Source organism: Convolutriloba macropyga, chromosome 9 (assembly GCF_964194025.1).
Source record: "Convolutriloba macropyga chromosome 9, txConMacr16.3, whole genome shotgun sequence".
NCBI classification, from domain to species: domain Eukaryota; kingdom Metazoa; phylum Xenacoelomorpha; order Acoela; family Convolutidae; genus Convolutriloba; species Convolutriloba macropyga.
Window position 1 is genome coordinate 18,431,659 of NC_134476.1, and position 72,089 is coordinate 18,503,747.

The following is a 72,089-nucleotide window of genomic DNA, read 5'->3' on the forward strand; positions in this document are numbered from 1 at the left end:
GTAAAAATAACAAAAATACATAGAGTAATTAAATTTAAACAAGATTATATATGTAGAGATTATATACAAAACAATACAAACAAAAGAGCAACAGCTAAAACTGAAGCAGAAAAGGATGTAAGGAAATTAATGAATAACTCATTTTATGGAAGAAAGTGCATGAATTCTCTACACTTCTTTCAAAGTAAGTTCTTGCATGATGAAGAAAAAATAATGAAAAGTGTAAGTAAACCAACATTTAAGAATATAACTAGATATAGAGATTATAGCCATATAGAATATATAAAGAAAAAAATAGAATATGATTCTTCAGTATATGTAGGTGTTACTATCTTAGAATTAAGTAAATAAAACTACAAGTGGAGGTAAAACTAAAACATTATATCCATATGAATACTTTGGTTTAGACTCTTTGGGAACCACGACAAAGTCGTATAATAATCTTATAGGTAATCTATAAATCGAAGACTTCAAATCCTCTCTACATAATAAATTACCAACACAAGAAGATGTCGATATCTTTAATAAAGAAAACAGTAATAAAGCTGGTAAAGATCTAACTATAGAGTATTTACAGAATGATTTCGAAATATTAGACTATTGCATGGATGAATATGTTAAATTAAGTATGAAAGAATTCAAGCTCAATCCACTGCATTACGTTAGTCTCCCGGGTTATAGTTTTGATTGTTGGTTAATGTCAAGCGGTATTACATTAGATACATTGCAAGATAAACAAATGCTAGATAGTTTTGTTGGAGCAAAGAGAGGTGGTATTTGTGGAATAATGGGTGATAGATATATAGATAACAGTGATGGTAAGTCCATATGGTAGATAGACGCAAACAACATATATGGTTATGCAATGATGCAAAAGTTACCTTATAAGGACTTCCAATGTGCTACTACTACTACTCTAGATGTAACATTGAATACTCCAGATGATAGTGATCATGGTTACTACATAGTTTGTGATAATGATTATACTAATGAATGTAAAGAGAGAACAGAACAACTAGCACTAATGCCTAATAAGAGAAAGATAAATGATAATGAATTAGGTTACAGAGAAAGAGATGAAGGCAAGGCAAGATCAGAGAAATTAATCTTAGACCAAAACAACAAAACATGATATATGGTTCATTATAGGATGTTAAAATTCAATGTTAAGATGGGAGTAAAGGTAACTAAAATACATAGAGTAATTAAACTTAAACAAGATTATATATGTAGAGATTATATACAAAACAAAACAAATAAAAGATCAACTGCTAAAACTGAAGCAGAAAAGGATGTAAGGAAATTAATGAATAACTCTCTATATGGAAGAATGTGCATGAAACCTCTACACTTCTTTCAAATTAAGTTCCTGCATGATGAAGAAAAGATAATGAAAAGTTTAGGTAAACCAACGTTTCAGAATTTAACTAGATATAGAGATTATAGCCAAATAGAATATATAAAGAAAAAAAAATAGAATATAGCTCACCTGTATATGTAGGACTAACAATACTCGAACTTAGCAAATTACATATGTTTGATGTATTCTATAATATTCTACAACCATCCCTCAAAGATCTAACACTTCATTATATGGATACGGACAGTTCCGTATTAAGTTATAGTGAAGGTAAAGTTAGTGATGAGCATATGGACTTAAGTAATCTAGACATACCTATAAAAACTAATAATAAAGTCCCAGGCAAGTTTAAGCACGAGCTGGGGAGTAGGATTGTTGAGGAATTTATAGCGTTGTCCCCCAAAACATATAGCTTCACAAATTATCCTAAAAACACTAAAGAAAAAGGAATAAAGAAGCATAATAAGGCTAGGCACATAGGTTATTATGATGCATTAATGAATAATACACAGAGAACAGTAGATGAATGCAGAATACAAAAAGTTGGGGATAACATGACAACAACAAAAACAAGTAAGATTAGTTTAAATATATTTGATGATAAAAGGTTTTATGTAAACAATATAAAAAATTATCCTCATGATGAGAATCTATATCTATTCAAAAGAGAATTAATAAAAAATATCTGCGAAGCAGGTTCCCTGATTAATACTACTCCAATAGAGCTATTAATAAAATTAGGGTTAGATGTAAGTAAAGAATCATTAGAATCGTTCAGAGATATTAAAGAATTAACCGTCAATGATGATAGAAACTTAATCCCTGCCGCCATTATACTATATAATGATTTATTATAATTATAAAAAATGACTAAACTAGAAACACTTATAGAATTAAAGAATCTAGAAAAACAAAACAGAAGAAATAGATTAGAAGATAAATTAAAACAACAGGAATATTATGGTGAAATAGAAGAGTTATTTGATCCCTTAACTAAAACACTAAAAGCAAACAATGAAAACAATCTAGCATTAAGTGAACAAACATTAAGAGCAATAGATTGGCAAAAACAAGAGTTAGATACACAAACTAAGATGATCCAGCAAGCTGGCTCCCAGTTTAATGAAGCATTAATGAAGTTCAATGGTGAAGCATTGGTGAAGTCCAACGACAAAGCTGTAGAGAAAGCTCGAGATAAACCAGGAATGTTTGTAGATAAAGACACGGCTCAAAATATTAATTTAATGTCAGTTCAATCTAATCCCCAATTAAAGTTAAAGTTCGTAAATTTAAATATTGGTGAATTTGAAATGAACGGTGTTAAACTAATTTACCAAGAAAATGCATTTATAGTTAAGGATAATATATATGAATTGTCAGATGAGTTTATAAACTTTCTTACTAACCATAATATAAAACATGGCGAAATCGAGGAAGATGAAAACAAAATTAAAGTGTTTTTAAAGGATGTTAGATATGATTTAGGAAAAGGGGATAAAAAAAGCGCTAGATATAGAACAATAAAACGTATAATAGGGATAAAAGATGATGTATATGGTAGGGGTTAAATAGCAACCCTAACCAACAAAGCTGCCACCACTACGTGGACCCAAATAGCTTAATAGAAAGATTAGAATTATTAATACTATAAACAAAAGCTGGTCATGATGGATTATATGATGAAATGGTAGATATAACTAAGCAACTATTATCTATGAATATTATTAATCATGAGCAACTAGATAATTTTGTTTTTAATTATGGTAAATAAATAATGATGGAAAAACAACAACAACAACAACAATTACTAGCTAAAGAAGTATTCAGTCCTCAAATAACAAAGTTTAGAAGAGAAAAAATAATACAAATATATAAAGATGAAACATGGTCAGCTGATTTAATTGATAAATTATCTCTAAGTAAATACAATAATAATTATAAGTTTATATTAACTGTTATAGATATATTCACAAAATATGCATGGGCCATTCCGTTGAAGAATAAATCTGGTTTATCTATAACTAATGGTTTTAAAATAGTATCAGGTGAAAGTCCACAGGGTGACTCTGAAAGTAGAAAACCAGAAAAGTTATGGACAGATAGAGGTAGTGAGTTTTACAATAAAACATTTCAATCTCTACTTAAGGAATATGAAACAAAACTATATTCTACTTATAGTGATTTAAATGCTGTATTCATAGAGAGAGTTAATAGAACATTATTACACATAATAAATAAACCTATGTTCATCAATGGCGATGGTAATTGGGTAAATATATTAAATGATGCTGTTGTAACATATAACATTAACATTCACTCAACAATTAATATGACACCAATTGACGCTTCTAATAATCCTGATAAAGTTAAATACACTTTTAGTTTTAAGAATATTAAACCTAAGTTTAAAGTTGGTGATTATGTTAGAAATGCAGATAAACGTAATATCTTGTCTAAGGGATACACATCTAATTGGAATAGAGAATTGTTTAAAGTTAATGAAGTTCTAAAAACAAAACCACCAACATATAAAATAGAAGATATTAATGGTGAGATAATAGAAGGTAAATATTAAGAACAGGAATTATTAAAATCCGAGTTTGACTTTGAATCTAATAACGAAGTTTTAGAATCATTAAATATATTTCTTAATATAAATAATGACAAGAAATAGATTTAACCAAGCGAAACATCCATCGGGGAACCCACTTTTCGGATCAACATCAACAAACAATTTAAAACTAACTAAGGCTCGTGGGTTATTCCTAGAAGATAATGATAAAATTGATATGAAGGATACCTATAAAATTACAAATGTTCATCCTCCAATAGATGAAAAAGATGTTGTTAATAAAGAGTATTGTGACAATAACTTATTATCCTCTTCCAATAAAATAGACATTTTACGTAGAAACATAACTGAACTAAGAAAAGGTGAATTTGATAAAGTCACAACTAACACATTACAACTAAATGAAACACAAGTTAATGATGAACTAATTAATGAGTTTATTGAATCAACAAATGAAGTCACAAATACTGTTAAGTTTTGTAATAAAGTTGCTGCTGATACTATCTCTAAATATATCAATTAAAACAAGAATTTGATAATAATAATAAGTTTAATCAGAATATCACCAACATACAACTAGATGACATATTTACTACGGGTCTAAAAGAATTTAAAGAAATTAATGAAAAGACTAATTCTGCCGTGGATGAAGCACTTACAAAGAATAAAAGGACAATAGAACAATATATAATTGCTATACTTTTACGAAGTACGTTACTTGATAATAAAAAACAAGAAAGTCTAGAGAAGCATTATGGTTTTAAACAAGAAGATATAACGAAAGAAATAGAAAGAATATTTACTAATTAAAATAACCGAAACTATGACTAACCCAACAGCACCGAGTGAGAGATTACTATATCCCAACTTGTCAACCGTTAATGCACAATACATAAACGAAAAGACTCAAGCTAATAATAAATTTAACAACAATATTAACATTACAAAAGATATTAGAAATTATTATGAAACTGACACTAATAACTATAATAAGAAGTTAAGTAGATATAAGAATTATATTAACGTAGCTGAGATAACAGAAATAGTACTATCATCTATAGCAACAACTGCAACACCAACATCAGTTGCATTAACAGGTATAGGATTACCTTATTCTATACCAACAGCTTTTGCTACAGCAACTGTTTGTGGTTCATTATCAAAAACAATTAATACTAAAATCAGAAATAAAATTATAAAGTATTCACAAATGTAGACTTTAAGTAAACAGTTTAGCGACAAGTTTAAAAGACTATATACTAAATCAATGAATGATAATAAAAGAGATAATGATGAGTATAATGAATTAGTTAAGGTATATGAGGATTATAAGAAGAACAAGAAAAACAAGCTGAGTGTTTTTTTTAAACTAAAGTTGTTAGTGTTTAGTTATAATAATGTATTTAGTAATAATAATATTAGTATTAATATTTATCAATAATCATAAACATAATATAAATATAATCATAATCATAAATATAATATAATCATAACCATAAACATAAATATAAACATAATCATTGATTTAATTGTGACTATAATCAAATAATTATCTCTTCTTAGTACCTAAGTATAACCCTCTTCCTTTTTGTTCTACCTTTATACCTTCACCAGTAGTTGCAAATTTAATTAAATCAGGTGTGGCTGATAACGCAGCTCTAGGGTTTCTACCTGCAGCTGCACTTCCTATTTTGATTGCTATTTCTAACGCTCTTACTGGATTATTGGCAACCTTCTTTCCAAAGTTAACTGTAGCCCTACCAACACTTTTAAAGAAATCTTTCAATCCCTCTGCTTCTATTGTTGCATCACTGACAGTCATTGATTTATTTCTCTTACATTTAACACAATTACCTTTTAACATTTTAGCACCTTTTGAAGTAATAAAACCTCTTATATTATTGGTACCACTATAATGTCTGCCACCAACACAATATGAATTAGTTTTAAATTTCTGTAAAAGACTCATTTCTATATATAAAAAATAATGGAAGTTAAAAAGTATAATCCTTTTGTTGTTATGAATAAACATAAACCTAAAGCTAAGCCCAAGACAAAGCTTGAAGCAAAAGGTTTATCTCTAGAGAATAAAAAGAAATTAGATATTATTTATGTTAGGGGCTTTGTTAAGACTATTAGGAAATAGTTTAGAGCTATGGGGCTTCGCACCTGTTTCACCATAATTATGACTATCAGGAACTGCTTCGCAGATAACTATAAGAATGACTATAATTAAGAGATTATATCCACTTATCCACTTATTATCTTATTACCATCACTATTCACACTAATAACCTTTCTAGTTAATACTAATGCATGGCATATAACATCTGCAACTGCAGCACTAAATTTAAAATTAAATTGTATTGGTTGTGAACCTATATGATCACTTTGATATCTAGTATCAAATACATATATTCTATAACTACTTTTGAATGTTCTATGATTTATATATGGTTTTATATTATGTGGTAGCCCATTATAATGTTTATTAAAGCTAACAATCTCTTTAAAAGCCTCATTATAATTATTGGTACCATAATTAATATTCAATCTATCCTCGGGATAAAACTCGCTACCAATCTTACAATAACATTCAGCAACATTCATTACATCAAATGTACTTGCATCATGAGTTTGTTCATTAATATTATTATTTTCAAAACCAACTATTATATATTGTGGTCTTTCCATACCACTTTCCATACCAAGATCAAACAAGAAGTTAGTAGCATTGGGCACATTCTTATAAAATGTCTTGCTTTCATAATAACTAAAGTCTACATTATTCTTTTTACTTAAACCCTTTTGCACAATAATTCTATTGTCATTACTAGAATCAATACTGAGCACACACAATGATATATCTCTAATTTCTATATTACCATCATTAGCAACGGCGCCAGGATTAGCATTAACTCTATAATAGAGCTCTATCATTATTATTTTTTTAATATTAGTTTAAATCCTAAACCACATATAATCTTTTCTAAATCATTTACAAAACCAAATAGATAACTCATCTTAATCATCATATACATGACCTCTTTGCGCAGCAATCTGGTCACCTTTAAGTTAACTATCTCTATTGCCTTGATTTCTAACAAAACCACTCTCATATTCATCACCAATACTAGTTAATAACTTATACATCAGTAGATTAGGATGACAATGATCTATATATTCAATAGTCCTACGACCACAAGTTTCAAGTTTAATTGAACTAAACAATGCCATCATACCATAATTAACTAATCTGATATTAGCATCATTAGCAAATACACCAACAGCATCATCTGATACAACAAACTCTATCTCTAGATATGAACCACGCAAATTTAATTGACTCTCTTCTCTATTGAGTATGATATTAATATTGGTATTAACCGTATTCGTTGTTGACAGATTATTTGGTTGATATTTTATAATCTTACTTTTATGTATATCATTATTATAACCATAAGTTGTATCCAAATTAAAATCCATTTTTATAAGATAAAAAATGACTGATCCACGAAGCCGCTTCTCCTATAGTTCAATCTTAAGGGAACTGCAAAATATACATGAAGCTTTAACTAAAACTAAAGAAGAGCATACACTTAACTTTAGAATGATAAAGCCAACAGAAAAGTTTAACTTTAGTGAACCTATACTTAACTCATCAAAATTAGGTTTAATTAGACTATCTGTTTATAATTCGGTGTTTAATGTGAATAGAAGGAACAATCAATTCATATATGATATCAAGGGTGAAACATGGCCAGATACCGGTATTTTAGCTATTATACCAGGAGCATGTGAATTATTCGAAATAGCAGAATTAATAAAAGAAGAAACTAATGGTAATGTTATAATAGAATCTGATAAGAATACAATGAAAAGTTTAATGGAAGTAAAACAAGGTGCAATTAACTTTGACATAGAAAATTCAATAGCCGCATTACTAGGATTTAGAAAAATAGTTTATAAAAAAGGTAAATATACATCGCAGAAAATTGTTGATATTATGGGATTTAGTACTATTAACATTCATTGTAATGTGATATCTGGTGTTAAAGACAATGTGAATAACACAGACATACTATATACGTTTACTCTAACAGAACCACCAGGCTATCTAATAAATATTATACCAACTAATATCTTGTATCAAAATGTAACTAAAGATAGAATAGAATATATTGAATTTCATATTAAAGATGAGCATGGAAGACCTATAGACTTTAATGGCGATTTATTAAGTTTTACTTTACATTTGATTTAGACCTATACTTAGTCATAGCAGTTCTTGACAACCATAGACTTAGCCCTACACTTACACTTTACTTAGACTTATCTGCGAAGCAGTTGCCCCGATACTCATACTTTTACTTATACTTAATTATAAAACTCTCCGATCCCAATTAACTCTTAGTTTACCATTATTATTTTAATTTTAGTTATATCAATGACAATGTAATTATACGGCTCTTTCCATACCTTATTATATATATTGGCAAAATCATTATAACTAAGTTCAATATTATTAAAGAAATCTTGATATATCGATGCTAGGACTTTCGCTCTCTGTTTAAATAAAATAAATAGATTACAGTTCTCTCTAACACTCTGCCTATCCAGAGAGAACAGATTTTTATTAAGATATAACATATTGCAAATATTATGTCTACCTCTACAAAAGTATTCATTAATAACTGGTTCTTTGGCTCTTACATCATCGAAAATCATTAGTTTCTTTAAGTCTTTGAGTAGTTTATCAGGAGATAGTAAATCTTTTATATCTTTAAATTCTATAATTGCTTTTGGGTTTATTCTTTCTAATCCATTGTATTGATCACCAGTAGGTCCAATGATGTATAGCTTATCAAAATATATACTAGCTAGAATTAGTTTTTTTTAATAAGAATGTCTTACCACATTCACTAGGACCAGATTTTATACATCTAAAGTTATCTGGGAATGCAGCTTCGGTAATTATATCATCATTTTTTAGCCAAGATTGTAGATCGTCATTTATGTTTATAGAGATAGTGTTAGTAGGACGTTCTTTATTGTTGGGTTTACCATTTTGATGGGACTTCGTCCATCCGGGAACCGGTTCCACCGATGCTTCGCCATGTTTTTCATCAAATTGATATATAACATTATCATTATCATTAACATTATCATGAACGTCATCATTATCATTAACATTATTAGCAAAGCTACTTCGTAGATCATTATCATTAACATTATCATTAGTAGTAAAGCTACTTCGTAGATCATTATCATTATCAATGTCATTATCATTATCATTATTAGTAAAGCTACTTCGTAGATCATTAACATTATCAATGTCACTATCATTATCATTATCTTTATCAATAACATTATCATTAGCATTATCATTAACATTAACATTACATCCCAAACAAAAACACTCATTATAAATTTCAGGACATTTACCGTGATTAACTAGAATATACAAAGCACTTTTAATTCTAAATCCTCTATCAATAAGATAGATCATATATATACAATAAGCCCCACAATAAGATTCATCATTTTGTTGTATTCTCTCATTAGAGCCTAGATCAACATATTCTTCTAAAAATAATGGTGGGGTTTCTACACCAAAACTATCAAAGTAATACACAGGACCACCTTCTCTTCCTATAACTAAAACCCAATTTGTACCTTCAGTTGGATGTAAATTTACAATAATGTTGAAGTTATGTTCACGGATACTATCTGGAGTCTCATCTCTCATTACTATTTCAATTGGTGTTAGACTTATATCTTTACCTATATCTTTTATTCTGATATCACTCATAGCATTATTATCAATTATAAATTTATTATTGAATTCCTCAAAAGTTAGGATAAGCATTTTTATATAATAAATTTTATATATAAAAATGGATAAAGGCGGTATACTTTTTTTCTTATTATAATTGGAATTTATATAATAAATGATTCAATACCAAGTAAATATACAAAACTAGAAGAAAGCTTTAGTGGATTTATGAATAGGAGTCTAGTTAGATTTGAATATGAAAAGTCACCATTACATACTATTGTTTATGGTGGAACTGGTACAGGGAAAACATATTTTATTAGACAATACTTAAAATTATATTCAGTCCAAAACCAAGACCAGGCTAAAAATATAGTTATAGTGTGTAAAGATGACAGAGACTGGATAGATCCTGAGTCTAATAAGCTGTATACTGGGTTTAATAAATGTGATATAAATATGATCACAAAAAATAATATGCATAAATTTCAAAATTGTGTAATAGTACTTGATGATATGGGTGATAGGTTAAATAAGGATATAGCTTATTATTTTTACCGAAGGAAGACATTATAATATTCAAATGATTGTAATGTGTCATAAACCAGCTCAATTAATTAATAACGCAAGAATGAGTTGTGATACTATTCATTTAACAACTTATAATGGACCTGATCTCTTTAAAAACTTTAAAGAGATATATAAATGTGAACATGACTTTAGTAAAATAATTAGTGAGTTAAATAGTAACCATTATAATCGTAGAGATGGAATGTCAGATTATCTTCGTTATGGTATAATTAAATATAATAAGGAAAAAACTTTTATTATTATTAATAGTAATAGAACAATGATATGAAACAAGAGTTGGTTTCCTTGATTTAAAAGCTCTTAGTTTAAAAGATGAAATAGAAAGAGAAGATATAAATAAACTTATAGCATATATGAAACCACTCAAGAAAAATGCAACAGATAGAAATGTTATTAATCACGATAACTATATATTCTATTTTATGAAACTTCTTAAATTAAATAATATTAAAATTCAGAATGGTGTTCTAACTAAAGAAATGATTATGGGAAAGGGTATAAAAAGTTTATCAACTATTGGTGGAAATATAAGCTCAGTTTAATTATATTTAGTTATATTTATCCTGATATAATATCAAGAAATGCTGGGAGTGTAGCAATGGGAACAAGCACAATGTTGAGTAGAGTAAATACATTAGTTAACGTTGGATATGGAGAAGAGTTGGATAATGATCTGCGAATTTGCAAAACAACTTCGTTGAGTAGCTTTGCTGATAGTGAAACATGGGTAAAGCCCAATCTGCGAAGCAGTTTCACTGCTCTACGAAATACAATACAAGAAGATTATATAAACGACGAGGATGGGACTTTAAATAGAAAGGGAGGAAAGTTTTTAACCAGACTATATGGAAACAATGAAGAATTTAGAGAAGAGATTATAAATTTTGTTAGAGATAAAAAGAATTAGACCTTGAATTGATTTTGGATTAGAGATGTAAAACTAATACACTCAATACGTTAGGAAATAAATATTTAGCAGAGTGTATCACATCTGAAGATAATACTAAAGATTTAATTGAAATGGTTAAATATTACCCCGCGAAATGATTAGGTAAATATTAAAGTTGACCCGATTATAAATGCTTTTAAAATGTTTAGAGTGTAACTATAAATGTGGAAACATTGCTGTTTTAAAATATCATTATGAATCATGTCATAAAGATAAAACTGATAAATGTATGTGTGGTAATATTATACTAAGTGGTATTTGTGCCAATAATTTTTCTCCAATAAGGTTGTTCTTTAAAAAATGAATCTATTTCTAGTTCTGGTTCTAGTTCTGGATCCGGTTCTAGTTCTATCTATGACTCTAACTCTAACTCAGATCCTAACCCTAACCCTAATCCTAGCCTTAACCCTAACCCTAACCTTAACCTTAGTCCAGAAGTCTTAATTAGAAGTTGTAATAAATGTAATTATGTAAAACCATTAACTGATTTTGATGAGAGTAAGTATACACGTAGAACTTGTACTTCAGCTAAAGTTATTTGTCCTTCTGTTGTGAGATATGATGGGATACGGGCTCATGTAAAGAAACAACATCCAGATGTAGATATACCTAAAGGATTTAGTAGAAGCTTATTAGATAAAAGACAAAGTCCTAGAGCTGTAAGTCCTTTAGTTATTGTCCAAACAGAGGAAAGTTGTTCGTGTAAATATTATAATTTTGCATCATTTCTTATTAATAATGGGTTAAATATTGGAAAAGTAAAAGATTTATTGAAGAGTATAGATAATTTGAAACAAAAGTATAATAAAATAAAAAAACATCAAAAAAGAGTGATTCGCTCCTAAAGAGTGAAAAAGAGCGATCTCCCTACTAAGGAATCACCCCGAAAAGAGTGAATCGCTCTTAAAGAGTGAAATGTAAATTTTGCTTTGATTTTTTTGTTTTTTATTTTATTTTTCAATATTAATTGATTTTTTGATTGAATTTAGAGCTAATATATAGTAGTAGATAAAACAAGGGAATCAACAAACAGTAAAATTTGGCCAGATTCGACATGCGCGATTAGCGTTAGGAGAAAGGGACAAATTTTACTGGTGGTTGATTCCCTTGTTTTATCTACTACTTCACTCCAATAAAATTATAAAAAAGGACTTCTCCAATACTCCTCTTCGAGTCGTAATAAAAAACAGCGCCCCAATACAATTCAAATTCTTTGAATTGTAAAAAAAATATGAGCGCTATAATAGCCGCCTAGAAATGCTAACGCGGCTATTAAAAAAAGGAACAAATGTACTAACATAATTACTTTCAACTTAGTAGGAGATCAATGAATTACTTTTTGAGCAGCCAAATATCAAACTATTCAGAAAAATTTCCTGGCAAGTTGAAACGTTCCACCTTGAGACTTTCCCATGAGGTATATTGGAAATGCCTGTTCGTTCAGCCATTACGTGGCCTTTTGTTTCATTCCTTACAAAATGGGAACTGAATAAAGAAAGTAAATTCTATATCAACAAACGTTCTGCTCTCAAATTTTAGATCATCTTAAATCATCATTATCATCATCACTGAAACATCATCATAATCAAAAACATCATTTGCTAGTTTACAATCATTTCTGACAGACGATAACAACTATAAAGAGACACAAGAAATAGAGGAGCAGACGACTTTACAATGCATTGCAGTACAAATTGATTAGAAACAACTGATTTGAGACATAAATAGTAAACAATTAATTATCTACGAAGTAATTGATCGACCATGTATTTTATAATTTTTCGATGCCACAAATTTCGAATCCGATTAATCATGCCTCCATCGAACTTAACTCATCTTCATTAAAATGCAGAAACCCAAATCTCTAAAGCCAAACAAAATTTAAATCAATTTGATGGCGCAGCTTTTTAACGGGAATTCAAAATTTGTGATGTCTTTTTTTAACTGTACACGAAATCAAGCCCCGATTTTTAGAATGTTTCTACTTTGACACCAAACTTTTCCACAACTTTTCTGATGTCTAAAATAACGCAGCATTGCGAAAAATATGTAAGTTGTGACAAAGCTTACGATTAAAAATATTTTTTTTTGGTACTCAAAAATCAAAAATTAGCATATGATCTTTGCATCGCGGACGATTTAAAATTAAGGTCTAAGTGAATTTACACATTTATTGATAGTTATCTTCAATATATCATATCACTATTAATCGCACAAATTAAACTTCAATGGGGGTTTTAAAAGGTAAAATTCTGTTCAAAATGAACAATTTGTAGAAGAGTTTCATATTTTGCATCGTACCGCAATATAGGCCTCAGTGTGAAGAAAAAATGAAGGGATTAATCCAGTAAATTCTAGAACTTTCTAGAAAAAGAGCACAAATAGCACCAACATACAATAAAACTATGTACTGGCCTGTAGCACAAATGATAACAATGGATCTGTTTCGCTTCAACCGCATACATTTGAAGAGTTACTATCAATATATATGGACCATAAAAAAACGGCTGATGCAAGCATAACTTGAAATATGTAGCCCTTTATACGTTTAAAGATTAACTATTATGTTATACAGGAAACAGATCCATAACAATTATAAAAGGGATAGAAAAGTAAAACAGATTTTTCTTCTTCAATTTCGGATTAATCAGTTAATAATTACCTCGTTAACACTCGCTTCTTCATCGAAATGAATTGGTTAATATTATTGCTCGTATATGACAATAGCGTGCATGCATTGTTTACAATTTGTAATCGTTACTCCAAAACTGACACACTGCTTAAATGATTGAGTTAATTTTTGTCAAAATCGGGCGGAGCGAAAAGGGGGGGGGGGGGGCGAATTGTACATGTCAAATATAGACCATTTTCTTTATATTTTGATCGATCGATCAATCAATCAATCGATTTCAAGTCAGCTGAAGAAGTTCAGCTTACAAAACGCAAATCGTGGCGCATCTAAAACTACTAATGGGATATTGGGTGAAACATGTCGAATGTTTTAATTTAAATCATTGTAAAGGGCAGTTTAATTAACATCAATTGAAATGGTACTAGTTTTTTTTTGTTGCATTCTGATTGGTGTAATTTTCGTTGACGAAACAATGTCAGTTGATAATTCGTTGACGAAATTCTCCATGATAGACTTGCAGACTGTGCATCTGTAAATGATCGGATCAGAGATTTTTCTGGCGTTGAATCATATTTTTCTTCAGTGAATTTCAACTTTTGGGGCGCTGGATTCTTGTTTCGTTTTCCTAACACTGTAGAGCATCTATCCACATTGTGCTGAGATGAAATATATATGACTTCAATCATGGTGTCCAATAACTGTACACAACTTGCTCAAATCATGCAGAAATGACTTCCTTGTACATTAGGGGTGCAAAGATGGCAACGCTTCGTGTACTAACAGGTGAACAAGGATTACAGTTACATTCAGAGGCAATTGACGGTATTTAATAGACAGATATCCAGCGGGGTTCTATGAGCCAAACAATCTGCCTGGACATAGCTTGGATGATTTGTGTGATCTCGGGCAGTCAAATTTTTGAGTAATTTTACTTTCGAATCGCAATTTCACAAACTAGAGCGATTAGTTCATTTACTGTTATCATCGAATTGGTGTCCGATAATATATACTTCTTTAATCAATATTACTTGGAACCAATCATAGACTGATGATTGAGAGTGAGAAGGTAAATTTGGCTGACTCCCGATTTGGAGTAGGAGGAGAAGAACACTTTGTCGTTGCACTCGCACAGAAATCTCATTTTGAACGTGTTTCGCTGCATGAAAACTCCATCCAGCTGACCTGTGGTGAGAGAGCGGAACTCGATTGCACTAGGCGCCCAGCCCATTATATGGTGCGAACCCACGGCCGCTGAAGCAAAACAAATAGAAATGTCTCCGCTTCAATAGAAATGCTTCTTTGCTATATAATCTAAGTTTAGCTTCTGGATGAAATCAGCGTTATTGTTCTGAGAGAAAATGAGAGAACGCGTGCAGATGAGAAAAGAAACAAACTGACAAACGTGAGCAACTTCATTTATAGGGGGTTTTATGGGTGCAAAAATTGTACAAATCGGGTGCAAAAATTGTACAAATCATACAATCCCTTTATATTAGCAACAAATTGTCAAATTTTACGTCAGTATAGGAGTAACTAAGATCACACAAAAATGAAGAACTCAAGCGTGAAAAAGTAACCCAAGAAGTCACAAACTTTCAGGAAAAAAAGCGCGAAAACGATCAAAAGAAAATTTTGCATATAAAAGACACACACACACACACACGCACACACACACACACACACACACGCACACACACACACACACACACACACACACACACGCACACACACACACACACACACACACACACAAGCACGCACGCGCAAACACACATGCGAGAGCACATGCGAGAGCACGCACACGCACGCACGCACGCGCACACACACACACACACAAGCACGCACGCGCACACACACATGCGAGAGCACACACACACAAACACACACACGCAAACACACACACACAAACACACACACATACACACAAGAGTGCAAAAGGACGTCGCGCACGCAATTCAGTTGAAAATGCATGAACGAGTGAGAAAAGCAGATTTGATGTGATTGTGACGTCATATGGTCGTAACAAAACTCTCAAATAATTAACGACCTCGCAATCATTTACTCCACTTTAAAAGGCAAATGAGAGCTGCTAGTAATGAGAGTAAGCAAAAAAACACAAGAATACCAAAAACAAGCAAGAACAAAAATTCAATTATTAATTTTTGAAAACAGAGGATCAACATCAAAAAACAGCTGCTATGAACTAACTGCCACAAATATTCCTCTATTTCTCAATAGAGATCTGTCGTTCAATGTCGATGAGTTCTCTCACTAATAAAATAAAATGAGACAAATAACCAAAAATCGAAATAAAACTCGCTGAAACTTTTTGAAAACACTTAGTATGAAAGTCACAGGACCCAACAGCTATTGAAGGATACAATTACATCAATTAATCGAGTCCTCAATGACCACCGTTGAGACCTGTCATCAATAAGATTAAGTGTAAGACAGCAAAAAATACAACAAATACTATCAAAACTAAAAAAAACTAAGTTTTTCTTCAAAAACGAACAAGCGTATAAGTAAAAAAAAAACGATTGCTATGAATTGAAAAGACTTTCTTTAATTGATGCAGCCAATGAGACCTGTCAAAAATGAGACTAAGAGTTAAGATGACGAAGTCGAAAAGAAAAACTCGCAAAACTCAAAAAAAGTTTGATACCAATCAGATCTGTCATTGATGATACAAAGTGATAAGACAACAGATAATTATAAAAAAGGGGCAAAATCTCAAATTCACTAATATTTTATTACGAGAAAGCACTGAAGGAGAGGAAACTCTGAAAACAGAAGTCAAATTGACGCACCTGAAAAAAAATCTCAAAAACCGCCAAATTGTTCAAACACCAGATTCTTACTCCACAGTATAGGTATTTTGAAAAAAAAGTCACGCCAACTCTACTCGATTTTTCGCTCCCTTTGCTATTTCAGTGTGACCGAAATCACCACTGACGTGAAAAAGCCGAAAGAAGCGTGAACAGACCTTAAAAAAAGACAGCGCACCGATACAATTCAAATGATTTGAATTGTAAAAAAACCAAGAGAAGACCAATAATAGTCTCAGCTATCGTAAAAAGTTCTAAAAAGCGTTCCACAGGGTAAAATGACAAAATTAGCTCGCTCATAATATCATCTAAAAGTATATTATTTGCATCAGATGATAAAAAATACTTCAAAACAGCATTACTATGTTTTTAAGTCAATAAGTCGAGCTTGATAAAAGTAACCCAAAAGTTTTGAATAAAAAGATACCCATGACTTCAATGACATTCCAGCTTATTAAAAACTAACAATACCCCAGCTTACTGGGTGCATATTTTTGCACCAAACCCCCCCCCCCCCCCCCCCCCCGCCGCACGTGCCATATTTTTAAATAATGAATTACTGTGTAATTGCCACGTGCTCTGTAGCTGGGGCACAAACGGAAAAGATCTAGATTTTTAAATGCACCAGAGATAAAAATAGTGGCCACTAACCGACACTTGTGATGGGCGCCTCGCCCCATTGCAGAAAGGCATCTCTGAAGAACTTGCCCTCGTCTGTGACGTAAGCACCCTCCGAATTGTAGCAGAGCAGGAAGGCAGGCTCATCTGATTTGGGAAAGGTCATGATACAGTGAGGTCGAATTGTGCTATCAGGAGAACCATACACAGTGGGCATAAAAATGTCCTAAAACAAATTTGAAAGTTCAAAATTTAGTTATTTATCAATTGTTGTACCTCAAAATGCTTAGCAAAACCTTGTCTCGGAAAAATCAGTGTCGTTTTCATCTTCAAAGACTTTTTCCCATGTTTAAAACTCAAAGACTGCTCCAAACTAGTCATTAATGTGCGGTCTGCAAGTTTTTTTGAACATTTGGTATCCAAGGAGACGTTCTGAATGCAGCACCTTGCAGAGAAGCCATCTTAATTCAATTAACTGAGCATCAGCGCTATTTTAACCATTTGGCCAGATACACTAAAAATTTCACATCATCTGCTATGCCTCCATTCGTAATGATTAAATCTGAATCATGTGCAATCAAAATAAACACTTGGTTAATGTTACCTGAGATCCAGAGTCATCCACAACGTGGAATCCGAGATTGGTAGCGTAGACTACTTTCAGCACAAACTTCCCTCCTGCCTCTGCCTCTCTGATAGCCACATTCACAAACAGAGGCTCTCCCTTCAGCTCCTTGTATTCCTACACAACACAATTCAAAACGGTTACGTAACTTTTCCTATTACATGACCGACATAAAACAGGTACCATTGCTGATACCGGATCCATAACTGAAAAGTACTGAAGAAAGCCGACAAATTGCCGGCAAATAGCCGCCGTTGACTCGCTTGACGCACATCGGGATTGGAACAGGAAAAGAAAAAAAGGAAGAGATAGAAATTGACAGAATTTTTTCCCTAGTTTCAAAAACTTCTCAAATTTGGTATGCCATTTCAGTTAGATTCTAAATCTATACTTAATGCAGCTTCTAAACTAAGACATCAGTCTTAAGGCTAATGTCAGCTAGTAATCGCTCCAATGAACTTCGATAACCTAATGCACTGACTTAATGACCGGGCTTTATCGGTCTATCCCATTTCTTTGATTTTGCTCTTTTGACTTTGACTGTATTCACCACATGGCGTAATTGAATAAGTGAAAGAATTTAAAATCCATTTAGTTGAAACAGTAAGTGAGGAAAATCAGAGGTCAGGCGTGAAAATCGTGACTTATGTATAATGAAAAAGTGAAAAAAGTGAAAACGAATCAAAAAGTAAAACCAATTGAAAAAACATAGCAGGACAAGCCCTGACGTACAATTCAACGAAATTTTATTGACAAAACAGAAAACTAGACCTAAAAGGGACCATGAATGAAATGGGAAAACCATTTCCAAGAAAATCAGATCAAAAAAACTTACAAACATAGCTGGCAGATTGCCAGAAAATAGCCGCAATAGCTTCGTAGATCTGCAGTCTCAAAAAAAAAAACAGTAAAAAGACAGGCCAAAAAAATCGTCTTTTCATTGAAGGTTGATATGTTATATTTTGATTAAAAACTGTATAAGTTATTGCTGCCTCTATTAGCTAATCTCAAATAACCTTCATTTAGAGTGACACACACCCATTTGACCTTATCTCTTTGAATTAAAGTAAATAACAGTCAATTTCAAAGTGAGGAAGTCATTTTTGTGATCGAGGTAAGTCAAGTGTGACCAAAAATTTAATCACGCAAATGAAAAAAACATTCACTAAGAGCGAAAAATGATGTCACGCACGCACTTCAGTTGAAATTGCATGACCGAATGAACAAAAAGCAGATTTGAATTGGTTGTGACGTCATATGGTCGTAACAAAAATCGCGACGACGAAATAAAAAAAGAGAAGGCCAATAATAGCCCTAGCTATCGCTGTGCGGCTATTAAAAAACATATCCGGCAGATTGCCGGAAAATAGCCGCCGTTGATTCCAATAAGCATGATTGGGATTGAAAGAATAGATATTGAAAAAAAAAAGATTTTTGTACAAAAACATTTTTCAAGTCCGATTTATTTTGGTGGCATTTCGTAGTCGAACATACTTCTGTTTCTTAGAGAGGCTACAGGGGCTACTAACAATACCAATAAGCATAAGAGATGGTAACTAAGACTTATAAGAACGACGTTCAAATAGCGGGCATCTAAAATTGGGCTTTATGGGTTTATCCCGTTTCTATTTCTTACTTCAATTTTTTATACTGACTCTGTTCATTTTGAATTGCTTTGCTGATCAACTGATGTTCAAATTCACTTTTAGCAGAATGAGAGATGAGAGAAACTAGCCTAGAAAAGTCAAAAATTTTTCACGCAAAATGTCGAAAAAGCGGCAAAATGGTAAAGCGAAAAAAAGTTCGACGAAGTAGAAAAAAATAGGAGCGCAATAATAGCCGGCTGAGAAGATGAGGGCGGCTATTAAAAAGAAAAGTCGAAATGCGGCATGTCAAAAAAACCCCTAGCGAGAAAGATAAATTTGGTTCGAACAAAAAAAAACTAGGACTAGAATGAACTACGAATGGATTGGGAAAACTATTTAGAAAAAACATCCGAATAAAATAATTAAAAAAACAGTAAAAAACAATGTGAAATTGCTGCATGTGAAGAAAAAACCACTAGCGAGAAGGCCAATTTTTGTTCAAACACCAATTTTTCACCCTAATTTAAAATTAGAGTGAAAAAATTTCACGTCGCAAAACTACTTGCTTTTTCGCTCCAGTTCCTGTTTCGGCGTGACAAAAATCACTAATCCAATTTGGCTTCAAAAATCATGAAAATGTGTGAACAGATGTGTGAAAATGTGTAATTGAATAAGTGAAAGAATTTAAAATCCATTTAGTTGAAACAGTGAGTGAGGAAAGTCAGAAGTCAGGCGTGAAAATCGTGACTTATGTATAATGAAAAATATGATCAAAAAGTAAAACGAATTTCAAAAATTATAGCAGGACAAGCCCCAACGTACAATTCAACGAAATTTTATTGACTAAACAGAAAACTAGACCTAAAAGGGACCATGAATGAAATGGGAAAACCACTTCAAAGAAAATCAGATAAAAAAAATTAAAAAAAGAAAACCAAAGTCAAAATGCCGCATGTGAACAACAAAACCACTAGCGAGAAAGGAAAATTTGGTTCGAACAAAAACTAGGACTCGAATGAACTATGAATGGATTGGGAAAATTATTTAGAAAAAACATCCGATTAAAATAATAAAAAAACAGTAAAAAAACAGTGTGAAATTGCTGCATGTGAAGAAAAAACCACTAGCGAGAAGGCCAATTTTTGTTCAAACACCGATTTCTCACCCTACTTTAAAATTAGAGTGAAAAAATTTCACGCCACAAAACTACTTGCTTTTTCGCTCCAGTTCCTGTTTCGGTGTGACCAAAATGACTACTCTAATTTGGCTTCAAAAATCATGAAAATGTGTGAACAGATCTAAAAAAGACAGCGCCCCAATACAATTCAAATTCTTTAAATTGTAAAAAGGAGAGCGCCTAAAAAATAGCCGTTCAGAAGCTGACGGCGGCTATTAATAATAACAAATCTATCACTGACTGCCAGTGTCTGAAGCGGCAATGCGCAAGACTCAAACTATTCGTCGCTATTTATGTTTAGAATGTCGCAATAACAGCTTGGGCACAATTAGGAGCAATAACTCAAAAGTCAAAAAAACTTAGCCGTCGAAAACAGCCACGATTACTTGGTGCTAACCATAAGCATATGAAAGAAAAACTTAGCCGGCAAGTTACCGGAAAATAGCCGCCGTTGTGCAACTTGAAATTCTTTGCGATTGAAAGAGAAAATACAAACACAGCGTTCTTCCCAAAGTGACAAAAGTCTTCAAAAGTGGTGTGCAGTTTTAGTTAGATTACACAATTATACAGAATTTAGAATCTAAGGTGAGGCTATCAGGCTTTATATTAATACCAATTAACATTTCTTGCTCAGATGAACATTGATAACCTAATGCACTATGACTGAATAACCCGACTTTATCGTTTCAATTGAATTTGCTATTTTGACATCGACAGATTTCACTACAATGCGTCAATTTATTCAATAAATTATAAATTGCATTAGTTGAAACAGAGAGCGAGGTAAGTCAGAAGACAAACGTGAAAAGTGGGCATGTCTAAAGCGGAAAAAGGGAACGAAACGTTAAACGAATTAAAACATAGCAGGACAAGTCTTGACCTAGAATTCATAAGAATTTTCAAATACTAAACAAGGAACTAGAATTGACAGGGAGAACTCATGTAGAAAACAATCCTATCAAAAAAAGAAAATTCTAAATGAAGTTGCCGCATGCAAGCAAAAACAGCTAGAGAGAAAGAAAATTTTGTTCATCCACCGTTTTACTGAAGAGTGAAAAATTTAGAAGCCGCAAAACCACTTCCTGTTTCGGTATGACCGCAGTAATTTCTACTTCAAAATTAACTTCTACTCTAATTTGACTTCAAAAAATTCGAAGATGTATGAAGAGATCCTTGAAAAGACAGCGCCCCAATACAATTCCAATTCTTTGAATTGTAGAAAGACATAGCAGTTCCTGACTGCAATACAAAAAAATTCCGTTGTTTGAACAAACAATTAGAACGAACACACTAAGAGGGGATCTGAAAGACCACTTTGAGAAAAACCCATTTTGAGAAACCATTTTAAGTCAAATTGCGGCACGATAAAAAAACAACATTCTACAAATTTTTGTTCAAACACCACTTTCTCACTACTTAAAAATTAGAGTATTTAAACTTCACGTCACAAATCTATTAGCTTTTCCGCTCCACTTACCGTTTCAGCGTGACTAGAATAAACCTACATATTTGACTTTAGAACTCCTCAAAAGGTGTGTACAGCCAAATAACTGCTAGAAAATAGCTACGACCGCTTTGTAGACATGCAGTCCCAATATGATGAAAATATGACCGAAGAGAAACTTTTCAGTTTTTTAAACTAATTCTTCCGATGTTGTAATTTATTTTTTCTATTTTCTGGCTTCAAATAACCTTCAATTAGAGTTGAATTTATCAGTTGAACTTATCTCCTTCAACAACAATCTTTGACACTATGGAAAGTCATAATTGAGTGAGGTAAGTCACGTGTGACCAGATATGATCACGCGATTGAACCAAAAAATCGATCCACTCAGAATGAAAAATGAAGTCACATACACAATTCGATCGAAATTGCATTAATGAATTAAGAAAAAGCAGATTTGAAGGGAGCGTTCTGTCAAATTATCTTAACAAAAATCTTAACGTCGAAATAAAGTATCCCAAAAGAAGGCCAATATTAGATTGCTATCGCGAATAATGAGACAAGTAACAATAGTCGATTAGCACTAGATCTGTTAATTAAGACATATTGATGCGAAGTTTAAGTAAAGGGCATTTAGGCATCCAAAATAGCTTTATCGGATTATCTTGTTTCCATGTTTGATGCATTATTCGATATTATCCCCGCTCTTAGACAACTTAACGTGCGTTGCTAAGCAACTAGTCTCTTAATGAAAACAGCCGATTGCGTGAAATAAACTCAGAAAAATTTCAGAAGATTTCGACAAACAATTAGTCAAACGAAAAACGATCATCTTGAAGGTTGACCACCATAATACAAATAATTGCAACTAAGTCCATTTGAGAGCAATCCATTACAAAGGAAATCAAAAACAAAGGAAATCAAAAACAAAGGAAATCAGATTGAGGCCACTTTTTAATAGTTTTCACTTTTACTTTGACGCTGCGCTCTATTATATTTTTTTTCGAAGATCCGGAATTTCACAAAATGAAAACATACCCGGCAGATTACCAAAATAGTTGCGAAACAGACTTACTTGACGCATAATATAGATAGAAACAGATACAGGTTAGTGTCATCAAGTAATTTTAATAAAATTATCAGTCATTTAGAGAGCGAAGTAAGTCCATTTTGATCAAAAAATTTATCAGTTAGTTCAGCTTAAAACTCACTGCCAATTAGTTAAAATGAAATCTCGCACATAGAAGTAGCAAAAGAGCAGAGAGATACTGTTGTGCAAAGATCAACAAAATTGATATATTCAGGCCCGCAACGTAAAACATCGTTAAACGAAAAAGAGCGCAAGACAACAAAGCAAAAAGAAACTCGAGATCACTGCAATATAGCTCCGCTCAGCTTTGCTTCGAAGCTTTAACACAAAAAAACCGATGTAAAAAATTCCTCTCCAACGACTATTGGGTAATCTATTAGAGCTCCTATTAGAGCCCCCGATTCCAGCAGGCTGCAATAGCAGCCTGCTGCAATCCGGGGAGGGGGACGAAACTAAAATCGCAAAAGAGGCTATAAATGACGTCATTAGAGGTTATTATATACCAGTATAATCACTAATAAATTTTAAGTGAAAATGACACTAATTTCGGCGCACTTTTCATTTGACTTTAAGTAGTGAATGGCCGCCACTTGAGTTCAGCTGCTGACACTTGTGAACGAGAGGGAAATTTAGAACATACCCGGCAGATTGCCGGAAAATAGCCGCCGTAGATCCCCATAACCAATATTGGGAGCTGAAAATACTCGTAGTCAGACGACACAGGGGCTAGTATCAATACCAATAAGTATCAGAGTTGGTAACTAAGAACAATTTTCGAGTAACCCGGCATCCAAAATTGGGCTTTACGGGTTTATCCCGTTTCTATTTCTGATTTCGACTTTTGATACTGACTCTGTTCATTTTGAATTGCTTTGCTGAGAAACTGCTGTCCAAAAACACTAAGCAGAATGAGAGAAGAGTGAAACTAGCCTAAAGAAGTCAAAAAGATTTCACGCAAAATGTTGAACAAGCTGTGAACTAAAGTAAAGCGAAAAAATTTTGGTACGACGATGTAAATTTTTTTAAAAAAAATAGGAGCACTATAATAGCCGGCTGAGAAGCTGAGGCGGCTATTAATCACGCAAAACGAAAACTCAAGGGCGAAAAAATCACTCAAGAAGTCAAATCGGTCAAGCACAAATTTTGAATAAAAAGACAAACATATCCGGCAGATTGCCGGAAAACAGCCGCCGTTGATTCCAATAAGCATGATTGAAAGAATAGAAGATATTGAAAAAAGATTTTTGCACAAAAACATTTTTTAAGTCCGATTTATTTTGATGGCATTTCGTAGTTGAACATACTTCTGTTTCTTAGAGAGAGGCTACAGGGGCTACTATCAATATCAATAAGCATTAGAGATGGTAACTAAGACTTATAGGAACGACGTTCAAATAGCGGGCATCTGAAATTGGGCTTCATGGGTTTATCCCGTTTCTATTTCTGACTCTGGATTTTATACTGACTCTGTTTATTTTGAATTGCTTTGCTGAGCAACTGATGTTCAAGATCACTTTTAGCAGAATGAGAGAAGAGCGAAGCTAGCCTAGAGAAGTCAAAAAGATTTCACGCAAAATGTTGAAAAAGCCGCAAAATGAGGCAAAACAAAACATTTTTTGTTCGGGGAAGTAAAAAAATAGGAGCGCTATAATAGCCGGCTGAGAAAATGAGGGCGGCTATTAAACACATTTAAAAAAATTGCTTCAAACTTTGTCCGAGAGCAATTAAAAATGATTAAACTTTCATTATGGAGGGGGAGGGGGTATAATAAACAACCCAAAGACTCCATAGTCCATATAACTATTTAATTGACATTAATTTTGAATGACGACCAACTTACAGTGACAGCCATGAACTTGTGGCACGGTTTTGGTGCCCATGCCAGCACAATGATGCCCGTCTTGTAAGCAACCACTAGGAATCGAATCGCATCATATTTCACTGAAACGCAAAAGAAAACTAAGCAAATGATAAAGTTGAAGTACCTCCAAGCAACCTCATTCAACTGGGTAGTCACATTTGAATCGAATGTTTTGACAAATGAAAATAGAATTTTTCAAGCTGCTTTGGGGTAGCTATTAGATTGTCTTTTTTTCGAGATTACACAGGATCTACTTACCAATTTTGAAAGAATTACAGTGTTCGATTTTGCTGCCGATATCACCACACTCTTCATGTGAAGACGTTTTGCCTCCTGAAGACGGCTGGTCTTGTTTCACAATCTTGCCATGCAACACCTTCAGGTAGTACTCGCGAAGTCGGTTGTTCTTCCCTGGAAAAACAATCCATAGGTACGAAAAACGTCTACATTTATTCTACTCAACATGTAATACATCTAGGAATAACTGCCTATTTAAGTCAAAGCAAGAGCCAAAAACACTAGCCCAACTGATCTTCGATTATATGTAATTAAATCCAACCAAACTAAAAACTTAACATTCATCAAGTTTTAATGACTTCAAAGAAATAGCATTTGTGAAAAATTGCAACAAATTTAGAGTAGCTTAAACACGACAAAGTCAAGGTAAATTCTTGTAACGCACTCCCACTATTTCAGTCTTAAATTCCCATAAATCTCAAAATAGCACCCGTCACTGGGTGGGAAAAATCCGAAGTAATTGTCTATGAAAAGATCATAAGCGTGGTGAGAATCTGCGTTCCAACTCTTTACTCCCAAAACTAGGTATGTGTTACTAACCAGATATGGTGACCAGGAGGCTGAGGGAGGGTATGATCTCCATCTGGGTGAACTTCCTGTCACTAACCAGTCGAATGACGTCACAACCACCACTCCTGTCCATGAAGTAGAGTCCCTTCGTTGTCCCAATCAACAGATTCACACCTGCGTAGCCAAATTTACCGGTTATTTTTATGGCCACCCTAATGTGAATGTACTTTTGATGAACGCAAAATCTCAATTTTTACAGTTCATTTTTGCACGGCAGACTTTTGCAGAAAACCACCTTGGTTAAAACTGATAAAACCTAAAATTGAAATCGACAGCCACAGGCCCCCAAATAAAATCTCAATACATGCAATGGTTGAATTGAAACCTACAATTTTATATTGCTAAAATGGTTTTTGCCTGCAATTAAACTTTAATCATGAGTTTGTAAGGCCATTTAACAGTAATACGTGATTATGACGACCTCAAAAGAACGAAACTCAACTTTTGGTTACCAATGAATTCGAGAGTATAACTTACCCCACAGACATGCACAGAGTACTTCAGATTTGAACTTTTTGAGGAACTTTCTGATCTCTGGGTTGATAGCGCTGGCTGCAGAGGCATTGGGGTTGCTGTCACCAGAGTTATTACTTATGTTTATGGGCACATTGACACTAGAAGGGGAACCAGAGCCACCAACACCGAAGCCAAACGAATTGAAGTGCCCGGCCTGAAACAAGTTACACTCCAATAATTTTTAAAAAATTGTAGTAATGAAAACAAACGAAGCGCATTGACATTTTGTAGTATCTGGAAAATTGGGTTAGTTTACGATATATCTCCTTTATGAAACTTCATAACCATTCGCAGTTATAACAATTAATTTTTTTTGGAAAACAGATGATTTTTAAAATTTTGACCTCTAAATACACTGAATGATGTTAATATATCGAGATTTCAAAAATACAAGTTCAAGTCGCCATTAAAAAATTTGTGAAATCAAGGTCAACAAAAATAGCACTTTATTGCCTTTACCTTATGATCACTTGAACTGCCTTTTCGACTTCGATTATGAGGCGAATTCTCCGCAGTAGACTGCCGTTTCAACTTTGAGTCAGCGGCCGAAATCTTACTGCGAGGTGTCTCCGAAGTCACCCCAGGACCCTTGGAGTCAGGCGGTGTCCGAGAGGCGTCTGCATGCATATTTTGAGAAGAGGGTACAGATACCATTGAAGCACGCTTGTTTGAAATATCCTCCATAGATCGACCCTAATCAAGAAGGCATAGTTTAACAAATTTTTCAACATTTGCTATCATTTATCAGCACTAGAGAAAATTATATCATAAAACAATAGCAGCCACAAAGATAGGTACAAACGAGGCAGAAAAAATTTACAAAAAAGATCAAAATGATCTTCAAGCTCTTTTTAGTGAGCTATTAATTAAGTGGAAATGTCTTACGGATTTGGACTCCTTGCTTTTCCTGAGATTGACTGCATTTGCAACAGACCCATCTTGGTGAGGCTGTCTCCTCTCATCTCCTCCAGTTGCACCCTGCTGTTGCTGTGGCCGCCTGGCACTGTTGTCAAGGTCAACCACAGCCGGTTTCTTGCTCATTTGACTAGCTGGACGCTCCTGGCTCTTGCTGCGACTGGCTGACTTCTTGTGGTGACCACGCGGGACAGCTTCATTGCCTAAAAACCATTATAATCTGGTCAGTTATCTCAAAACAGTGTCAGTTTAGGTACAAATTCTCTTTAACTTTGAGAAATCAGCCACAATTTGCTTGGCAGTCCATCTGCAAACGAATACAAGTCCAATAAAGTTTAACAGATTATAGAAGCAGGTGAAATTTTTATTTTTTTTCTGATGAGAAATTATTAAATCTTTGGCCTTCGACGCCATAAGCAAATGTATTTTTCTAAAGAATTACTCCAAATAGCTAAATAGACAACGAGACGGCATACTTGTTGCTTTGCACTAACACAACATATGTGTAGCTGTGCCCCGTCGCCAGAAGATTAATTATTGATCAACCGGAACAGAAAGAACCGACAATCCAACTCACCCTGACTGTTATTAGTAGTAGTAGTAGTGGTGGTGTTTGTTGCTGGTTGGGTGGGCTGCTGACTTGTGTTGGGAAGGGGAGCTGCATTTGAGGACTTGGTAGACTTGATGGAGCCAGAGGAACTACATTCACCCATTGACAATCTGTTCATCTGTTTGTTACTACTAGCTCCACTTGAGGCTTCTCGGATGCGCCTTGAGGACACCTCAGATTGGCTGAAAGAAGTAATTTTAAATGATCTGTTCAAGCAATTTTTTTTTACATTACCGCCTCTCTTATAGGTGAAGAGCTGCTGTATTAATGTGAAAACTTCGGAATGAAGAATGCCTTTCATTTCTAAAAATATATTTACACTATAGCAAAAATGCAGCCCAATGATTGAGTATTTTATCGCGTAAGCTCTTGTTAGAAAAAAAAATTTTATTGTGTACGACAAATTTGTAAGAATTTTATCGCACAAAATAAAATCCCAAAATCGCCCGCCGAGAAACAGCCGCAGCTCAACTCACATAGGTTTGGGTTTGGATGATACTAGGATAGTTCCAAATCTGTCCGCCTGCTCTTTGTCTGAGTCGTCACTCACTTCATCCTCAGTTGCCCTTGAGGCCACAGCTGATGACTCGGAAGCCCCTCCTCCAGTAACATCATCTGCCAGTGACACTGAGCTCTCGGAGCCCTGACAAACAAAACACCAAGTATTAATACAGATGTATCTAGTCTAAATGCAAAATTTTGCAATACTGTCCTTAGTACTTATTAATAAATGAATTTTAGACTACGAACAATAATTGATTCTAGAGACTCCTTGAAACGATAAAAAGCAATTTCTGTAAGATACGGACCAACAATTACGTCAAGGATCCAAAAATAGCAGAAACAGCTTCATGTTGCTAACCTATGCAAACTTAAGGCAAATGAGATGAAAATCGACGTCTAGCTGAATTACAATCCCTAGAACTGAATGAAATAATGACCTAAACATTAACATTTTCCAGCAACATTAAAATTTGTTACTCAACAGGATGCGACATTAACTAGGCAAAAGTGAAAAAACATACCCAGCAGATTGCTCAAAAATAGCCACCGTTGATTCCCACAACCACAATCGTGATTGAAAGAAGAGAAAAATAATAAAACGATTTTTGTAGAAAACCAATTTTAAAGGGCGAACTATTTTGATGTCATTCAGTAGTTGAACATCTCCTGTTCCATAGTGAGACAATACATGGGCTAGTATCAATACCAATAAGCATTAGAGATGGCAACTAATACCTATAAAAATCAAGTTCGAGTAACGGGCATCTAAAACTGGGCTATATGAGTTTAACCCGTTTCTTTCTGATTTCGTTTTTTGATACTGACTCTGTTCATTTTGAATTGCTTCGCTGAGCAACTGCTGTCTAAAAACACTTTTAGCAGAATGATAGAAGAGTAAAACCAGCCTAGAGAAGTCAAGAAGATATCACGAAAAAAAAAACGTTGAACAAGCTGTGAACTAAGGTAAAGCGAAAAAATTTTATTCGACGAAGTAAAAAAACATAGCAGGACAAGTCCTGACGTACAATTCAAAGAATTTTCATTGACCAAACAGAAAACTAGACCTAGAACGGACTATGAATGGATTGGTAAAACCATTTAGAAAAAAATCCGATCCAAAAAATCGAAAAAACAGAAAAAATCAAAGCCAAATTGCCGCATGTGAAAAAAACCACTAGCGAGAAAGCGAATTTTTGCTCAAACGCGGTTTTCTCACTCTACTTTAAATTTAGAGCGAAAACATTTCACGCCGCAAAACCACTCGCTTTTTCGCTCCACTTCCTGTTTCGGCGTAACCAAAATCACTACTCCAATTTGACTTCAAAAATCATGAAAATGTGTGAACAGATCTTAAAAAAAAGAAAGCGCCCCAATACAATTCAAATTCTTTGAATTGTAAAAACCATATCAGGACAAGTCCTAACGCACAGTTCAAAGAATTTTCATTGAATAAACAAAAAACTAGAAGTGGAACGGACTATGAGTGAATTGGAAAAACCATTTCTGAAAAAAAATCAGATCAAAACAAAAAAAAAAAACAGAAAATCAATGTCAAAATGCCGCTAGGGAGAACAAAAAACCACTACCGAGAAATGTAAATTTGATGCTAACAGAAAACGAGGTCTAGATTAAACTATGAATGGATTGGAAAAACAATTTGGAAAAAAATCAGATAGAAAAATTGAAAAAACAGTAAAAACCAAAATGAAATTGCCGCATGTGAACAAAAAATCACTAGCGAGAGAGCGAATTTTTGTTCAAACACCGCTTTCTCACTCTATTTTAAAATTAGAGCGACAAAATTTTACGCCGCAAAACCACTCGCTTTTTCGCTCCATTTCGTGTTTCGGCGTGACCAAAATCACTACTCCAATTTGACTTCAAAAATCATGAAAATGTGTGAACAGATCTTAAAAAAAGACAGAGCCCTAATACAATTCAAATTCTTTGAATTGTAAAAAAATAGGAGCCCTATAATAGCCGGCTGAGAAGCTGAGGCGACAACAATTTTAAAAAAAACTTAATTTTCCAAAAATTCACTTCTTTGCGGTAGGGATCTTTTCCGTTTGTGCAGCGCCAGCTTACTGGAAGCATATTATTTGCGCCCCCCAGACGCTCGTGCCATATTTTTACAATGATTAACTATGTAATTCTACGCGCTCAGTAACTAAGAGGACCATACCGTAATGGGGGCACAAACAAAAGATCCTAAAATAGTTTAAAAAACGCTGCAAACTTGTGATTTCGCTGCGTTTACTAAAACAGCGCGACCGAAATCAACTCTATTTTGACTTCTCATTGATATTAGTCAAAAAGGTGTGACCAGAACTCAAAAAAAGACAGAGCACCAACACAATCCAAATTTTTGGATTGTAAAAAAGGCCGGCTGAAAGATGAGGTCCGCCATTATCAACAGAGAACCTAACCAAAAAACAACAAACGAAGGATTTGGAATGACCTGATTTTGGTTTTGCGAGCCCAAGTTATGGGGTGGTCAAACTCTAAGAACCGCCCTTGACATAATGACTTCCACCCTTCAGAGCTAGATGAGAGGGGGCCCTTATCGACAGGTTCGAGGAGGGTGGACGGGGGGTTGGGATAGAGGGTGGGGGCGGGTGACAGAAGGCGGTTCTTTTAAGACTAAAAACCGCCCTTCACACCTTGAAATGGTCTCAAAAAAGCTTCTGTGAATCGCATACTTGGAGACTAGAGATCTGAAGTGCTCAAAGAGTACTTAATGCCCTCTGGGCATTACCTATTTATCCTGTTTTTGAGGACGAAAGTCAAATGGGTCAGACGAAAAATCTATTGCTAAAATCGCATAAAAACCAGAGAACTGATATAATTGCTACAAACCTCGTTTGAGCAATTAATAATTATTGATTGACAGTAATTCCGTTTTTAAGTATTTCTTCATTCCATGGCAATTTCGGTCAAATATTTTGACAAAAATTAAGAGGTCGCACAAGAAATTGTCTGAAGAGACCCAAAGAAATAGCATAGCCGACAGATTGCCGAAATAGCTGCGAAACAGACTTACGTAATGCAGAATAAAAACAGCAACAGATACAGAACTGAATTGATTTAGTTGCTGACATTTTTAAGACCAAAAGGTTAAAAGCTTCTCTGGAAAGGAACACTGTTTTTCAAACTTTGAATGATCGTTAGCTAAATTTTCGACTAGCAGGCGCGCCAAAGCACCACAAGACAATCATTTTAAAGAATAGGATTAAAACTCAGATTTTTTTTGCACCACTTCGGGCTGGAACCCATGCCCCTCGTTCAACAGCCAGAGGTATGACGTTACGTTACCGATGTGTTTGGTTTAGTATATTACCCTGTGTTTGATTTAGTATATTACCCCAAGTACCAGCAATTTTTTAAACTTGTTTGGCTTCGCTACCTTGCATATTTAAGGAGCGCTAAGACATACACAGATAACAAAGTTATACATGCTGTCATAGCGCAACGCATGTAACACGTTAAGGTGCATGTTTAAGGAGCGTTCATACATGCGAAGATGAGCATAAACATGCGAAAGAGAAAAAGAAAAGTAACACGAAACCAAGAAGAGAAAAGACAGAAGAAAGAGGAACCAGAAGAAAAAAAAGAAAAGGACAAGAGAAAGACAAAAAACAAAGAGAAAAAGGGGCAGAAAAAATGAACAAAAGAAAATAGAGAGAAAAAGAAAAGAAAAAGAGAAAACAAATATGGAGAATGAAGAAAAGCAAGAGCGAAAAAAAAGAAAACATAGATAGAAAGCGACAAAAAAAGGCAGCGAAAGAGAGAAAAGGAATCGAGAAAGGAAAGTCAGAAACGAAAGAGACAACAAAAGAGAAAAGCAAAAATAGAATATCAAGAGAAGTAAGAGAAAAACAAAAGAGAGAAAATTAAGAGAGATGACAGAAGGAGAAAACAGAGAAGAGAAAGAGAGGCCAGAAAAAGCGAAAAGAAAGAAAGAAGAGAATAAAGGAAAAGGAGAACAGAAAGAGAAGGAAAAGCAAAGAAGAGGGTAGAAAAACAGACAGGGAGCGAAAAAATCAAGGAGAGAAAAGCAAAAAAGACGGAAAAGCAAGAGACAAAATAAAGACAGAAGTGAAAGAGAAAAGAAATGGAAACGAAAGGGATACCAAAGAGACAAAAAGAAAGAAAGAAAAAAGAAAGGTCGAAAAAGAACAGAAGCGTAAGAAAAAAAGCAAGGTAGAAAAAAAACAGCAAAGAAAAAAATAAAAGAAGAGGATGAGAAAAGAAAGACTGAAAATAAACAGAAAAGAAAGAACGGCAAGACAGAGAAAAGAAAAGCAAAAAGGAAAAAATAGAAAAGAAGGAGGAATGAGAATAGAAAGAAAAAACAAAGGGAGAAAAAATGAAAAGCCAGTCAGAAAAGAAAGATAAAAGAAAAAAGGAAGGAATGAATAAAAAATAACGGAGAGAACGGAGAAAGAGAAAAGAAATAGAGAAAAGCAAGAGAGAAACGATATAGAGAAAAGAAAGTGAAAAGGAAGGCAGAAAAGAAAGAGAAAAGGAGGGCAGGAATAAGGAAAGCAAGAGAAAAACAGAGCAAAAAGAACAAAAAACAAGAAACTAAAGCGAGAAACGAACGAGGAACGAATGATAGAAATAATGTGAAAAGAGAAAAGCAGAAAAATGAACAGAGAAAAAAGAGAAAAAGAGACAGAGAGAAGAGAGACAGAAAAGAAAAAGACCAAAAGAAAGAGAAAACATAGCCAGAAAAGAATCAAGAGAAAAGAGTGAGAAAAGTCATAGAGAGACAAAAGAAAGAAGTACAGAATTGAAAGGATGAAGAAAACAAACAGAAAAGAAAGAGAAAACAAAGATGTAATAGGAGAAGAGAAAGTGAGAAAAGAAAAAGAACAGAAAGTTAGAAGAGTAAAGAAAGAAACAAAAGAGAAAAGAAAGACAGAAACGAATAAAAGAAGAGAGAAAGAGAGAATAGAAAAACAGAATCCACAGCGAGAAAAGCAAGAAAGAAAAGAAACATAAAAAATCAAGAGAGAAAAGAAAGCGAAAAGCAAGGGAAACAACGACAAGAGGAAAAAACGAAAAACCGAAGAGAGAAAAAAGTCAAGAAAAAGATCGAAAAAGAAGAAGAGAGAGAAAGACAGAAGTGAAAAAATAAGAAATACAGAAAAAAGAAAAGCCAGAGAAAAGGGTAGGAAATAGACAGAAAAAAGAAAGAGAAATCAAAGAAGATAAGACAGAAAAAAATACAAAAGAAAGAGAAAGGAGAGAGAAAAACGAAGAAAGAGCAAAAACAAGGCCAGAAAAAAACCAAAGGGGAAAGACCTAAAATAATGAGAGAAATGAATGAAAAAATGCAGAAAGAAAAAGACAAACGAAAGCAAACGAAAGGTAGACAAAAACAAAGACAGAAAAGCTAGAAAAAAAAGCTTAGAAACAGACAGAAAAAAGACCGAAAAAAAGTAAAAGAGACGAAAAAAAGAAGAAAAATTAAAGAAAGAAATGAAATAAAGAAAGAAAAATGAAAGAGGAAGGCAGAAAAAAGAACAAAAAAAATAGTAAAGAAAGGAAAGAGAACAGGAAGAGAAAAAAGAAAAGCAAAAAAAGAACAAGAAAAAAAGAAAAAGGCAAACGAAAGAGAAAAGAAAGACAAAAAAGAATGAGAGAAAAGCAAGAGAGAAAAGCGTGACAGAAAATCAATGAAAAAAGACAGGAAAAAAGAAAAGAGAAAAATGACAGAAAACAAAGAGTGAAAAGAAAGATACCAAAAGTAGAGTAACGAAAGAGAAAAAGAAGAGAAAAGAGAGAAAAGAAGGAGAGAAAGAAAGAGAAAATGGGAAAAAGACACGAAAGAGGGAAATGATTTTCCTTCGAGATTGAAATTAAAAAAGAATTAATTCTCCGCAGCCTAACTCTTCATTTGTTCTATAAAAAACTCGCAGCAAATGATTAACTTAATTAAACTTCAGTCGTTTAGAAGTTATGAGACTGAGCTCAAACAAAACTGAAAAAAAAGAAACAAAATCAAATCGGTCACGTTAACATTTTGCTTGAAAAGTTTAGATGAAAAGAATCACAAACTATGTTAGGAATTTCAAAACGTTAGACAAAAGCTTGTCCCTACCGCTTTTCTCTACTATCTAGCTGAATTGAATCGTTTTATAGGGACAATTTTGGTAATTGACCTTTACGTTCATTCTGAGAATTTTCATTCTGTCTATCTGTGATGCATCATCACATGTCATTCAAGGGCTATTTTCGTGTAATGGTTATTTCGGTAATTGACTCATTTTTTATTAGCAAGTTTTCAGTCATTGACCTAGTTTTGCAGCCGAAGATTTTCGGTTGTTGACTCAATTGGCGTAGTAGCTTTCCAGTCATTGGCAACTTTTCGGTCAATGGCTTATTTTTGCATCCAAGGCTATTCAGTCATTGATTTTAATGGCTCTTCGGTCATTGACTTTATGACAATGGTAGCTTTTCGGAAAGTGACTATTTTGACAATGGCAAGTTTTCGGTCATTGATCTTTTTCAGAATGCATGCAAAACGCTATGCTGCATCCTTAAGAGACCTTAAAACAGATCAGGTGAAAATAAGAAGCTTAGACATGAGAGTATAGGTGCTCGAATTGCGTTTATTACATAGAGATAGATTTAGATGGATAGACAGTGACAGGAAGTACATGGAGCTCAAAAAGTGTAAAAAAAAGAGGGAAATGGAGAAAGGAGAAACGTGTACCACGTTAGTGGACAAAAATCCCGATAAACTACGAGCCTCGCCTGCTACTGAGCTCAATTCATAGCACTCCAGCTTCTCAATCCGTAGACCCAGGTTCAAACCCGACGGTTGTCAGTCGTTTTCTCAGAAACCCATGTTTAAGGGCCGTTAAAACATGTTAAGATAGGCGATTAAATATGGTGTTCAGTGGCTCTCTGTCAACGTTGATTTAATATATAGATTTTAAAAAAATTTTGGAGCGAAGGCATATTTTTCTATTGTTCAATTTGAAACAAATTTTTATGCGTGCAATGAAATTAGCTCAAGAAATTTTTTAAGACAATTTGACTGTTATTTGAACCAACGCTTTTTTTAATGTCGAAGCTAAAAGAAGGTCCAGTCGTGCAATATGACAAATACGAATTTCAACATTTTTGGTAATGTTGCCAAAAATTTTGGCCAAAAGACCGGTGAGTCCTTATTTCAAGGAAATAACTGAAAAGCCCCTAGGAGAGTATTCTAAGCTCTTTCACTCCGTTTTTACACAGAAAATCATATTTAAGCTTTAAATCGCAGGGTAGATCAGATGCAAATTATTGATTGTTTGCTAAATTCGAAGCTTAGGACTATTCCATGTTTACCAAAAACAAATGAATTCATTTCAGTAAATAAAAAATATACGAGCAATGACGACGCAAGGAAACCAATACAGAAAGTTAAAGTAGAGATTTACAAGAAAATGGTACTATGATGGTGGCTAGGCCTCTTGCTTACAAAAATTGAAATTTAGCCCACTTTTTTTGAACACAGCCGGCAGATTGCCGGAAAACAGCCGCGATAGACGCTTGTGGCCTTCCAAGGAATTGAAACAACTAACGAAATAATATAGACAGATTGACCACCTGTCCTTTAATAGACCACTAGACTTTTTGGGTCGGACTGTCATTTTTGTGAGACACATTTGCTCTACAAGCTCTTTTGGAGCTTTTTCAAATTAATATTCGATATTAAAACTCAAGACTCAGGAATTAGGGCATATAAGTTTGGCACTACTTAGATACACACTATTGACCTTTAATTAGTAAATGTTCATAAAATTTAAAGTTCATTAAGTGATTTCATAAGTCAGTTTTTGAGTGAGGTAAGTCACGCAATTGACCTAAAAGCAGAACAAATGACGTCACGCTCACAAATTTTAACTCCAAAGCAGCAGAAATCACTGAAATTGAAAAAGCCAATTCCAAAAAGTAAGGTCGCAAGAATCATCGATGGAGACGACGAATTAAAAAAAAAACCACGATGTCCCCAATAATAGCCGCTATCGCTTCGCGGCTATTAAAAACTAATGACGAATATACGTCACTGATGAATGAGCAGCTAATTGAAAGCAGTTAAAGTGATCATATGTGTAGATAACACATTTCATTCCGGAAGCATTGAGAGCTCCCGGTGAGATATTAATACTGACCACACTGAGGTGAAGGTTGGTGCTGGAGTTAGCTGCAGACGATCTGCCACTAACTGCTCCGTGAATCTCTTGTGACTTCTCAGAGGAGGAAGAGGGTGCCAGACGCTCACGTGACACACTCATGTTGCGAGGCATAGGTTGGGGCAAAGGGTCCTAAAACGAACAAATGAGCAACTAAGTTAGTTGACCTAACAAATATAATTTCAGTACCTGTACTACGAAGTGTATAATTCCAATTTTGACCAAACCACTACATTTACTTCAGTGGTAAATTGCGGCACACATTTGCTAGTAGATCGAAGACGACTCCCACTTACTTTTAAGTTGTTATTGTTTGTTTCAGACTGTGGTGGTTGATGTTGTGCATTTGGCGGGTACAAAACCTCGTAAGCAGCTGCATCTGCATCAAATTGGGCGTAAACACCTATAGTAAGAATACTTCTATCAATTATTTTTGTGAAAACCATTATATCATTGACATCATATTATCTAGTGCATTGTTTACGTAGAAAGCAATGTTGCAGCAGAAAGCATACTTCCTGTTGTGGAAAGCCGCAACAGGAATGATATCAACATATTGGTTCCAGCTTTAAAAATTGTCAATTTCACAATCTCGATGCCGTCTTGCAGCAAATTTTGCAATAGTCAGTTCTACGAACAGAGAAAAATAAGCAAAACAGTACAAATTTAAGTTAAAGTAAAGATATAACTTTTTTTACCAGAGTCGTCAAAACGTTCAGGATTTGGTTGGTTATTGGGTCTCCTCTGATGCTCAACCTCGGGAACCGCGTCAAGTTGATTCGTGTATATATGCTGTGGGGGCTCCTTGCTCACAACTCGTGAAGGCCCTACTAATGACTCATAATCACTATCGACACTAGCACTGAGTTGGTTCACATCGTACGCCTGGTTGCTCACAGCTATCGAATTGTTCACATCATCAATAACTCTCCGTCCAAAACCAGCTGGGTCCTGCCCCAGTTTCGAACTCACGCCGTATTGGTCATTTGATACTGCGTTGGAGTTTATATTAGTACCGTAATCTGGGTTTATAACTGCACCTTTGCTTTTTATTTGATGCTGTTGGTGTGAGGATTCCATTTGTTGACGTGTACTCACAGGAGCCGAACTGCCATATTCTGAATTGGCCACGCTGGCTGAACTTGGTGGACCTCGTTGCCAGTGTTTTGGTATATCTCGTTCTCCAGCATCATTGGTATTACCAAATCCAGAATTCGGAACTTGGTTGTGCCGACTCACTGGAACTTCTTGACCTCTATGGTGACCAGAGTTCCCACTATTCATAACTGAGGAGTTATTACTAGCTGAGGTCGATAAGTTAGGCGAGTGTTCTGCATTTTGAGACTTCATAACTTTGCGTCTTTCCTCTTCAGAATTTGAGTACGCAGAGTTGTTGAAGCACGAGGTGAATGAATCCTCAAAGGAGTAGTTGGCTCTTTTAACAGTCGATGGTTTACTTAGAGTCGAGTCCTGATCACTGTCGACATAAGGAAACGATGGTTGGTTTTGATGCTGTGGCGCAACATTTGACGGCGGTTTGTGAGCTCTTTCTCGATCTAAATCAGTACTTGAGCTTTCAGTGACCGATCCCTCAAGACGTAGTTGTGCATAACCACTGTTATCAATCCTCGGTTGCAGCTCTTCACTTCTAGCGGCGTACGACTTTCGTCGGGCTCCAGGCGAATGCTCAATATTTTCCAACTTCAAAGGCATTCCAATGGCACTGGAAGGATTTTGAGGGCCTTCAGCGCCTCCGACATTTCTTGACGACCGGTTCCAGATACCTTTGGAGTTCTGGCTTTCTGTCGAACTTTCCATTACACTTATACTCTGTCGCTGACCAATTGCGTGTGAGAACTTTGCTGCTCCTCCGGGAGTGCTTTGGTTGTTACTCGAACTGCTCATAGGCGGGTTTGAGGACTTCGGGGGCTGGGCGGGTAGAGGTCTGTCACTCATATTACTTGCAATTGAGACTGACGTCTGGCTTATTGGAGCGGGGGTGACCCTAGCTAAGGGTGCATTTTGTCTGGAAATTGGGTGCTGCCTCAAGTCTTTAACAGCTGACGATGGCCGGGCGATGGGATTATGTTCTGACATCTTCCTTGGTTGTTCGAATTTTGCCAGTGGTCTTGGTTGCGCCTGTTCCGAAAATTTTCGAGGAGGATTTTGGTCGACCTTGGCTGTAACTTGTATAGGTTGATGCGCTTTTCGTGGGAGTTCAGGGGTGGGATCATTTTGGTGACGTCTCACTGGTGCGTTGGCATGTACTGCGCTTGCAGGCGTTGGAGTTTTATCCAAATCTGTGGACAAGGAAGTTTCAAAGTTCCTTGAGCTGCGTTTATTTACATCTTGTTGATGGGACGATTTAAGGTCTTGAACTCTGTTATTTTCAGAAGAAGCCGATAAAGGAAAGGGCGGTTTGTGTCCATTCATACCATGATTCCCTCCCGCTTCGTGGGAATTTTTCCTTGATAATTCTTCTTTCGAATTTGGAGGAGTTGAAAGTGGTGGGTTATTCCCGTTGAGAAAGGGAACTGAGCTTTTGCGATCTGAAGCATCGAAGTTATTAGTAGATCTGTTGTTATAATCAAACGGGTTATTATTACTAGGGGGTGTTTGAGGTGAATGGTTAGCTGAGGGCATGAAAGCACTTTTCATACAGTCCAGAGGAATTTTATCGGGCAAAATTTTGCCTTTAAATTTATTTTTACTTTCAGCACTAGACTCTGAAACTTGACGGTTGAACCCGACGGGTTCCGAGGTCTGCTTCGAATGCAAACCGTGTCCTGATCTGCGTTTTAAATAATCCAGTTCGCTCATTCGCGGATCGTTGCTCGCTTCGGCTAAGTGACTCGCCAAAACACTAAGGTGGTCTTCAATAACTGCGTTTGTTACTAAAGCCGGTCTCCAGTTCGGAGGCGAGTTGGGAATATTTTCTGAGGACGAGATTCCTGAAGTAGGCACATTCGACGCCTTTTGGTTATGATTATCAATTTTTGAGGAGAAAACGTCATCATTCGGATGCGACAAGGGACCACCACGCGACGAAAGAGCCAAATTCGACGGCCCTTCGAGACCTCGTGGCGCTTCAAGACCTCGGGAGGCCTCATGAACTTTTCCAAGATCATTTCCTCGAGCCGTGTTATCGTGACCACCTTTCGAGTTTTCTTGAACTTGGGGCGGAAAGCCATTATGCTGGCTAGTAGACCTCGCGGGTGCAACTGGATGAAGTTGGTGATTGTGATTGGAATGATGGTTTGCACCCGGAGGAGAGACAGAGCTCGATGAAAGAGGAGGCGGTGGCTTTTGTATAAAGCGTCTATCCTCTTTAGCAGCAGAAAAACAAAGTTTCCATTAGAACAGAAGATTACATTTAGCTACGATATGACCGCCGAGAGACACGACATTTATAGCGCATGCAACTGAACGAAAAGACGGAAGCAAGAATAAGCCACAACCAACTAATTGAGTCACCGAAAAGAAAGCAATTTTAAGATAATTAAATAGTTTTCATAATGTCATCCCTCTAATCGTAGAATCGCCTCAGTAAAATTCCCTCCCTGATGTTTTGTTGTTCACATGACGTCCGCATCAAGTCACTACAGAAGCCTCAAATATAGCATTTCAGCCATTCAAAATATTAATTTTAGTCCAGATCACAAAAACAAAATCACTATAAAAATATGTAATCATCATAAGAACAGAAATATCAAAAACCGTAAATGTTCGAACGAACTAGATTACATACGCAAAATAATTAGAATCCAACTTTATAATCTAGTTTTTCATATCTGCCTGAAAAATTGTCCTTAATATGGAAACACATGGAGTCGAAGTATTAAGAAAACCTTCAATCGCTTAAATTGTGACAAGATTTTGAACAAATAGGACACAATCAGTCAAGCAAAGGAAGAAACCACAACCGACCAACGTCGGGCGAAAATTTGCTTTGTAAACAGAGGCGAGAGTTCAAAGCTTGATCGCCCAAGAGTATAGCTGATTATTTGTCATTTAAATTGAGAAGTGAAAGTACATTCAGTTTATCTTTGAATGCAGTTTCATTATTGGTGATACTATTTTTTAACATACAGCCTGGAGATGTGGTTGGATTCTGAATGATCAACCCAGAAACAGAGAAAAACATAACCTGTTTCTGCACAACGTTTGGCATCGAAGTCAGTACAACGAACAGTTCAGAGAAGTTTCAGCAAGCATAAAGGCAAACTTGTGGTTGAAAATAAATTGTGTCACTACCCAAAAAAAAGAGGTGGATAAACCCAGAAACGGGCCGCGGAAAGCTTTTCCCATGCTAAATTTTTCTGCATCTTCAGCAACTTTAGCCCTAAAAAGCTCGGGAAACAAAATATTTTGAAAAATTTCAAGCTACAGCGTCTCCATTACCATTATATAGATCGGTCAACAATTTCATGAAAAAAACGAACCAACTAACGTCAGAAGAATTGCTTTCAAACTACAGGGGAGCTGTTGTTTTTGGTTGTAACTAGCTTAGGGACATGGCTGTTAGCCTCAGAAGGCTACGATAAAAGCGGGGGAAAGGGCAACTTTCATCAACAGTACACTTAGCCACTACTAAAACTTTTAGCGCTGCTCAGACTCTTGATGCCATCGGGCTATACCAGTTTATCCCATTTTTGAAAACGAAAGTAAACTTAAATCGCTCAAACGAGCAAAATAATTTTCCAGAAAACGTGCCAAAAAATCTGTCCATTAGGAGAAAAAAACTTCTACTATTACTAACACATAGAGATGAGAAATGGTAAAAAATCAGCCCAATTATTTGACTTTTTGCGCTCAACTGCACCCAATTCAGTTCAGCTGTCTAACATTGTGAATGGGAAACCAATTTGTATAACGAAAAATGGAAGAAGTCAGGCAAGAAGTTACTCGAAAAGGTCAAATCGCTCAAGCTAGCAAAGAACCTTCTAACACAAAATGGCCGAAGAAAAATTTTGGTTAAATCGCATAAACGCAAACACACACACAAGCACACACACACACACACACACACACACACAAACGACTACAATAGATGATTGCAACTTCATTCGAGAGCAATTAAAATTTTGCTTGTTTTATTCGGATGAAAAGTAGAGAACATAACCCTCTAACGTCGGAAGAATTGCTCTTGAACAACTACAAGGAGCTCAATTCTATTGCAGCCTGCTTCAGTTGGGCGGATGGGAGTAACTAAAATCACTAATGCGGGTTCAAATGACGTCATTAGGGGTAAAATTAAAAGTAAAAAAATACTCCAACATCGTCGCGCTTTTCATTTGAATTTTAGTAGTGAACTACTCCCACTTGAGTTCAGCTGTTGACACTTGTTAATGAGACCGAAACTTAAATCACGCAAAACGAAAAAGTCAAGGACGTAAAAGTCACTCAAAAAGTCAAAACGGTCAAGCAAAAATTTTGCATAAAAAACCAACACGTTTACAATAGTTGCTTCAAACTTTGTTCGAGAGCAATTAAAAAGAACAAACAGCTAAACTGATAAAACAGTCGTTTATCAACTACTCAAGTATTGCAGAACTATAACGACCCACTACATCTACCACGAAAATGCAAAGGTTAAACACCTGTACCAAAATACAACGGCCAATGGCAAACATCCCAACACCTGGTGGGAAGTCTTAAGAGCTGATGCGAAAAATATTCCAGTTAACGAAAACAAGATTGGAAGAGAATAAGTAGATATAGATACTTAATAACCACTAAATTCAATTTAAAGAAATCATTCGCTTTCACAGAAACTTTAGATTTGTTTGATTCAAAATATGAAAAACGCGTCAGAAAATAGGCAACACAGTAAGAAAAATCATTTCGTCGATGGGTAACCGCCATTTGACGATGGTGCAATGCATAACAGCTGAAAATATATAGCATTTGGTTCAATTAAAATAGTTGGAGATGAACAACAGTATTGAGAAGCCAGTTTGAGAACATGCAAAACTGAAAGAATGTTAAGCAATCTGACAAGCCATTCATTATCCCAATCAGTTATGTGCTCACCTTTATTAGCATTCTGGTTTCCTTAAACCATGTACACAGTTGAGTGCTTTCTAATAATCATTACCGCCACAGACAATCCCTCCAGGAGAAAATTTTTTTTCAACACCATTACTGGCTGTTTCTCGAATTCGATTGGATCCTATTCATTCATGATAAATGGAGTTACAGTGAAACTTTAAAAAGTTTCAGCATCTAATTTTGTAAATATCTGCATCAATATTATTATCCCCAGAACCAATACTCGACAATTTGCAATTCCGGATTCAACTACAATTGAATAACCATATAGAAAATTTTGAACTAATAACTGCAACTAGATATCCGATAAGTTGCACATAAATTTCCATCAGTAAATTGAATCTTCCACTCTAATCTATAACTCCAAATGCAACTGCTGTCTCAGTAAATTAGGTTATTTGATTTATTTGGCTACATGCTTACCTTTGTTGTTCTGGTTCTCGTACATCTTTCTTATGTTCACATCCACTCCCCCGTCCACTCCTCGCTCTCTGGGAGCTTGTTGCTGCTGTGACTGTGGGGCACTGCTCTGGTTCAGTCTGTTGTGGAAGGGAGGTGCCACGTGACTGACTTGTGAAGAAACGACCTGGAACGAAGAAAAGTTTCACGGTAAAGAAAGCCCAAACAAGTTGCTATTCTGAACCATCGTATAATATGATGAATTAAATAGGGCAAATTTGCTGAATAAAAATTTCGTTTTAGTAAAAATATCTTTAATTGTTATGCTTTACTTGTGTGAATTTACAGCCTTTGATATGTAAAGGTATTTCTATATATCTTTAGAGTCAGAACTAAAGTGGCTTTTTAAAGCTAAACTTTTATAAGACCCCACTTTCAAAAGAACCACAAAGTGATTAAAGGTATTGATAGTTAAAACTCCAGTGCAGATATAACTGACACTATAGTCAAACCACTACCTTATTGCAGTCAGTAAACATTGGTTTGTACTGCCTAACAAGAGGCGATAGTCCTACAATTGTACAAGCAATTGTAGTGTTTAAAAAAACTTCATTGCAAATGGGTAAAGTTTACGGCAGGAGGTTCAGTTCGGCGATTTCATTTGTTTGAGTACAACTAGTTAACGTGCCTGTGGTTGAGGCGGCTGGGGCACAAACGGCTGTTTCGGGTTGTTGTCCATCTTTCGGAACTGCTCCCGAATTGTTTTGATGGTTTCCGGGTTATCTTCATCATCACTCTCCTCCAAACTGGTGCCCTCATCAGGCCGCAAGATCATGTCACGCTGTAGTTTGCGACTATGGCCTGCAAAATTAAGAACAAATTAGAACGGAGGCTTTGTCATCATGCTGGACGACTTAGCCTATTTTTACACTTCAAAGGCTCTGATCGAGGCTTCTAATGGCTTCGTGAATAGGGCTGATTTCGAATTCGGGATCAAATCGAGGTCAGATTTTGAATTTCATCATACCGCGGAGACAAGAAATGATATCAAGAAAGGATATGACTCCATACTTAGGTATCGTATTTCGAAAAAAATGAACAAGAATAGCTGACAGATTGCGGGGAAAAGCAAGAACTGTAGCAACATCTGACGATAACCCGCAGACGCTCGACGTGTGGTATGATGCTTTATATTTCAGCTTTCTAAAAAAATCAACAAGCGGGGCGGGTTAAATTTCAGCTACCCTCGGAGTATTGTAATTTAGCATTTCGAAATATCAATTTGACTTAAACGGAAAGATGAACCTGTATTCAGAACAATTTCAATATAATTTTTAAATAGTTAACTACCGCCAACCGGTGCGGTCAAGGTGATTATTGTTTGATATTCTGAATGAATGTTACTTTGATCACTCAAGAAAAAACGCGAAAAAGTCACTCGAGAAGATCCCAAAAGAAAGATGGCTGAGCCCAAAACAATTGCACTAAACTTTCGCCCTTCACGCAATGAATTTTAGTGCCTACAGCAGTTGTGGTGAATCCCATACATAGAGTCCATTAAGGCTCTTAGAGACCTGTTAAGCAACCTATTGCCTTCCTGGCTTTACATGTTTATCACATTCCGCAAGACCAAAAGTCACGAAAAAAGTGGTGGTACAAAAAATCACAGGACTAATATAATCTCTTCAAACTTCGTTTGAGAGAAATTAATTGGGGCAGGAAAAACAAGTCATAAACTTACTCTTCTTGCTTTATGCTAAAACTATGAATGACCATATGTTAGCTCATTTGATCTCTTCAAACATATATCCAGGATAGCATGAAATGAGTTTATGGAGACGCCAAGTTGATAGTCAGCAACAAAATGAGCAGAGCCAATTTAAATAAACCTAATGTTTGTTTTTTAATTTTTGAAAAAAAATAGTGGTTATAACATTATTATTTGTCGCAATGCTTTTGACCTTGAAAAGTTTTAGGGTAACTTAATCTCGATGTGGAAAGTCTATTTAGAGAGTCAAGTAAATTATTCGCGATCAAAAATTTTTTCATGCAATTTACCTAAAACTAACTGCTAATGAGTGTACGAAATGACGTCACACATAAAAGCAGACACGATGGCATGAAAAGAACCGTTTTCTAAGTTTTGAGGGTTGACAAAAGCAATAGGAAAAACAGACATTACTTTAATAGTTGCACTCAGCTTATATTTAAAAAACATCGGAGATTCTTTGTATATGCTCGCTTTTAAATTCTTTTGTGTAAAAAAAAACAAAACAGACAAGACTCGCATGATTTTGTAAAGTCCACAGAACCTCTATAGATTCGTAATTAAGAACATACAAAAAAAAACATTCTGCTTTCGGGTGGACATTATTTGGAATACTAAAAACATAGCCGCAGATTGCCGGAAGATAGCCGCCATTAACGCTCTTGACGCACATCGGGGTTGAAACAGAAAAACAAAGATATAAAAATGGACAAAAATTTTTCTAAGTTTCAAGAGCGTTCTAATTCTGTGTGTGGTTTCAGTTAGATTCCTTAACTCTTAAGTTAATGATCCTTAATACTTCCTTAATACTAATGCCAGCTAGCAATCGCTCTAATGAGCTTTGATAACCTAATGCACAATGACTTCAAGACCGGGCCTATCGATCTAGAGTTTATTTTGATTTTGTACTTTTGAAATTGGCCGTATTCACTACATTGCGTGATTCAATGCGTGAAAGAAATTAAAATCCATCCAGTTGAAACTAAGAGAAATAAGTCACGAGTAAAGCGTGAAAATCGTGACTTATGTAAAACGCAAAACGTGATCAAAACGTAGAGCAAAATTTGAAAAAAAGGAGAGCACCTAAATAATAGCTGTTGTGAGGCAGACGGCAGCTATTAAACAGGATGCAAAATAATATGATGTAATACTGAGAAGTATCAAAAACGTTCAAGCCTTTAATTTTTGAAATCTAATTCCACGCCTATTTCTTACAGCCAGCATTAACAGAATCGTACTCCGTCGCCTTAAAAACTCGAAAGACTGACATTGATTTTGAAACGGAGTTCATCTTTTTTTTCTGTTTCATGTTGAGAGCTTTTTAAAATTTGACTAGAACGCATAAAAAGAAAATTTCGAAAACTATCATAACAAATAAAAACAGCTCACTTTCCAGCGCAAAAAATATTTGAGAACTCAAATTTATCATTAAAAAATGTACTTTTGGCTTTCTTCGTATTTCAAATTAAATACTAACGGTTTTTTCAAAATTTGATGTTGGTAATAAAGATTTCGTTTTTTTTTCTAATCTTTCAAACACGTTTAAATATCTTTTATATCTAAATAAACATTTAGATCTTCGTCTGCCTTATTTTTAACAACATTAGGCAGCTACTAGCGTTTAATTGGAGGTAAGTTTACACATTCCCCGCGTAGATTACACAGATTTTAAAATGGTTTAAAAACCTTTTGGTACAGTAATATCGACAGTAATGCACTTTTAGCACTACTCAGAATAGCAGAATTACCAACTTGCATAGGGAATCACACCGTATGCACATTAAGCAACTGATACACTGCCCAATGAACCGTCTAGACTCTTTTCCAATTCAAGCAGAAATAATGGTTTCAAAAATTCTACTTGTAAAACTACTTTCATACTTCTGAGTAGAAGCAGTTCACGGCACGAAGAGTTGAAGCGTGCAAAATTGAAGCCTCATTTGAGTAAAAAACTCATTCAAAGTCATTTGAAAGCCAAAATTTGCAGAACCTACGAGGCAACCACAAGCGAAAAATTTAGCCCCGAGAGCTAAAAAGCGATAAATGAAAGTATTAGAGAAACATTTTCCAAAACGACAATAATTCAACATCGTCTTGTTTTTTTCTCGCTTGGGTGAGATCGGTTACTTAATCTGAGCACTTCTAATCTATTAAAGCCTCATCATTTGTACCATCAGTCAAAAATCGGATGATAACGTGTTTTACTCTGATCTCATTTCGTGCAGCACAACTTTGCTCTCTTTATCAAGTCGAACTCTGTTTAAGTAATCAAAACATAGACTCTAAATCAACATCTGTGAACTGAAGATTGAGAAGTCAGCGACATGTTGTTGACTTAGATATGGCCTAGTTCACGTGCACCGGTATTAACAGTAGAAACACATGAGCGAATCCAAACTGTAAAATGATGTTAGTGACTCAATATAAAAGGATGTATTACAAACAAAATGAGTGCGCTTAATGAATGGTACGACAATCTGTTGGAATTCGATAACATTAAGTGTATCTTACGGCTGACACCTACAAGTGTACAAGGCACAAACAATAACTATAACAGTTTTGACAAAGTAATTAATTATAATCTAATTTAAGTAACTGATTACCTTTTAGAACAATGACGTAAGAATACCTTTAGCTTAGTTTAGATTCAACTAGAAATAGATTATTTGATGGCGACATCAAATCTGTTGAGAATCATTAAGAATTAGAATTACGAGGTTACTTATCCCATATCCTCAACACACGGTAGGCAGAACTTTACATTTTCCGTGATCGGATTACACAGATACCTAAGAGGAAGCAAACAATTTTAAAATCCCTTTTTAAAACATCGATACATTATTGCGCATTCATGAAAACTGAGAATAACCAATTAACCTTCAGAAACTACAAACAGGTTTATAACCTATTTTAAGAAACTCCAAACAAGTGATGCATGATAACACTTAATAGGAGACGATGAACATCGCATTTGATATTTACGGAATGTCCAATTAAAGCCATGCTAAATTATTCCTATTGCACAGGCTAGACTCTTTTCCATTCAATCAGCAATGTTGTTGAACGCGATAGACTTACCCTTGGTGCGATGGACCCTCTCGATGGCCTGTCTGAGATCTGCTTGTGCTCTGTCCGCATTGACTGCCTTCACAAAACGAGAATAGCTCAGAAGGTTCTCAGCACTCGGCCTCTGTTTGTAGTTCTTCTTCAGACACAGTTTCAGGAATTCTGAAAAAGAATGAACAATGATAATTAACAATCAAATATAATTTTGCAGTTTTTCATTCAATTTTGAAGTTTTTCACGTTGTTCATGAAGTTTTCGGTTCTTTAAGAACAACTGGAATAAAAATAAACCAACTAACGTCGATGGGTTGCTCTAGAACGACAGGTAGGGGAATTTTAATTTAGGGGCGTAGCTTTTGTGTGTAAAATCTCCGACCTCATAGGGGTTCGAATCACAAAACACTAATCTACACCGGCTTTGACAAACTTTACTTCGAAAAAAGAGCAATTGAGATCACTCAAACATGACCACAAGCGTAAATAACCGACTAACGTCGGGCGAATTGCTCTCAAACGACCGGTGAGCTACCTCTTTATCCCGTTTCCGAATACGAAAGTCAAATGAGTCAGACGAAAAATCGTCCCAGCAAAAAATTGCAAAAATATTTGTTACAAATTGCTTTTGAGAGCAATTAACAATGGTTTCTTAAAAGTGCCTGTTAGATCAATTATGACAAAAAACATTTCAACTATAACTCATTGATAATAGGGATCAGAGATGGTGACATTACTCCACATAACAGCAGCTGAAGTGCGGAATCAACAAAAAGAGAGATAGAGAGAGAGAGAGAGAGAGAGAGAGATAAAACGTGAACGAGAAAGAGAAGAAAAGGAACCCCAACCGAACGAGAAAAAAGGAGACAGGAATATCTTCTATGATTGGATTCGACACTGCAACTTCTAGTTTTCTAACCTTGTTAATAAATAAATCATATAGAAAAAAAACTGAAAAAGGCAAAATTAAAAAAAAGTTTTCAACTCGGCAACAAAAAAAACAAAACCATTTTTTGCCTCGAAAGTTTTGTCAAGTAACCCATCTCCGAGACTTGAATAATTTCGTTGGCCAGTAATGGTCGTTAAACTCAGAAAAGGACATAAAATATTGAAAAAAATTAGAAAATTGCAAATTTTAACAAAATCTTGCTAAAATTCAAGACATTAATATCTTAAGAACCATTTCTTTGTCTCAGGAGACTATACAGTATCCCTGTTTCAAGCCTGAAATAGTTTCACTGGCTCATAAGTTCCATACGCTTGGAACATAAAAATTTTCCTAAAATTAGAAACGTCTAAATTTTATAACTTCAAAACTAAAAGTTTTAAAGTTTTTAAATATTACTAAAACTGAAGTCATAAAAACTGCTTAAATTCGTAATATTAAAATATCCAAGAACATTCCATTTCATCTATAAACTATGCAGTAACATATTATCAATCCCTAGAGGAAGTTCCGTGGCCCTTGAGGCTAGAGCAACCTAAAAAATGACAAAAACTTTCAAAAAAAACTTCAAGAAAATTGCAAGTTGTAAAAAAAAATTGCTAAAACTTGATATTAAAAATTTGAAAAATTAATACATGACCAACAAAAATTTTCCAATAACCTATTATCAAACCCGAGCGGAGGCTTTTTTAACCCTTGATGCTCAAAAAATCTGAATAACGACTATAAATGTTAAAAAATTGAAGAAAAATGACAAAAAATATCAGAAATATGCTAAAATTCGTGATGTTAAAATATTGAAAGCATTTCCATTTAACCTAAAAAATATTCAGAAACCTATTTGCAAACCCTAGATGAGGTTACTTTGCTCTTAAGGCTGGGAAAATTAAAAAAAAAGAAAAAAATTTCGAAAAAACTTGAAAAAGCAAGTTTTATAAAAAAAATGCTAAAATTTGTGACATTAAAAAGTTGAAAAACTATTTCATTACCATTAAAAATTTGACAGTAACTTATTATCAAACCCCGTAGGATATTTTCTGGCCCCTGGGTCTGGAAAGACCTAAATAAGGAAAAAATGTCAAAAAATTTGAAAAAATTGTACGTTCTTTAAAAAAATGCAAAAATTCGTGATGGTAAAATGTTGAAACCATTAAATTACTACTAGAAACTACGGCGTAACCTATTTGTAAAACCTAAAGGAGGTTCCTTGTAACCTAGGGCTGATAAAAATTGAAAAATGCCAAAAATTTTCGAAAAGCTTGAAAAAAATTGCAAAATAGTATAAATTTGCGTTTTTAGCAAGCGGTTGTTCGTCTGTAGCTAGTCACGGGAAGGGGGGGGGTGCACCCGAGGCTGATTCGGGGGGCAACACTGGGTGGGGGGGCAACAGTGCGTTGGGGGGGGGGTCAACAGTGGAGGTGTCTTCAACCTCTAAGAACCGCCCGTCACACCATAAGTATAAGTATGAGTCCCCAAAACAGTTTGAGCTGAAACAGAGCTGAAAGGCTCTAAGAGCACTTAATGCCCGCTGTGCGCTACCTATTTATCCCGTTTTTGAGGACGAAAGGTCAAAAGCGTCAGACGAAAAATCGATCAGGCGAAAAATCGCATAAAAAAAAGACCGACAGGACTAATATAATTGCTACAACCTTCGTTTGAGAGCAATTAAAAAAGTCACTCGAGAAGTCAATCAATGTTATATAGTTAGTCCCATAAAGTTGCAACGCAAGCGGACGTTCGAAAAACTCTCGACATGCAAATGGACAACGAAGTGCTGATCTTTCAACGTTTTAAATTTGACCTTTGAAACGTTCGATAGCGTTGCAACTTTATGGGACTAATTATAGAACAAAAGCGGAAAAATGGTCAAGTTATCTCATATGCTTAATGTGCTATCTAAGTTAAAGAAATTAAATCCGAGTTCTAAATTTCAATTGAAGCAAAAAGCGATAAAATTTTTTCGAGGTGGTCTAATTCATGAATCGAAGTGTACCTTTGAATTTGTCGCTCCAGTCACGGGGGTTCTTCAATTTAGGAGGTTCATTACTGGGAATCTTGAAGAGGGCAGTCATGGGGTGCAGGTCGTTCAGAGGAGGTTTGCCCTCCGCCATCTCCATAGCTGTGATTCCTAAAACAATTGAAAACTTAATTGCTTACTTCCGATTCGTATTTGTCTAATCACAAAAATTGTGTCCGCAAAAGTCAACAATCATTTATTTGTGTAAATTTATATGACCGTTTCAATCCTTGACCGTTTCAGTCCAATGACCTTTGGTTTTATTTAGAATTGTGTTTATTTCACACCTCCTCCCGCCCCTCTATTCCATTAAATATCCAATTTCAAAACCCAACACCCGCTCTAATCAGACATCATCATTATCATCATCATGCGGAAGAGAAATTAACAAGGGTCACATTTCATTAAAACTATGCACAGTCGTTAATCAGAAAATGCTGCAAAAGAATAATTTGATTGCCAACCTGTTGACCAGATGTCACACTCAAAGGTGTACGATTTGGAGGGATCTTTCTCGCACTCGATGACCTCCGGTGCCATCCAGTAGGGAGTCCCAATGAAAGTACACCGCTTGCCAACAGTCTTGTCCAGCTTAGCACTCACTCCAAAGTCAACTGAACACAAACATCAATTTGCAGAGAGCGTTATAAAAATATTTAAATTTGTTCAACTAGTGGAAGAACTGAAAATCATCATCTTCAGCATATTAGCATATATCTCTGCAAATTAAATAATGCATAATAGAATTAAAGTCGCGCTCGAACAGCTGTTACTCACAAGGCCGTGCCTTGTGAGTAAAAAAATTCAAGGCCGTGCCAGCAGCCGTTCGTAATAGACAGATCGCCAACTTAGAAACAATTAGAGCAAATAATGCACGTTACAATAGCTTGAACTATTTCAGAGTAGACTATGCGGAACTTCTATTGAAACCGCGGGAAACGCTTACTAGGGTAAAACTTCACAAGAGAGTTCAAATGAAAGGAAACACTATATTCTTACATTCAGGCCCATAATCCTAGGGAGCACAAAGAAAACTGCATAGGAATGTACGAAATGTAAAAAATATTTCATCACTTCACGAAACATTGAAAAATTCTCTAGCCATATAGTTTATAGTAAATGGTTCCACGAAGGAACAAAATCAAGATTTTTGTTTGAGGTGAGGTGTGTATTAACCTTATCCTAGACGAAATTTTACCAGTTCTTTAGTTACCTTGGCAGTTTGAAAAGTCCAGGGCGAAAAAGATCGTTACGTGTTTCTTGAACTAATTGAGACAATGTTTTGAGTCTCCTTGATATTACAGATCCTTATAAGTTATGTCTTATTGGTTTAATGATGTTTTAATCTCAGTTCTCAGCAGAAAGCCCAACTTAATTGCTTTCCAAGATACCATTTTTCTCAAATCATAAACCTCGATAAAATTTTTGCTCCGCTTAGTCAAGACAGCTACATAATTCAAAAGTGACATTACTCGACTTTCCATGAGGACTTTCCATTTTTTCGAGGACTTTCCATGAGAGCACGACTTAATATCAAAAGATTTTCCAACCGATGTAGATAGACTTAATAGCGATTGTTTTTGTTAACAAAGATTTTACCTCTCCGCAAACATTGAAAACGGGATTTAATATCGCTTCTATAAATTTTTTTCATTAATTTTTTCTGAGGGAGGCTGACTAGATGAACTATTTTGTCTATTTTGTAACTGCTTTTCTGCAAATATTGTCATTCTGTTTTTGAAGAATCAGTCTGTATCTGTGGTGTCAGTAGTGTCAGTCTGTATCTGTTGTAGTGTCAGTCTGTATCTGTGGAACTAGTTCTACAGTGATAGGAATACGTTTGATGTTTTCCAGTCATCTAATTGTTGCTACTTCCAATAATGAACGTATCGTATCGTCTGCGTATTGGAAAAACTTACAATTATCTAAGAATTACTTTTGATATCGTCTACGTAAATAAGGTACTAGGGCTCTTTAAATTGTTCCGTTAGGTACACCTTGTTTTACGGAAACCCAGTCAGAAAAACGTCATAATATTTCGCTCGTTTTTCTCCATTATTGAGAAAAGGTGCTATCCAAGGCTGAGCGCCTAATTTGAAATGAGAGATGACAGTTTATTTTTCAATCAATCATTTGAAATAGTATCAAACGCCTCGGAAAGGTCAAGTCAACAAAGTTCCCCCAATTTTATTTATACTGTTCAATGTCCCTAATTCGTTACATAAATGACACTACTCGAACACCTCACACCAAAAAAAGCGCAAAGCCCAGATGCAGCTCTTTGTTTCTCATGGAATGGGAATTGAATAATGGAAAAAGATAGAACAAACAAGAGTTAAAAAATAGAAGCGACGGCCACGTATTCAACAATGTTTAACCCACAGCTTTTGAATAAAAAAAGTCGAAAACTAAACATTTAAACTTTTCAAAAGCAGCTCTCATGATTAAATTCTCATCTTCAATAAAAGTGGCTCTGCTCTCACATTTACACCTGGCTCTCACTTTTACAGTGGTTACCAGCCCCCTTCAATTTTAACACTGGGTATATTTATAGTGAAAGCGACCGACATTTTTCCGCTCAAGTGATCCAAGCAAAGCAGACTTGAAAAACGTACAAATCGTTTTAAAACCTATCAGCAGACAAGAAATAACATAACGACTAACGTCAGACCAATAGCTCAAACGACTGGCGAGCGGTGGGCTTCGGTAGTAGCCAATAAGGTGAGTGCGAGCGGAGTGAAGGGTGGAGGGGTGGGGGTGGTCACGCGATGGGGGGGTCAAGTGATGGGGGTAGGATTGTGGGGAGCTGGACGAGAGGGGGTCCAAATCGCCGCGTTGGAGGGTGGACGGGGGTGAGTGAGGGGTACAACTTTTAAGACTAAGAACCGCCCTTGACACCTTCAAATTGACTCTAAAAAACGGTTTCGATGAATCGCATACTCAGAGACTAGTAAAGCGTAAGGCTCTAAGAGAGCTGCTTGGTTACTTGATGCCCTCGAAGCGCTACCTGTTAATCCCGTTTTTGAGGACGAAAATCCAAATGGGTCAGAAAAAAAATCGGTCAAGCGAAAAATCGTACTAAAAGACCAAAAAGATCGGGCTCCTGATTCCTATTCACGAACATAAACCAACTAGCGTCGGACAAATTGCGCTCAAATAACAGGCGGGCCAATTTAATTCAGATCAAATTTTCTTTATGGGTGCAGAAACATCCGACCACGGAGGGATTCGAGCCCCCGACCTCCGTCGTCCTCAACAGTAGCATTACCAAACATACCCGGCAGATTGCCGGAAAATAGCCGCCGTTGATTCCAATAAGCATGATTGGGATTGAAAGAATAGATATTGAAAAAAAAAGATTTTTGTACAAAAACATTTTTAAGTGCGATTTATTTTGATGGCATTTCGTAGTTGAAGATAACGTACTTCTGTTTCTTAGAGAGAGGCTACAGGGGCTACTATCAATACCAATAAGCATTAGAGATGGTAACTAAGACTTATAGGAACGACGTTCAAATAGCGGGCATCTAAAATTGGGCTTTATGGGTTTATCCCGTTTCTACTTCTGACTTCAATTTTTATACTGACTCTGTTCATTTTGAATTGCTTTGCTGAGCAACTGATGTTCAAAATCACTTTTAGCAGAATGAGAGAAGAGAGAAACTAGTCTAGAGAAGTCAAAAAGATATCACGCAAAATGTTGAAAAAGCGGCAAAATGAGGTAAAGCAAAAAATTTTTTTATTCGACGAAGTAAAAAAAAAAATAGGAGCGCTATAATAGCCGGCTGAGAAGATGAGGCGGCTATTAATTAGGTTACCAGACCGATTTGATCTCTTCTGCTACTATCCGTTTTATTTTAGCAACAAGCTTCACTTCAGAGTAAGAACAATTCAGATCACTCAAAAATGAAGCCAGGCGTGAAAAGTCACTTGAGAAGTCAAAGAAAGTTCTCGAACAAATTCGCAAAAACGGTCAAGCAAAAATTTGCATAAAAAGACATACACGCTTACAACAATCGTTTTGGGATATTGACATCTTAAGCTCGAATAAGCTCTTGCGATTAGAATATCATACTCTCGCCTCGTACAAGAACTTTAAATTGCAAGGGCCTGTTGGTTTTACTGCATGGATGAACTTCGTAATTGTGTTATTCAATTTGAAAATCTGTCAACTGCAATACCAGCTTATCAACTGAGACAAAACAGCTCGACGACAAATCGTACTTCAGACTTATTGGTTGAAATGTCTACTCCCATTTTCTATAAAACTTGACTCAAAATTAAAACATAACTGACTAAACGTCGGAAGAATTGCTCTCGAACGACTAGTGGGAGCTCTAATCAATTGCAGCCTGCTTCAGTCGGGGGGGGGGAGGGGAGGAGCTTAAATGGGACTAAGAAGCTCAAAAATGGGCGTCAAATAACCACATTAGAGGCTAACATATACCACCATGAAGATTTAAAGTAAAAAATGGCACCAGTTTCGGCGCACTTTTCATTTGACTTTTAGTATTAAATTGCCGCCAATCGAGTTCAGCTGCTTGAAATTGTGATTGAGAGAGAATTGTAGATCACGCGAAACGCAAAAAGTCAAGGGCGTAAAATTCACTCGAAAAGTCAAAAATTGTCCAGCGAAAATTTTGCATAAAAAAGACACACACATTTACAATAATTGCTATGAACTTCGTTCAAGAGCAATTAACTAGGAATGAGTGACCTTCTACATCATGTGACCCCCAACCGTGGCTGCACTTGGTCAAAAAAATTGATCACATTTACCTCATTGTTAATTTTCATATCAGCTTTGCTTAATTTGTTTAAAATATTAACTCTTTGTATCACTAAAGTATAACAGAGTCCTCAGGATGTATGTCACCATAACATGCTTGTACTTTTCGAGTTGCAATGCTTGGATGTGAGAAGATAATTTTACACTCCGATAACATTTGCGTCAACTATTAAAAGCAATATTGATCATAGAGGACTAGATACAATCGCTATGAAAACTGAGACGACCTTTTTTATTATGGAATCTATTGTTTAGGCGAATGAGATTCCGCCTGCGTTATGTAGAGACAACGTCAATCTATCCAGCAATATACAAACCAGGCTAGACCTCACAACAGTATGAACTAAAATGTCCACATAAGTCGCCAGAATATCATTTTTTACAAGATAACCAATTAGAACTCGCTCTTTAGATATGCTAGAACACAGACAACTTGCTTCATTTAAGCAAAATTTAGTTAACTTTTCGTCTAATTACCGATTCGGCGTTTTAATACATCCGGTACAAACATAACAATATCACTAACAAAAATATTAGACTTCGGGAAACAGTGTAGCTCTTAAGTTATTGATCTTAGAAGCAATCTCAGCCCATCTAGGGTACTTTAAATCCAATTTAGAGGGTATATTTTGTCCACATTTCATGTATAATAGCATATCTGTTTTTCCTATATATCACACTGCTCAAGTCGAAGTCAGTAGTCAACTCTCTTTGAAGGCTCGATTTAACTGCTTAACCGCAAATCAATCGTTCAAACACAACGCCAACTTGTTTTCCAACTTAACCAGTTATAAGTAGTTAGTCGTGATACTACACCATCTAGACTAACCAACCATTTCTGCTTACTTCTTACTATTACTTTCTCCCAACGTTACAGCAGTTGGTATACGAACGGGAAAATCTTCAGCGCTAGCTAGCAGACCATATTACTAAGGTCTAAAAATATATACTTTCGCCACACGTATTTATATAAAATGCTTTATTTTCTCATGTAAAAGAGAAGCGAACATATCGATTTGAAATGGAACTATTATTCATTATGACGTAATATATGGTGGAACAGTATTTGTGTACCAGACACCGAAAAAGCAATCAAACGTATATTTGTTTATTTTAATTTTGAGCGCAGATATGTTGAGACGGTACACAAGAATAAATCAAAAACCACAAACAATACGCTATGAGGTCTAGCGGATTACTTTTCAAACTGTTATCTTTGATAAAGCTAGGAGATACTATAAAAGTAGAAAGCTACATAATAATTGTATTATTAAGTAAGATGCATTTCTCTTCTCAGATACCATCAATTGTTTTTCAGAAAACAATAAAAATTGAATGAATCGAGGCCGAAGCCATCAAATTCGACAGATTTAAAGCCACATTTGTGGAAAAAAGGGGGAAATTTATTACAGAGGTTGATTACTATAAGAATATCAAAGCTCAGTGTACTTTGAAGATCAAAAAGTAACTTCTGTTTCAAAGTACGCCACAAAAAGATGAAAGCCGACGTCCATCCAAGTATTTTGACATGACTAATATTTATTTAATTCACAACAAATTTCGATTGTAGCAGAAATTCATTATTCTGGGAGACATATATTATTCCACTGCGATCCCAGTTGTCAACCTCAGGCAGGAAAAAGATACACCCATTATAAAGTCTATACTTTTCCAGTCTATATTTCGTTACAAAGTTAACAGCGACAATTTCAAACAGATTCAAGCAACAACATCTAAGTAGCTGGATATATATCTTCATGATTCATCCTCTCAGGCGGTAGAGATATAAAAAACCGACGTTGGAAATGTCAAATTGCAATTCACCACACATTCTCTCCTCACTTAAAGTGTTGCCAAAGTAAGCCAAATAAACACTATGAAACGCACAATTTTTTTTTACTACTGCAGTTTATTTTGCCTTTGGAATGCTGAAAGGACTCAACACAAACACAAATTATTGTACAACATGGGAACCAATACTTTTGTTTGCAGCTTTTAATTTTGCATTTGTAATCTAATATTGAGCGTTTGACAAACTGGTGCACTTTGCCAAACGCTCTCTATTGAAAGAAAACTCAATTTGGTTTAATTAAGAGCAAAACGAACAAATCTTGAACTATTGCTTTGAAAAATTGTTTCCAATAGCTTAAAAAGAAGTCATAAACTTTGTATTTCTTTTTAAAAAGGTGTGTAGTTTTCTACCTTAACAGCAAAAGCAGAATCGATTTCCCACAAAAACTTGGAAACAATGAAAAGGTTGGCTACACGAAATTCTTGTATACGATGTGGAAAAATAACAGGATAAGACAAAATTAAAATCTAAAAACTACAAGTGAGCATGAAACAATCGGGAGATAAATTTCAAAAACCTTTTCATTTCCAGGAACACATTGACCTACAGAAAGAAACAAACCGACTAACGGCGGACATTTCTCTCGAACGACAGGCGAGGCAATTTAATTCAGAGGGGACGGTAGCATAAATAAACTTCATGGATGCAAAAAAAAATCCGACTAGAAAGGGATCGAATCCACGAAATAGTACGTACCGCACTTAATCAGTAACCACACAAGCAAAAATCAAAGTCAACCGTGAAAAAGTCTTTAAAGAAAAGAAATTGAAAGTATGTTCTTGAAGAAAACGGAAAGCAAAAATAACAAACACACACGCATAAAATTGCACACGTTTACAATAATTGCTTCAAACTTGAATCGAGAGCAATTAAAAACAGAGGGCAGACGTCAAACTCTGCACCACTAAGAACCACGATAAACCTTGGTGTTTAGCCAACTTCTTTGCACCAATAAGCGAAGCGTTAAGCAGATAAGATATAATCTTAACAACCAATGTCATCGAGCAGAAAGCACATTCTGAGTTTTCAATCAAAACTTTTGTACCTATAATGATAAAATGAATCAAGGTTGACGCTACATAAGTTTAAGGAACATATTAGTCAAAAATAAAGTGCAAGCTTGTCAAAGAAGTCCCATCGGTAAATAAAATTTCCCGGATGGAAACCATTCAAATGACCAAACCACGAATGCAGCGCAATCCAAATGGGACTAACCAAGCTTGACTTCTGCTTTGTCAGTGAGTAGGATATTCTGTCCCTTGATGTCCCTGTGGATGACCTTCATGGAGTGGAGATACTTGAGACCCTCCAGAATCTCCCTACTCGCATATGCTATCCATTCCTCTTTGAAGTAGTGCTTTCCATTATTACCACCATCTGTCAACAAACATGCGAAGAAGTATTAAACAGAATTATTACACGAGATTCAATAACTTGCGCAGATAGCATAATATCTGTTCAATAACATGTGCTGTTTGGGCAACTATTCAATACAAGCTGTCCAAGTTTCGATTATACAAACCAAATGAAGTTCACCATTCTACTTAACTAAATTGACAAAAATAGGTTTCTTACGTTTGATGAGGTCGAATATAGATCCTCCAGCACAGTACTCCATGGCTATCCAGATCTGCGCGACTGGACCCCTTTTAATGTAACAGCCGAAGTATCGCGCAATATTATTATGGTCAGAGTACTGAAACAGAAATCAATTCCTTTGATGTACAGAAACATAACTATATATAAATCTATTTAACATTTAACATATTTCATACGTAGAGATAAACTGAAGTTCTCAAATCACAAAAGTCTCCAGTTTTTATGTACCTGACTTAAAGTGTTGACTTCGCTGACAATCTCGTGCACTTCATCTGGTTGCAGATTCATGGCCTTAATGGCCACCATCTTCGCCTTCTCTTTGTGCATCGCCTGTAGTAAAAATTGACTTAAATTAGCAACGGAAAGCAAATATTGTGTCTATTCGAATGTTAACTTGAGATATTGACATACCGTGAACACTTCGCCATAAGTTCCAGCTCCTATTCTCTCTTTGATGGCAAAGGCTTCCTCTGCATTCTGAAAAAAAAATCAAGTGCCATGAAAGCACCGAACATATTAGCTTACAATTTATTGAGACTAAAGAAGATATTTTAGCATTAAGTGAACCCGTATCAAAAAAATTACAGAAATCGATCTTTTTCCTTTGTAATATAAAATTTATTGAACTAATTATTTTTAAAAAACAAATTCACTTTCCCAGCTCCAGGCTAAGCCATAAAAGCAAATAATGCGTTACAAACCTTGAGGTTCTTCAGATCCTTAACAGTGATGGTCTTCGGTTTGTTAGCGCTCATTGTTTTCTGTTGCCAATGGGCGCAATTTCTACTCTACCATTAAATTGTCACGTGAATAGGCATCTTGTAAAATCTTGATATACAGGTCATTCTAAATCTACAGAACATTAAGCTTAATTATAACGTGTAGTCTTTCAAAAACAACACCTCTTGCAGTACATAAAGTAGTGGTGTCTTGGGTTTGATGACAGTGAGAAATAAATGGGTGTTTCCCATTATAGCCCCCACCCTATGGTATGTTTACCATGATGGGGGGTTATAGGTTATCTGACTACCAAGCGGGGGGAGGCTATAATGGGAAAGACCCAAATAAATTTTATTACCATCACAGGAAAGTTTCACATTGGAACTCCAAATCTTTACATTTAGTTGTAGGTTTCCTTCAAGGCATTGTTTAAACAGTGGGATCAAATTCACAGTGAGGCAATTACTGATCAGAGGTAGTTCCTACAATTGATAAACACGAAGGAATTGAGCTACAGGAGAGTGAGTTATCAAATCCACTTCAATTCGTAATAGGTGACCCGGAATTTATCGGAAATGATGCCATAGAAGCCACGATTAGAAAAAATATTCAGAAAACAACCCCCCTCCCAGCCTCCAGCACTGTGTATATTGGCTACTCCGGGGACTAGCAGTCTTCATTAAGAATTCGACAATTTTTGATATCTATTATGAGAACAAATAACGAAACAAACTTACAATATATAAAGTACCCGAGGAACAGCAAATATACTATACATTTACGAAATGAAACGAACTCACAGCCTCTCTTCTTTTACAACAGCTTCGATCAGAGTATCAAAATTTTCATGCCTCTTTAGAGCATCGGATGGAGCTTCAGGATCTTTTCCGTTTGTCCCAACTACGCTGGGGGGGGGGAACAAACGTAAAAAGATCCATTTATTCTATTTCAGCAGAGCTACATCCCCTTTTATGAAGAGCATCGACGGGCGTGGTTGGAAAGGGGCGACCGACATTGATAGTTCTTGCAGTGCCTAGTGCGGGAAGGGAGACTAGATTCATAACAAATAAATTTATATAAAAATTCAATTCTTTTGATGCAGCTCTAAAATAGTTATAGTGCCTTGTCTTTAAAATTATATACGATGTAGTGATGTCCCATAGTGGGTGATCACTTCTCAACCATTGGATTGTCCAACGCGGCTTAACGGCAAACCCCCTTTATTTTGTTTACAGAAATAAGAGCATCGACTGCAGATGTTTCAGCATTCATAAAAAAGCTAAATAAAGAAATGCTATTCCAACAATTGGTGAAAATTGGCTGGTCCGGTGCCCTCTCATCACTACGTCTTCATAAAACATTTCGTATCGCCTAAATATTTATCAATAAAACGATAATATATAAAAACATCGGCTGAGAAAGTAAAACCAAAGACGGACCGCATTCGAAAACAAACAACTAATGTCGAAAGTAGATGAATCGAATTAACAGCCTCCCTTCTTCAACCACAGCTCCCATTGAAGCATCAACTATTTCGCGCCACCTATGCGTTCCTGACCCTCGATTGCAGAGGATGGAACTCCTTAGGAGAGCAAAGCTGACTTTTGTCCTTAGATATATGATGTCCTTTCCGCGCAGAGCGCATTGCTGCCAGTTGCTTCCGCGCTTTTGAAGCTGATGGGCCAGCTCCACCAGTTCATTCGAAGAAAAGCGGACAAAACGTTGCTCACTCAATACCAATTATTCGTTGTTCATATTTGTTCTTTTCAACAGATTCATGGTACTTGTAGTGTTCGCTGCTACTTTAAGGGTAACGTTTCCCCAGCGGGTAAAAAATGTTCACATCAAAATATGTTTTGGTTGTACCTCGATATCCAAAGTCCGTTATCCTTCATATCTAATCTTGCTTCATCATCAGTTATCGATGTTCTCAGAACAAAACTTTCCGCTCGCAAAGGCTGAAACGAGATTCCATTTCAACATATTGATAGACATAACTCTACAAATCCGCAAAAGCATTGCGAAATTCATTATATCTCATTCGGGGGCATCATCTTTTCGGATAGGGGAGGGCATGTGCCACAGTGAAGTTTTCAATGAATGAGCATTATGACTGCATCTTCACTGGGTCCCAACATAAGGAAGGGCAATGCAATCACGAAACTTGCTTTTTGAAGGACAGAATGATATCGCTTCAATGGCATAGCGCTCAACAAGCTTGATGAAACCTTGTCACTGGCCAGGTCAAGTAGGCGAATCTCATTATGATTCAATTCGCTTTTAATTTTTGTCTTCTTTGATTTGAAACCAAGTTTTTTCCTTTTTTATGTCCTATTTGCTTTTGCATTGGCTTGGCTTCGGGCAGAGATAGCCCCGAGGAACGTGACAATTCAAACGAGTGGAACAATTTTTCATATTCCTTAAAAAATTAAAGGATGTACAGGCCATCCTCTTTTATCAGCAACGAAAAAATGTTCCTGCTTTTTTTATTGTAGAGGGGATACTAAGATTGGATTCTGAATAGATTAGGTAAATGCTCATCGTTGTCTATTTTTTTAATTTTTCTTCATGTTCTAAAATATTCGGTTCTGTACGAGTTATTAAAGTCAATATGTGCTGAGCTGAATAAAAAAGAGATAAAAAAGCACTGATGTTTACACATGAAGGGCAAATTTTATTTCACAGTAACTTCTGCTGTTTTAGAGATATTTTTTCAATTTTTTTTCTACATTATCCGGACCCATTATAATATCAGGTGCCCTATAGTCGTCAACTATTTCTCATTTGTTGTAAACAACGATCTATTGTGTTTTTTCGACAGGATCTTCTTTGCTAATGACAGAACACTCGGTGTGATGGTAACCAAAATAAGGACAAGTTTTTCAATGAATCGAAAAAAATTTCCCAGTCATCAAGAGAGCCAATAGCGTTATCATAGTCAGCATACCACATTTGAACTATTAAGTCGTAACTTATGTACATTTTGAACATTATGGACATTTGAACTGTATCGTCAAAAACTTCAATTAAAGGAATAACGGCAATTCCATATATCAACATTGCAAACGGGGTCGCTTTGGTTTGTACTTTCCTTCTTTGTTTGTTAATAGACAAATTTGATGGTTCAACAAGATATGAATGACTTATAGAATGATAGAGAACAGCACAACTTCTTGATGTCTTTTAAAGCAAGATCACGGTTGAGCCTTTTGAAAGCGTACCGTTGACATGCAATATCCTCTCCAAATCTTCATTTTTAAAAGAAGCTCTCAATGATTGTAGAGAATGTTCAAATCCTCCCTTTTCACCCATACATAATTTTTAATCAACATTTACTACCGTAACCTTGATTTTAAGATATTTGAAAAAAATGCTTCCATTATTTAGGATTTCCCAAATTCTAATTGGTCGTACACAGGGTTTCTTATCAAGATTTGTCAACCGATTTACCTTATACAGTAGAAGAAAAGAAAACACTATGCGTATTGCTGTTTTGGCAATGGCTATGCATAGATAAGTTGAGGGAACTTTCAAGATGTCAAAGGCCTTTGCCATTTGTTGGCATCCAAGCTGGAATGGCTATGGCTCAAATGCGTCTTCATTGCAGATTTTCTAACCAATGAGGCATCGAGTTTTTCAATTATGGATAGATGGTATCGTAAATATTCCGGAACTTCATTGCCCGCTAGATAGGTCAAGTTTTCTTTGCGTGCTTCTGAACACTTTGTGCGTAAGACATCAAGGAAAATTTTCCAGTTAAATCTATCAGTTAAAACAAACGTCATCTTTTGCCTCTTGGGCGAGCTATTGGCCAGCTCTTTAATACAAACGCAAATTTAAAGAAAATAAAAAAAAATAAATTTAAGAAATGCCCCTTTCCAACACTTGGTAAATTCCGCTGCCCCCGCAGCACTATGGCTTTTTGAGAGATAAATGAAACTTGTAGGCTGCGCTACTGCCTTCAGGGCAAAGTTTTGCTACAACTTTAAAAAAAATTATATAAAAGAATGTTTTGTTGAACCTGGATTCCCAAAGACTGTTGGTCTGGATATTTAATCATTCATCATAAACGCTTGTTGTTGATTTCAGAGCAAAGTTTTTACCTTGCAGTGGCAGAGGACGAGGTTTGATCTCAACATAGTGACAGAGATTACTCAACAAATTCGTGGAGCATTCTCAAAAACGACTATATCTCAAGTTAGTTCATCCTTATCTTGGACAGTAAAGGACAATTTCCAGAGTGATGCCTTAAGCGCATGCTCATAAAGATGGCGTTATAACTAGGTCCCAACAATAGCAAAATGAAATACAATCACGGAACTTGCTTTTCGTTAAGTCAAAGTGATATCGCTTCAATGGCATAGCGTTCATGCTTTTAGCAATCTTACTAAATTCGTAGCGTTCACATTGCCTACAGCGCATCTCCAAAATCAAATCATTTTTCAAACTGAGTGAAAAAGACAATAGCAAATATTCTGACCTTTATTTCAACCGATGAATAATCAACAGAACTTTGATAGGTCCAGATTAAGTGAAAACTGACCAGACTAATTGCAAACTAAATGCAGCTAGACTTTTTTCAGGTCTCTGCAAGCAGCATTAAATTGATTACTACATTAAGCGTCTTTAACTGGTATTGAAATTGTAATGACTTCGGAGAGACAAATTTGCTAAAAATTGCGGAATGAAACATTTGCTCTAATAAGCATGACCAAACTTAGCAAACTGCTAAAACAGCCTATGTAACTCAAATTAATGCAGCTCAAAAAAACGAATGAAATTAATTGTGAAATTTCTATAGGCATCCTTATCAATTCAAGTGAAATAAACTGTTGGTGATCACTGATCTGTTGCTTTTTATCATTCAAAGGAGTTGTTCAAAATTTGAATTGTTTTCAACACGAAGAACTTTTTGATGGCGAAATTTTTTTATACCAAGGATTGGGAAAGGAGGTTCTCATTCCCTTTATGGAGGAAAAGTTCACCACCCTTTTGAAACATCACTGCAGCGTATTTAAATTCAACACATTATAGATTACATCAATATTCTAGACGGCATTTAGGAGTGGCGCCAAAAGTTTGAAATTTTCCTATACTAGTTGAGTGCCCGCTCTTGCTTCCCACACAACATCTCTATCCGTATTTTCAATCGCAGTTACACGTTAAATACCACGACAGCCTCCGAGATATATAATTGCTCTGCGTAGTAGTGCGAAACTTATGTTTGCCCATATGTATTTTATTGTGTCCGCGTACGTGTCATCTTTTCTTTCGCATATGTTTTTTTAAATGCATTATAGTGCGTGATTCAAAGGGACTTGTAGCCCATGCAAAAACAACGAGCGAAACATACTTTCTTTTTCAATGTCAAAAATTTGTTGTTGATAACTTATAATTTTACTGCCACGCTTCATTTGGTTATGACTCGACAAACTGGAATGAAAAAATTCACTTCAAATAAAACTCTGCTGAATCTGTACCTCCATAAGCTTTTTGGTTTGGTGTGGAAGGGGCGTTGCCATCAGTTATAGTAGAATTGTTGTAGAAGCCCTCTTTTTCTAGCAACTGAAGGGATGGTTTAAATTCGACGTCATAGGAAACTTCATGCAGTATTTTTGCAAATGTGTCTCATTTCATGGCGCCTCATGTGGCTATAAACGCAGTTTGCTCATTAGAGAAAAATTGAGTGTAGTTTCTCCTCAATGGCGTTCAATATACAATTTTTTTCTATAGTCTATACGAAATGCAGAAATAGTAGCGGAATTCCAATTTTCTCAACGTGAAAGCGTATTGTTTCCGTGGCAAGGAACGGACCAAGTTCAAGTTCTTTTCCACAACCTGTGTGCAAATCTTGTCTTCAGGTAACATGTGAAAGCGTTTTTTCGAGAGGTAATATCTATTTAAGTGGAGCATTGCGTTCGTCTTGCGTATTCCTCTCTTACAAGAAATGAATTATCTCTAGGTTTGTTTCGCAAAAAAGCGACAACAGCAACGCAGCGTTCTCAGTGTCGTATCTGGTTGCCTCCTTGATTTTGAATCTACCCTCCCGGCTCATAGTGAACACAACTGTTGTGCACCGTTGGTGACGGGCGATCAAAAAACAATTGCAAAAAATTCTCAATACTTTGCTCGTCATTTAAGGAAACGATCAGAAATTTACCATTTATTTCAGCAAAAACTCAAATTTTTGCTGGACACTTCTTATGGAATATGAGTAGGCATTTTGCAGGAATGTTTCTGCAATTATTTAACATTTCTGAAATAGATTGGAAAACTTTAGCAATATAGCTTCTAGGAAGGACTCAAGCAATTCTTCACTGCCTTGGATCGTTTCCAAAATATGGCAGCCATCCGCAAAATTTCTCTGGAAACTAGAGTTGTCCTTCATATTCAATTGGCTCTTTGGAACTTTTCCGCAATGCCATTGTACTCGAAACTTTTTTTGTTGTCATATGCGCTTTGGTTTGTACTTTCCTTCTTTGTTTGTTAATAGACAAATTTGATGGTTCAACAAGATATGAATGACTTATAGAATGATAGAGAACAGCACAACTTCTTGATGTCTTTTAAAGCAAGATCACGGTTGAGCCTTTTGAAAGCGTACCGTTGACATGCAATATCCTCTCCAAATCTTCATTTTTAAAAGAAGCTCTCAATGATTGTAGAGAATGTTCAAATCCTCCCTTTTCACCCATACATAATTTTTAATCAACATTTACTACCGTAACCTTGATTTTAAGATATTTGAAAAAAATGCTTCCATTATTTAGGATTTCCCAAATTCTAATTGGTCGTACACAGGGTTTCTTATCAAGATTTGTCAACCGATTTACCTTATACAGTAGAAGAAAAGAAAACACTATGCGTATTGCTGTTTTGGCAATGGCTATGCATAGATAAGTTGAGGGAACTTTCAAGATGTCAAAGGCCTTTGCCATTTGTTGGCATCCAAGCTGGAATGGCTATGGCTCAAATGCGTCTTCATTGCAGATTTTCTAACCAATGAGGCATCGAGTTTTTCAATTATGGATAGATGGTATCGTAAATATTCCGGAACTTCATTGCCCGCTAGATAGGTCAAGTTTTCTTTGCGTGCTTCTGAACACTTTGTGCGTAAGACATCAAGGAAAATTTTCCAGTTAAATCTATCAGTTAAAACAAACGTCATCTTTTGCCTCTTGGGCGAGCTATTGGCCAGCTCTTTAATACAAACGCAAATTTAAAGAAAATAAAAAAAAATAAATTTAAGAAATGCCCCTTTCCAACACTTGGTAAATTCCGCTGCCCCCGCAGCACTATGGCTTTTTGAGAGATAAATGAAACTTGTAGGCTGCGCTACTGCCTTCAGGGCAAAGTTTTGCTACAACTTTAAAAAAAATTATATAAAAGAATGTTTTGTTGAACCTGGATTCCCAAAGACTGTTGGTCTGGATATTTAATCATTCATCATAAACGCTTGTTGTTGATTTCAGAGCAAAGTTTTTACCTTGCAGTGGCAGAGGACGAGGTTTGATCTCAACATAGTGACAGAGATTACTCAACAAATTCGTGGAGCATTCTCAAAAACGACTATATCTCAAGTTAGTTCATCCTTATCTTGGACAGTAAAGGACAATTTCCAGAGTGATGCCTTAAGCGCATGCTCATAAAGACGGCGTTATAACTAGGTCCCAACAATAGCAAAATGAAATACAATCACGGAACTTGCTTTTCGTTAAGTCAAAGTGATATCGCTTCAATGGCATAGCGTTCATGCTTTTAGCAATCTTACTAAATTCGTAGCGTTCACATTGCCTACAGCGCATCTCCAAAATCAAATCATTTTTCAAACTGAGTGAAAAAGACAATAGCAAATATTCTGACCTTTATTTCAACCGATGAATAATCAACAGAACTTTGATAGGTCCAGATTAAGTGAAAACTGACCAGACTAATTGCAAACTAAATGCAGCTAGACTTTTTTCAGGTCTCTGCAAGCAGCATTAAATTGATTACTACATTAAGCGTCTTTAACTGGTATTGAAATTGTAATGACTTCGGAGAGACAAATTTGCTAAAAATTGCGGAATGAAACATTTGCTCTAATAAGCATGACCAAACTTAGCAAACTGCTAAAACAGCCTATGTAACTCAAATTAATGCAGCTCAAAAAAACGAATGAAATTAATTGTGAAATTTCTATAGGCATCCTTATCAATTCAAGTGAAATAAACTGTTGGTGATCACTGATCTGTTGCTTTTTATCATTCAAAGGAGTTGTTCAAAATTTGAATTGTTTTCAACACGAAGAACTTTTTGATGGCGAAATTTTTTTATACCAAGGATTGGGAAAGGAGGTTCTCATTCCCTTTATGGAGGAAAAGTTCACCACCCTTTTGAAACATCACTGCAGCGTATTTAAATTCAACACATTATAGATTACATCAATATTCTAGACGGCATTTAGGAGTGGCGCCAAAAGTTTGAAATTTTCCTATACTAGTTGAGTGCCCGCTCTTGCTTCCCACACAACATCTCTATCCGTATTTTCAATCGCAGTTACACGTTAAATACCACGACAGCCTCCGAGATATATAATTGCTCTGCGTAGTAGTGCGAAACTTATGTTTGCCCATATGTATTTTATTGTGTCCGCGTACGTGTCATCTTTTCTTTCGCATATGTTTTTTTTAAATGCATTATAGTGCGTGATTCAAAGGGACTTGTAGCCCATGCAAAAACAACGAGCGAAACATACTTTCTTTTTCAATGTCAAAAATTTGTTGTTGATAACTTATAATTTTACTGCCACGCTTCATTTGGTTATGACTCGACAAACTGGAATGAAAAAATTCACTTCAAATAAAACTCTGCTGAATCTGTACCTCCATAAGCTTTTTGGTTTGGTGTGGAAGGGGCGTTGCCATCAGTTATAGTAGAATTGTTGTAGAAGCCCTCTTTTTCTAGCAACTGAAGGGATGGTTTAAATTCGACGTCATAGGAAACTTCATGCAGTATTTTTGCAAATGTGTCTCATTTCATGGCGCCTCATGTGGCTATAAACGCAGTTTGCTCATTAGAGAAAAATTGAGTGTAGTTTCTCCTCAATGGCGTTCAATATACAATTTTTTTCTATAGTCTATACGAAATGCAGAAATAGTAGCGGAATTCCAATTTTCTCAACGTGAAAGCGTATTGTTTCCGTGGCAAGGAACGGACCAAGTTCAAGTTCTTTTCCACAACCTGTGTGCAAATCTTGTCTTCAGGTAACATGTGAAAGCGTTTTTTCGAGAGGTAATATCTATTTAAGTGGAGCATTGCGTTCGTCTTGCGTATTCCTCTCTTACAAGAAATGAATTATCTCTAGGTTTGTTTCGCAAAAAAGCGACAACAGCAACGCAGCGTTCTCAGTGTCGTATCTGGTTGCCTCCTTGATTTTGAATCTACCCTCCCGGCTCATAGTGAACACAACTGTTGTGCACCGTTGGTGACGGGCGATCAAAAAACAATTGCAAAAAATTCTCAATACTTTGCTCGTCATTTAAGGAAACGATCAGAAATTTACCATTTATTTCAGCAAAAACTCAAATTTTTGCTGGACACTTCTTATGGAATATGAGTAAGCATTTTGCAGGAATGTTTCTGCAATTATTTAACATTTCTGAAATAGATTGGAAAACTTTAGCAATATAGCTTCTAGGAAGGACTCAAGCAATTCTTCACTGCCTTGGATCGTTTCCAAAATATGGCAGCCATCCGCAAAATTTCTCTGGAAACTAGAGTTGTCCTTCATATTCAATTGGCTCTTTGGAACTTTTCCGCAATGCCATTGTACTCGAAACTTTTTTTGTTGTCATATGCGCATGAGGTCAGTCGATGAGAGGCTAATACCTTGTCATGGCAGTAGGATCTCGCTGGGCGGTGTCATCAGTTTATTGCAGGCAAGTGCCAACTATAGAAAATCAGCTGCTGTTGTGTTAATTATTTATCAAAACAGCTCAAAACAAGAGAGAATTTTCTTATATTTCCTATAGCTAGTTGTTGATTGAGACAATTGAGACAGATTGTCGGTGTTATTCTCAATGCGCTTTAAGTTACACTTCCTAATAATAGGGTCAAGAACTTTTGCGAAAACAATTGGTCTAACGTCATTGCGGGTGACTTTTGCGGTATAAAACCACAATTTTTGTATACAATCCAACATTGATTAGGTATTTTGAGTGGCTAACATGATATCATTTTTTGTCTAATATTCTTTTCAACAGTGACTGAGATTTTGTCTCCATTTGTTTGAAGCTAAGACTGACTGACCGTGGCTGCCATGCGCTTTCATGGCCGCTGTTGTAGTTAGCACTGCACCGATGGCTTCAAATACGGATCGTTGGTTTGCAAAGGAAAGGATTTCTTGGAATTCGAAAACATTTTTGGTTGGCTTAACCAGCTTGTGGGTGCTTTTTGTGGACTTTTGAGAACAAATTTTCCTTTGATTGTATCCTGCAATAAAAGGATCCACAGAAGAGCTCTTCTGTTTAGCAGATTATTGCATCTGATACGTTTTATCATTCCGTTAATTTGTTATCTTTTACAAAATTTGCTTTGCATCAAGAAAAAGTCTCAAGAAAAAGTCTTACCACTTGCTTATTGTTTTCGCAGCAGCTGTTGGTCATAGACTTAACTTTATATGTTTAACACACGAAAAAATCGATGCAATCATAAACGGTAAGCCCTCAAATTTTGCTTTTTCAGCAAAACGTTCAAAAAATTCGCTAAAACCTTTGACAAATTTTCAACCCGCTTTCGTTTGGTAGAGAGCAATGAAATTGTTTTTTTAATAAATTTGCTCAATTGATTCAACGATGTCGAGAAAGAAGTCCCAGATTTTTGGATCAAATTTTGTTGTACTGATCGGCGTTCTGGAGGAGCCTGTCAGTTGCTGTGTCAATTTCCTTAATTCAATCCTACCTGAGACGTTGGAGAGAATAACTAATCTTGTGTATGGTACTGTTCTGATTGAAGGCCATTAGAGAAATGCAGAGTTCAACAGCGTGGACATGTGAATTTCGGAGGGCCGTCAATCGAGTGCATCCAGGAGCTACACAGGAGTTCAATCCAATATCCCCTCCATGAAAGTGCTTCCGGCATGCGCAATTCTTTGTCTGATCTGAGCTCGATGAACTTTGAGGGTTTAAAATTGATTTATTCTCGAATCAGACATCCAAAAACGTACATCTTGCATTTTGTCAAAAAAATATTATAGCATAATGTAGTTAGAGACTTGAGTTACAACAAGCTGTTAGGTCCTTGTACGATTCCTGACTGAGCCATATGATGTGAAATTCAGTGAGTAAATCAACCACATCCGATTAAATTCAAAACGGATGCCTTAAAACAGAATACTTCTCCAAAATGCATTAAAAAGCGGAAATCAGTCGCACCCTCGAAAAAATGACCCAGTGGATGCCACCAACTACTTTGAAATTCTATCACAAGGAAACTTTGAAAATGTGTGTACCAATCTTACATCAACAAATGAAGAACAACGGTCAAAAACTTAGACTTATAATTTCGCTTTAATTTGGTTTTGAAAAAGGCATTTGCACAGTTGGTGCCTTTTTTATTTTTCATAGTTTCAGTTGTAAAATATACTGACTCAAACAAAATAGCCAAACCTTACTTTTTGAATTCGGGAAAGCGGTTGATTTAGCTTCTTTTGATTTTTTTATGAACGAAATAAAAGTAATTGGCATTGATACTGATTCAGAAATTTTGATAGAAAATTCTCTTCCTAATAAAATTCAACGTGTAGAGAAAGATTCAGTTTACTCCTCCTGGACGGACGTTGCCAGAGGAGTGTCACAAGGAACTTTAATTGGGACCTCTCTTGTTTAAGTTTCTTTTAAGCTAATTCTGGAATCACACATTTATTTTTCAGCAAATTACTTCAGAAAACATCATCTAAATTTGAATTCTTCGAAATCAGATTCGATTTGCGTCAGCAAAGAAAATGATCAAAGAAACAAGTCCCAGGACACAATAATAGAAGATAGGAAAAAATTGAAAAAGTTTGGTTAACGTTAGAAAATGGCGCATTGAGTAAAAAATTATAGAAGCACTAGAAACTCTACTCCCAACATCACGCTTACAAACTGTACTTCAATCAATGGTTTTGGCGCATCTGAAATTTTCAATTCTATTTACTA

The 72,089-nt window shown here is 35.5% G+C and overlaps 1 protein-coding gene across 4 annotated transcripts; it reads right to left on the minus strand.

Moving 5' to 3' along the window:
- Positions 1-13,818: 13,818 nt before the first annotated feature.
- LOC142345654 (TRAF2 and NCK-interacting protein kinase-like) lies at positions 13,819-60,076 on the minus strand. Of its 4 annotated transcripts, none has more exons than XM_075397849.1 (25): positions 59,892-60,076; positions 59,602-59,667; positions 59,419-59,520; positions 59,167-59,287; positions 58,807-58,968; positions 51,415-51,564; positions 50,927-51,061; positions 48,007-48,156; positions 43,849-44,021; positions 43,185-43,347; positions 42,744-42,764; positions 37,409-39,259; positions 37,007-37,113; positions 36,690-36,842; positions 28,494-28,660; positions 27,985-28,199; positions 27,378-27,610; positions 26,952-27,185; positions 26,454-26,646; positions 25,947-26,090; positions 25,368-25,520; positions 25,089-25,189; positions 17,931-18,068; positions 17,360-17,552; positions 13,819-15,131 (listed from the first exon to the last, which is right to left on the minus strand). In XM_075397849.1, exons 1-25 carry the CDS (start codon positions 59,943-59,945, stop codon positions 14,905-14,907), a joined length of 5,406 nt encoding a protein of 1,801 aa, XP_075253964.1. In that variant the 5' UTR covers positions 59,946-60,076; the 3' UTR covers positions 13,819-14,904. The 4 variants fall into 4 exon arrangements, with proteins under 4 accessions (XP_075253964.1, XP_075253962.1, XP_075253965.1 ...); XM_075397847.1 differs by having other exon boundaries at positions 37,409-40,036; XM_075397850.1 differs by lacking the exon at positions 42,744-42,764.
- Between the last annotated feature and the right edge of the window lie 12,013 nt (positions 60,077-72,089).

What these genes read in the sequence shown, in the direction of transcription:
- LOC142345654 (XM_075397847.1), bottom strand. Translation starts at nt 59,945, where the DNA reads ATGAGCGCTAACAAACCGAAGACCATCACTGTTAAGGATCTGAAGAAC. An exon ending in AAGTCAACACTTTAAGTCAG is followed by an intron (nt 59,288 to 59,418) that starts GTACATAAAAAC and finishes TTTCTGTTTCAG; the next exon opens with TACTCTGACCATAATAATAT. An exon ending in CCCAGCCGCCTCAACCACAG is followed by an intron (nt 43,348 to 43,848) that starts GCACGTTAACTA and finishes TCTTCGTTCCAG; the next exon opens with GTCGTTTCTTCACAAGTCAG.